The sequence below is a fragment of the Diabrotica undecimpunctata genome, chromosome 8 (assembly GCF_040954645.1).
Source record: "Diabrotica undecimpunctata isolate CICGRU chromosome 8, icDiaUnde3, whole genome shotgun sequence".
Taxonomy (NCBI): Eukaryota; Metazoa; Arthropoda; class Insecta; order Coleoptera; family Chrysomelidae; genus Diabrotica; species Diabrotica undecimpunctata.
This window is the reverse complement of record NC_092810.1, coordinates 89898913-89971001: the sequence shown is the minus strand read 5'-3', so window position 1 is coordinate 89971001 and position 72089 is coordinate 89898913. Positions and strand designations below refer to the sequence as shown.

At 33.5% G+C, this 72089-nt stretch overlaps 4 protein-coding genes across 7 annotated transcripts in view; 2 read left to right on the top strand and 2 right to left on the bottom strand.

Moving 5' to 3' along the window:
- Positions 1–4312, bottom strand: part of LOC140447766 (glycoprotein 3-alpha-L-fucosyltransferase A-like) — a 155552-nt gene extending 151240 nt beyond the window's left edge. The window contains exon 1 of one of the 2 annotated variants that reach the window (XM_072540617.1): positions 4165–4312. The gene's annotated coding sequence lies outside the window, so the exon portion shown is untranslated. Of the gene's footprint in view, positions 1–3944; positions 4085–4164 lie in introns of those variants that run through there. The other variant, XM_072540618.1, reaches the window with a different exon arrangement.
- Positions 4313–24732: 20420 nt separating this feature from the next.
- On the bottom strand, positions 24733–25053 carry LOC140448991 (uncharacterized). Its single transcript, XM_072542130.1, has one exon. The coding sequence runs from the start codon at positions 25051–25053 to the stop codon at positions 24733–24735; it is 321 nt and encodes a 106-aa protein (XP_072398231.1).
- A 10893-nt stretch (positions 25054–35946) lies between these two features.
- On the top strand, positions 35947–36711 carry Lamtor2 (Late endosomal/lysosomal adaptor, MAPK and MTOR activator 2). The gene is made up of 2 exons (XM_072541561.1): positions 35947–36104; positions 36308–36711. The coding sequence occupies exons 1-2, from the start codon at positions 36028–36030 to the stop codon at positions 36621–36623; spliced, it is 393 nt and encodes a 130-aa protein (XP_072397662.1). The 5' UTR covers positions 35947–36027; the 3' UTR covers positions 36624–36711.
- Positions 36712–37767: 1056 nt separating this feature from the next.
- On the top strand, positions 37768–71283 carry LOC140447759 (1-acylglycerol-3-phosphate O-acyltransferase ABHD5-like). 3 transcript variants are annotated; one of them, XM_072540598.1, is made up of 7 exons: positions 37768–38078; positions 38333–38412; positions 40606–40812; positions 58695–59015; positions 59076–59190; positions 63695–63881; positions 68452–71283. In XM_072540598.1, exons 1-7 carry the CDS (start codon positions 38029–38031, stop codon positions 68617–68619), a joined length of 1128 nt encoding a protein of 375 aa, XP_072396699.1. In that variant the 5' UTR covers positions 37768–38028; the 3' UTR covers positions 68620–71283. The 3 variants fall into 3 exon arrangements, with proteins under 3 accessions (XP_072396699.1, XP_072396698.1, XP_072396701.1); XM_072540597.1 differs by having other exon boundaries at positions 37768–38261; XM_072540600.1 differs by having other exon boundaries at positions 37789–37812.
- Positions 71284–72089: the final 806 nt, after the last annotated feature.

Sequence of the window (72089 nt, the reverse complement as noted above, 5' to 3'; positions counted from 1 at the left end):
ATTTTGAATAGGGTTGGAGATGTGGAACAACCCTGCAGGAGCCCTTTTGTTGTGGTGAAGTCTCCTATGATTCTTGTTCCCATTTTAATGGACACTTTATTTTCTTTATACAGAGCTTTTGTAGCTTCTATGAGTTCCGTCTGTATTTCTAATTTGTACATTGCCTCCCATAGTTCTGACCTTGGTACAGAGTCATACGCCTTTCTCAGATCCACAAATGCCAAGTGTATATCTATATTTTTTGCTTTTTTCTTTTCCAACAGTTGTTCCAGTGTGTATATGTGGTCTATGCATGATCTTCCTGCCGTGAAGCCTGCCTGATCCTCCCCGATTTTGCCTTTTATCGCTTGCTCTATCTTTTCTCGCAGTATCTTCCCATATAATCTTCGTATTGATGATATTACGCTTATTCCTCTGTAGTTTTCGCATCGTTTTCTATCTCCTTTCTTAAATATAGATGTCATATATGCCGCCGTCCATTCCTTTGGGAGCTGTTCTCCATTTATGGCTTTCTGAAATATCCATTGTATCATCCGGTGTAATTTTTTTGATCCGTATTTTATAAGCTCAGGTGAGATGCCTCCAGGTCCCGGTGCTTTCTTATTTTTGATTGCTTTTATGGCCGTTCTCATTTCCCTATCTGTTATTTCTATTTCTTGTTGTGGGAATCTGCTTCGTCTTCGCCTGTTTTCTTTTCCAATGAATTGTGGTCTTTGTTCTGTTAATAGTTCCTTGTAGTAGTCCTTCCATTCTTTGTCCTGTATATTTCCCAATTTAGTTTTTTCTTTTGAGTTTTGTTTCAATCCTCTCAGTACTTTCCATGACTCCGAAGTTCTTGTACCTCCTATATATGTTTCAATATTTAAGCAGATTCTTTCCCATTCTTCGTTCTTTTGCTGTGTTATTTGTTTTTTCACTTCTCTATCTTTTTCTCTATATTCTTTATAAACTTCATCGTTGTTTGTAGTCAGCCATTTTCTGTATAGTTGCTTTTTTTCTTCAATTATTCTTTTTGTTGGTTCATTTATTTCATTATAGTGCTGTTTATTTGTTATATGTTCTTTTTCCCCAAGGGCTTCGAATGCTGCTTGCTTTATACTCGCCTTTATATGCTCGTATATTTCTTCGATGTTGCCGTATCTAAATTCTATTAATTTTTGGTCTAGACGTTGTTGGTATAGTTCTCTTATTGATTGTTCTTGGAGTAGTTCTATATTGTATTGTTTTTCTCTTATAGTGTTCTTTGTGATCTTTCTCCTGTGCCATTATTGAAGAAAAAATATCCAACCGTGGGCGTAAGCCAAGTAACTGTTCAGTGATAACCTCTTCACCTTACAAAAATGAATTGATCCAATCTCTCAATAAAGACAAAGGGGAGCAAAACGAAGTAGGAAAAGGCAAAGAAAAAAGAAAAGGGAAAGAAATAAAAAAAGGAAAACGTAAGCATTTTACCAAAGTCACAAAGAACCAAAAAAGTAATCGAGTTCTAGTAGCGAGGATGAGGAGGAATACATGCCTGCAGATGATGAGAGCGATTACAATGAGTTTCCTTTTACACAGCCTCCACAAGACGCAGCTGACGTAACGTGTATGTTTTGCGAGGCACTTTTTTCAGAGGGTAATGTTGGTGAAATATAGGTTAAGCGCTTCATGTGCTATTTGTGGGCACATAACGAGTGCGCTGGGGCCGAAAAAGAAAAATATGTGTCTGACTTTTGCAAATAGTTCTTCCCCTAGTAAACAAAAAGAAAACGCAAAAGTAATTTTTCATTATTATGAATATGATGTACATTTAAAACAGTTATATATTTTTTAATCAATTTGGATTTTGGGCAGGTTATAAGTAACTAAATATAGGTATTCTTACGTACCTTTGGAATTGAAATAGAATTTTTATTCTTTTTTTATAAATAAATACAAAATGGGTAGCCCATATTTGTATTCTTTCCTCTACGTACTTCAGCATGTTATTGGTGCAACGAAAGCTGCGTACTGATTAACAAGCTACACAATATTTTCCAATATTTCTTGTATTATTGCGTACCTACTTCAATATGGTATCTTTATAACGCGCGCACTGGTACACATGACAATGATCTGTAGGATGATCTAGAATCAGGACTGGTGTGAGAAAATTATTAAAGCTGCCTTTCCAAATAGCTACATTGATGTGTAAAAACAACCAGAAAAGATAATTTGCATATATCCAACTAGTGCATATATCCTGAAATGACAGAACACCGTTTAAATACCACACGAAGAAAAAGAGGTTCATTATAAGAAGAAGCACTTTAATTAAAAAAATTCTACTCAAACCAGAGTAAGTACTATTTCTGCAATAGTGATAGTGATTATAAATAAGTAAAAACTAAAAATATAAAAAAAAAACAAAAAAAAACGAAAGGAAATGGAAAATAAAAGAATTTTTAAATATTCCAGCTTAAAACTAAGCTGCCTCCTAAGTTGGCATAAAATATGAAATAAAATAGTGTTTTCAAAATTGTTCTTGACCTCTGACTATTAAATTTTCTATACCGACCAATTGATGCAATCTCGGAGTGGTCTTTATTGGAGGTTCGTCTCTAATAATATTTCATTATTTTGCCAACTCTTATGTCCTTTCTTTTATTGTTCAGTTTTTGTACGCTTAGTAATTTAAAGTCACTTAATAAATTTAAACGTCCAGTAGAAAAATAATTAAACTAATTTTTATTTTAATTAAACACTAAGACAATAGTGGAAGCTGCTCACTGTATGTGGGTACAAGTAAAAGAATGGAAAGCCGAATAAATGCAATGGAAATTATGTTTTGGAAAAGAAGCTGCGGATTAACACTAATAGAGATAATTAGAAATGAACGAATTAGAGAACTAATGAATGCAAAGACAGAGGCGGATACACGGAGGAACGAAAATAGGGAAATCCCCCCAAGAAGGTTCAAAATTAAAGAAAACCAATTATTTATGACTTTTGTGTAATGTGGGTTTACCTTTTTTATGTCTTTTGGTTGATGTTTTATTGGAAGTTCCCCCTTCCCAAGTTGGAAGCTCCTCTCTCAAGTTGTAAGTTGCCCTCCTAAGGAAATATCTAGATCCGCCACTGGAAGGAGACACTAAATGATGAGAATGAAAAACGAAAATTACTCTGGTATGGGCATATGCGAAGGATAGACGAGACAAAAATACCGTTGAGAACTTGGAAATGGAAACCAAATAGAAGGAGGAAAAGACGACTAAAAAAAAATTACAGCGGAACGAACAAATAAAAATAGTAATGGAAAAAGAGACCTCACTGAAGAAGATATATATGCCAAGAAGAAATGGCGATTGGGATGTGGTAAGTAAGTAACTTTAATTGTTTTTCTTGAAATATTGTTCTGTAATAATTAATAAATAAAGGCAGTTTAAAAAAAAACGCCACTTTAACATTAAAAAATTTTGAGCTTACCTACTTTATAGTGAAGTACAGCTTTTGGATGTCACTTAAAACTACAAGCTTGGTTCTTTCCTTATATAATATACATTGCTTTTAAATACTTTTTCAGATTATCAAAATTGGGCCATAGACGAAAAAGATGTTAACAAGGTCATTTTTTATGCCCCTAATTGTATATTATTTGAATATATTTATAAAATATTTTATCGTAAACTTATGTTTTAGTACACAATCCGTACTGTACATTTTAGAAAAAATTGTTGCACTATACGGACGCTTCAAATATTTATATTGAATGTTTTTTTTTTAATTTTCAACTAAACTTAAATTGGCCTTTTTTCTTATTAATAAACAAATGAAACATTTAGTCAAATTCAGTATTAAATAATTCTAAGTTCTAAGTTGTTTATTAACATTAGAAAATATATAAATTTTATTAACATTAGGTAGTAAATTTTATAATATTATATACGAATGAAGTCGGACTAAAATAATTATATCTTTCATACCTGATCTATTTTTTTATTTACAAATATGTAACACTGCTTCGAAAAACAAACCGAAGACTATAATGAGAAATATCATCAATACATACAACTGTGATCACAATTTGTTTTAACTGTTAGACTAACACTGGGATGGAAATTGTAGAGAAGTGATAACGAAAACCACAAACCAAATGCATAACGGATTTTTCTTAAAATTAACAGATAAAATAAGGTGACTCACCTCATTGAAGGGTTGCAGCACGTCTCGTACATGACACTGACTGGCTGTCACATCTTCGCGTTTGGAAAATCTATATTTTCACGTCGAGGAAATGGCGCGTGCGCCTACCAAACGGAAAAGCTTAGCAGAATCGTTACGAAAATGTCTGAAAAAGGGAGAAAACTAAAAAAATTATTTTGTTTTCGGCTTGATGCCTGCGCTCGCAAAGTTTGATTTTCTTATAGGTTAGTAGGTATTGTTTGTATTCATGAGTGTGTGACAATGTTTACGATGATTTGGTTTATTTCAACGGCGGGTTTAGGGGTCATAGGTACTCATTGACCTGTTTTTGTTCGGTCTAAAACGTAGAGAAATTGCAATATACAACTGTTTACACTTTAAAATTTAATACTATTTAAATATTAATAAAACCATTACTAATAACAGTAATATAAAAAAATAATTACTATCGTAAATATGTACACAGGATAATTTATAAAATATGGGAATAATATTACATGAAATATTATTAATTTGCTTAATAAAAGACTGTTTTATATCACAGTAATTTTTTACAGCATTATCGGCACTAAACGTTCCAATAGCAAGAAATGGTTTGAATCAAAAATAATAACATTAGGCTTAGGTAATAGTTTTAGATATAAAAAATTAACATTTTAGATATAGTTTTTGTGAAACAGGATGCAATAAACACAGGAAACTTATTTTTTTAGGTATATAGGTGGTAGTCTTGTTGACTATGCATTTCATAAAGTAAATTTATTATTAAATGTGAAAAATGACTATTCTATTGATATACTAATTGATTTAATTGTGACAGATATGCCAATTTATATACAAGATCCATCGAGCAAAAAGACAAAAGATCACATCAATAGAGCTGACGTTACAACAATGGAAAAACTGATAGGTGAATTGAGAAAACTGGAAAGTTTAGTTATAAAAGAAGAATAAATCACAGATAAAACCGGTTTTTGACTAAATACCTACCAAATCATATACTTTAACATTAGAAGAAAAGAAACCTTGTCAATATTGAAAATCAATATCGACAATTTTGAAAGTCATCAAGATAAAAAAAGTCCCTTGACGTTTTCATCCAGAAGACAAATCAAATAATATTAAATATGTTAATAATATTGCTTTACAGGAAACAATAAATGAAATAGTTATGAAATAAAATAATTAAAAGTATTCCTAAATAATAGAGAATTTTGTGGACTTTTTGACCCAGGCTCAAATCTTTTGAATTTGAAGGTTGCAGAAAAGTAAGGATTATATATTCATGAAGATAGGAATATGTTTAACAAGATAAATGGCAGAACAAATTATAGAGGACAATTATTTACAAAAATGAAAATTAATAAAATTGAGAAAAATATTAATCTTTTTGTAGTTAATGATGAATATTTCGAATATGATATTCTACTTGAATTAGATTCTATTTTGAATTTTCAAATGAAACAAGATTTTGATTTAGAAGTTTATCAAAGATTGAATGCAAATCCTAAAGAAAAGATTGAAAAATTTAATAATACTATTAATAAATACTCAATAAACTTTAATGAGGGAATTCCCACAGAGCTTTTCGAAGCAAAATTATTGCATTGCAACATTTATTGCCAAATCAGAAAAATAAAATAGAAATATTATTAAATAAATATGAAAATATTTTTGCGAAACATAAATTTGACATTGGACAGGTTAAAAATTATGAAGCACAAATCGAACTTTTGGAACATAATTTTGTTGCAAAGAACCTTTATAGATGTTCAATAGAGAATCAAAAAGAAATAGAATTTCAAATAGGACAATTTTTATAAAAGCAATATTAATAGAGAATCATCTTCACCATTTGCAGCCCCCGTTACATTGCCTCATAAAAAATGATGAAGAATGTAAAACCAGATCGTGTATTGATTTTCGTGAATTAAACAAATTAATAATTATTCCAGAACCACAACCTTTTCCGTTGTAAAAACTAATTGACGAGACTTTTGTCAAAATAAGGAATGCTAGATTTTTAACTACTTTTGACATAAATTCTGCTTTTTGGTGTATTCCAGTTCGGATAAAAGATAAAAATATAAGATAACCTTCATTACACAAAATGGTCATTGATAATATAAATGCTAACCTTTTGGACTTGAAACCTCCCCAGCTATATTTCAAAGAATTTTAAGTAATATTATCAGAAAATATCATTTAAATTCATTTTGAATAAACTGCAAGGATGAAATTTTAATATTTTTATTATCATTTGAAGAACACTTAGATCATATAGAACGACTCATGGAAGCAATTCTCGAAGAGGGATTTAGGCTAAAACTTCTAAAATGTAAAAACAAAAACAAAAACTTAAAAAAACGAAGATTTCTAAGTGTTTGAAACCAAATTCAGTTAATTACCTAAATCTGTGCCTTCTACAATTTTCAAGGCAAACAGACGGTGAATTGGAACGACATGGAGAATCTTAAATTGCATTCCACGACACATCGTCTTACCTTAGTAAGAACCTGTCCTTTCTATATTCTAAAATGTAATTTTGTGAGAGAAGAGGTAGAATATTTGGGACATATTGTGGAAAACAATTTAATTCGTCCACTACATGACAATTTAATATCAATTAGAGATTTTCCAGCATCAGACACGAGAAAAAAATACGACAGTTTTTGGGAAAAGTAAATTTTTACCACAAATATATATTCAGCTAGGTTATTGGTACCATTACATAATTGTGTTAAAAAATATATCAAATTTCACTTATCTTTAAGCTGCCAAACAGCTTGTGATAGGGTAAAGAATATCCTCTGCTCAGAGGATATTCTGCTCTGCTCTGTTCTAGATAATGCTAATATTCTAGGAATTGACGAATGAAATTGACGATTATAATGAGATGAAAATTTGTAGTTATTACTGATCATAAGCACCTTCAGGAAAGAGAACTTTGTACAAGACCAGGTGAAGAATTAGGTGATATGGCACATTTTCTTTCACAATTTGAATTCGACTTTAAATAAGAACCTAGAAAAAAAATGTAGAAGCCGACTGCGTTTCTAGAAACCTTGTTTTGAAAAATAGAAAATACTGACACATTTATAAGAACAGTAAACCTAGTTATCCTAACCGAAGTAAAACAAGATCAAAATAATAATCGACAAATGATAGATACAATGAGGGGAACAATTTTTGACCAGGATATATTTTATAAATTAAAAAAGAATGGAAACAATTATTTTATTCAAAGATTTTGGAATAGAATTAAGAACAAAAATGTTATGGTCATATGTGTGCTGGTAAAGTAAATTTTTACTACACTAAGAATATGGATTCACTGGCAAAAGATATCTGCCAAAAATGCGAGATCTGCTGTAAAAATAAAACAAGAACAGGTCCAAAATATGGTTTTCTGTCACAATTGGGTCCGCCAAACAAACCTTTTGAGATAATGTCCTTAGATACAATAGGAGGTTTTGGAGGTAATCGTTCGTCAAATAGCCCACTTACTTGTAGACCACTTTACCACATATGCGTCTGCGGTTACTTCTAAAAATCAGACGACAGATGATTTCATGAAATTAATTACCAAAATTTAAGATAAACACCCTATAAAAACGTTATTAACAGATTAGTATCCTGGAATTAATTCCAAAATGTTTAGAAATCATATAAAACATTTAAATATTCAATTTATCTTTACAGAAGTAGACTGCCCATTCTCTAATGGCTTAAATGAAAAACTTGACCAAACATTACTAAACAGAATAAAATGCAAACAAAATGAAACCAGAATTAGAGCATGGACAAAAATTGTCGACGAATGTATAGATAAATACAAAAAAACAGATCACTCTGTAACCAGCTATAGCCCAGAATATTTGCTTTTTGGAAAAGCCCATCCGATTGTTCCCGAGGAACTGTTTGAAGTGACAAATTTACAAAAATATAAACAAAAATAGCCTATAAAAATTCGGTACATAATGAATATAATAAAAAACTAATCCAGCTAAGTCTTCTGATATTCGCCGCATGCATGTGCTGCTGCTCTTTGTTTTTATTTATTTATTTATTTACGGGATGTCCCCATTTTACAAAATTTAACAAAAATAAAATATGCTAACCATAATACAAGTACATACTAAAAATAAGTATTAAATAATGATTAAATAATTATTGTTAAACAAGTTATTAAATTAAGTAAATTAACAAATGATTAAATTAAGTAAATTAACTTAAATTTCCTGAAGATCTTAATAAAATGAAATGATCTTAATAAAATGAAATGAAATAAATACTCCAAGTTAAATGTCACTCACCTTTGATTCCTAACATACTCAGTCAAACAGTGCTTAAATCTTACAGATTTTATATCCACCAGATCATGAGATTGGCTAAAGTCATTTCCCAGGATCTGAATCCTGTTAATAGGAGAGAATTTGCCATATTTAGTGTGATAGTGTTTTATAGAAAACAAAGGCATGTCTCTAAGAATTCTAGTGTTACATATAAAGTTGATAAGGCTTAATAAATCATAACAGTCAGTGGTATGGTCAAGTAGTTTATGGAGAAAAACTAGATCACATTTAGTTCTGTAGTCTTCTAAGGAACTGATATTTAGCCTTGACCTTAGTTCTACCGAAGACATGTTCCTTAAGTTTAATCTATAACAAATCCGAAGAAACTTATTTTGAATTTTTTCAAGGGTGTGAATATGGTTAAAATAGTATGGTGACCATACTATAGAAGCATAAGACAGGATGCTACGGATGAAAGTGAGATATAAAATTCTATATGTGGGTACTGACAGATCTCGAGAGTTTCTTGTGATAAAACCTAGATTTCGGTAAACTTTATTTGACAAATTGTTGATGTGGCAGATAAATGACAAGGAACTGTCAAATAACACTCCCAAATCTTTTATTTCAGTTACTCTTGATTGTATTAATGTGATAGTCAAACACAACATTATTTTTAGATTTGCTAAAGGATATAACAATACACTTATCTTTATTTAACTGGAGACCATTGGCCATTTTTCACTGCCTAACATTCAGTTTCGTACATCATAGCTGGTTTTTTTTATAGAATTTTCCTTTCAGTTTTATTAGAATCTTTCTGGTATACAAAATATCACTAACTTCCTTCTACTTCATCCATCTTGCCCTAATTCTACTGCATGCATCTCTACATATTTTACCATTACTCTAAAATACCGAATTACTTTTCCCAATAATTTTATCATCTAGAGTTAAAATTTCTTCTTCTTCTTCTTCCTCTTTATAAGCAACTTTGCTTGTTCATTGGTGGATTAATACCTCTATGGAAGGTTGTCACTGTACGTTATTCTTCTAATGTCTTCACTTCTCTTTTAATCTCTCAGCGTATTTTCTGTAATTCTTCTCAGTATTCTCATATCCGCCGTTTCCAGTAGGATTTGCGTTGTAGCTGTATCGGGTCTTGTTTCTGACGCATTTGTCATTATTGGTCTTACACTGGCTTTATAAATTCTTGACTTCATCTCAGCCTTAATGTCTGTTTCGCCATATATGGTTATAAAGGCATCCTACCAGTCTATTTGTATTTTGTACTTGATCTCTCACTTCTTTGTCCAGGTCTCCATAGCTAGACATTGTAATTCCCATGTAACGATGAGTCCAAGCCATCACCGTTAAACCAGCGTGCGCGCGAACCAACCCATGAAGTAGGAGTGTATCGACAGTAGAAAGGGCAAAGCTCCGCTATATAAACGGCAACATTTCCTCATAGAGAGAGAATCGACAGGTGTTGACTGAAGGTTCTCTTCTTCCCTACTCCGGCTTGTGGACGTGTTGAGTTCACAAGTTGTTTCCTTTCCTTTTACCGCCGCTATCCGAAGTGCGTGTTGAGCTCTTCACTACCCGTACTCTGAAGCAGTCGTGTTGAGACTGTCGAGGAGTGTCCTATTAACCCGAATCGCTTAAGGGACGTGTTGAGTTCCTTTCCTTCCTTTGTACCTATCGTCCGCTGTTATTAAATCGATACAACGTTACCGTAAAATTTCAGATACACACTCGCTTGCCGATTAGACTAGTTCCATATGACAAGGTCAAGCTTAATTTGAATAAATAGGCCAGGTACTGAGAAGACTAAACCAAATTGTAAATATGTACATAAGATTTTTGTCAATTTAATTTAAGGAAGACAATAAAGTTTTATTTTTATTTTGAACTCTGTCTCTGACTGTCTAAAAGCTACCCGGATAGTGAGTCCCACGAGAGGACGTCACAAATGGCGCCCGAGCAGAAAAATACGTTTTAAACAATAATACCGACCGAATTCCGAATTTTATTTTCAAGAGACAGTACTACATTTCAAATTTTAATCAAAGACAGGGTGATTCACAGTTCAAAAATGACAGACGCTCCGGAAACGTCGAAGGTTAGTTGGGTGTACCTATTAAAGAAAGACGAACTTATAGCCGAATTAACAAACAGAGAACAGCCGACGGAAGGGAATTTCAGCGAGCTAAGAGCGAGATTAGTTGCGATCATCAAGGCAGAGGAAATAGAAGAAAACCAGATGGAAGACAGACAAAGAAAGATGGAAATAGTACGCAAATGGGGGTTACACTTTGACGGTTCAAGAGACCCAATAGAATTCATAGAACGGTTGAAAGAACTCCAGACAGCTTACGGCCTACAAGACACCCACATTTTACAAGCTCTACCAGGAACATTAAACGGGAAAGCATTACTATGGTACAGAAACAATAATAAATATTGGAACGAATTAAAAGACTTCGAACAAGATTTCCGCAATTTCTTCGTTTCCTCCGTTCTCACGCAATCTCTGGAAGCTCAAATCCGGAACCGACTCCAACGAAACAACGAAGGTGTAAAAGACTACATCATTGATATTCAAACAATGATCAGAAGACATGGTGAATTCAATCACCAAGAAGAACTAAACAGGATATACACCAATATGAACCCGAAATACAAGTTGTATATAAAGAGGCAAGACGTATCGTCAACACAGGACATCATCAGATTAGCGGAAGAATATGATATGGTCCAAAAAGAAATATATAAAAGAAACAATACAAGGTGTGACTGGACACAGGCAAATAGTCATAATAACAAAATACAGAATTTCGACAGACAGACTTGTTGTTGGAGATGCGGCCGCAGAGGCCACAATAGAAGAAACTGCAGAGCTATCGCTGTACTCTTCTGCAGCCATTGCGGAACCCGAGGAACAACTTCCAATAACTGCCAATGTAGAAGCCGACCGGAAAACTCCAACAGGACTGGACAAGAAGGAGGCAACCCAGTCAGCATTTAGAGTCCTCCCTAACAACCTCCAGCTACGCACACTATACAGATCAACGACCCCACACAACGATAACGTTCAGCAACGGTAAAAAGTTAAGAGCGCTAATAGACACAGGGCCCAAAATTCGTTTATAGGACAAAAAGGTAAAAAAATATTGGAGCAATGTGGAACAAAAAGCGACAGAAAAGCTTTAAAGATCACGCTGGCAGATGGAAAAACCAGCAATATAGAAATCTGTTTTACAGCAAAATGTTCCATAGACAACGTTTGGAGAAAAGCCAAGCTACATTTTTTACCAAACCTAGCTTCAGAAGTAGTACTGGGAATGCATGAAATAACAAGATGGAGCCTTGATTTATCAAACATCTTAAATAGAAATCGCGTAAGAAGGAGAGAACAATACCCAACCAGTACAGAACACGGATCCAGATCGTACAATGCAGACAATAACCAAATACCGACCAATTCCAGGGTCAACGAAACACCAACCGCAAGATATCCGCTCCAACAGAGAAGCAAAATATATAACAAAACGACCCACCGACTACCGACCGATACCGCGGTCGAAGACCAGACCGAAAATATACCGACTATCGACCGATACCGCGGTCGACAACCAGACCGAAGATATACCGAACTACCGACCGATACCGCGGCCGACGACCAGACCGAAGATATTCCGTCATACATACCGGAATTCACGAACAGTCCGAAACGAGAGCAGCTCGACATCAGTACTACACTAAACAATACCGAAAAAAAACAATTACAGGAATTGTTACTAACAGAATTGGAGAAATTTAAACAAATTAAAGGAACAACACATCTAACCGAACATACAATAAAACTCAAACATAATACACCGATCAAACAAAGATACAGGCCCCGAAATCCGGCAATGCAGAAGATCATAAACGATGAGATAGATAAGATGCTAGAAGAAAACCACGAGCAACCGACCGCAGGACATCTAGGAATAGCCAAAACAATAACCCGCCTAGCTAGAAAATACTACTGGCCAGGGATGTTTAAAGACGCCGCAAAGTTCGTCAGGAACTGCAAGAACTGTCAGCAATTTAAGCCGCAACAAAGCTTAACTCCAGGCCGCATGCAATCTACACAAATTCCGCCACATCCATGGCACACCGTTTCAACCGACATCATAGGACCCCTTCCAACATCCAGCAAAGGAAACAAATATATAATGACATTCCAGGACACCTTTTCAAAATGGGTCGAAGCCATACCGATCAGAACAGCAACGGCAAAATCAGTCTGTCAGAACTTAAAAGATAAAATCATTATGAGATTCGGATCACCCAAAGAGCTAATATCAGACAACGCAAGAACATACGATAACAGGGAAGTACGAAAGTTGCTAGACGAATTCCAGATTTCTAAAAGAAACATTCCGCCATATTCTCCCCAGAATAATCCAGTAGAAAGAACAAACAGAGTAATCAAAACAATGATAGCTCAGTTCTGCGATAATAACCATAAGAAATGGGACACGAGCCTTCCAGAACTACTATTCGCATATAATACAGCTAAACACGGTTCAACGGGTTTCTCCCCAGCCTTCCTGAACTTTGGACACGAACTAGAAATTCCAAGTAAAGTCGTAAACACCCCAAACGACACACAACATACCGATCAAAACATAAAATGGCATAAACTACGAGAAACATTCGAATTAGTACGTACAAACCTGGCAAAAGCTTTTACAACTCAAAGCCATTACTACAACTTACGACGAAGAGAGTGGAAACCCACAATAAACGACAAAGTCATGAAAAGGGAATACCAACTCTCAAATGCCGCCAAAAATTTTAACGCCAAATTAGCACCGAAATTTTCAGGCCCATATACTATAACAAAAGTGTGTTCTAATGTAATATTCAAATTAAAACACGACGATAAAAACCGTACAATAACAGCTCATATAAAAGACCTAAAACCCGCATTTACCGATTTCCCTACTCCTTAATCAGTCCAAGCACTTACAGTCAACACCAAGTAGTGACAGTATATTTTAATACAGTTTACAGTTACCTTCAAATACAATGTCAGACACGTTAGAAATATATTACAGTGACATAGAAATGGACGGCACAGTTACGCCGCCACCATACACCGTTCCAGAATTAATATCACCATTAGGGAACACACCAAAACCTAACACCCCGGGCAAAGGCTGCGAGCCCTGATAAAGGCTATTTCCAAATTCAAGAACCTTTTCGATGAACCAACCATGGGCATCACAAAAATTCAGAAAGTCCAGTCAATTCCAGTGTCAATCCCGCTGCTCTCACTAGTTCCGCCGCAGCATAAAGGAAAAAAATACAGACTGAGACTCCCGAACCAGGTGCTGAGGATAAAAACCAATAATTGAAGCCCCACGAAGGAAGACGTTTTTTTAAGAGAGAGGAAGACGATTTTTTGTTTAAGAAGACGATATTTATATTTTTTTTAGGGCGGACATTTTTTATTTCGATGTATTGTAAATTTTTTTTAGGGTAACCAAGTACCTGGCAAGGAATAAAAATAAAAAAAAATTTTTGTTCCAAAATTTTTTTTTTCCCAGGAAGAGGTGGTGTAACGATGAGTCCAAGCCATCACCGTTAAACCAGCGTGCGCGCGAACCAACCCATGAAGTAGGAGTGTATCGACAGTAGAAAGGGCAAAGCTCCGCTATATAAACGGCAACATTTCCTCATAGAGAGAGAATCGACAGGTGTTGACTGAAGGTTCTCTTCTTCCCTACTCCGGCTTGTGGACGTGTTGAGTTCACAAGTTGTTTCCTTTCCTTTTACCGCCGCTATCCGAAGTGCGTGTTGAGCTCTTCACTACCCGTACTCTGAAGCAGTCGTGTTGAGACTGTCGAGGAGTGTCCTATTAACCCGAATCACTTAAGGGACGTGTTGAGTTCCTTTCCTTCCTTTGTACCTATCGTCCGCTGTTATTAAATCGATACAACGTTACCGTAAAATTTCAGATACACACTCGCTTGCCGATTAGACTAGTTCCATATGACAAGGTCAAGCTTAATTTGAATAAATAGGCCAGGTACTGAGAAGACTAAACCAAATTTTAAATATGTACATAAGATTTTTGTCAATTTAATTTAAGGAAGACAATAAAGTTTTATTTTTATTTTGAACTCTGTCTCTGACTGTCTAAAAGCTACCCGGATAGTGAGTCCCACGAGAGGACGTCACACCCAGATATTTTATTTTCATTATTTGTTCAATACTGATGCCATCAATTTCTATTTTATATCTGGTTGGTTCTTTGCTGACTACTATTGCTTTAGTATTCTGAGATAAGATTGTCATATTAAATTCTTATGCTTTTATGTTAAATCTGTGGACCAGTCTTTGCAGATTATCTTCATCTTGGGCTATCAATATTGCGTCGTCTGCATAACAGAGTTTTGTAATTTCTTTGTTTTCCATTCTGTATCCTCTTCCTTTGTTAACACTTTTGATGATTACATCCATGATTAAATTGAAGAGTATGGGGCTCAATGAAGTCCCTTGTCTTATTCCGCTGCCTATTTCTATAGGTTCTATAAGTTGTCCATCTATTTTGACTTCCATTTTGTTGTTTTGGTAGATGTTTTCGATAGTTTTTATAATGTTTAGTTAGGGGAACTATTATACAGAAGATGGATTATATCTTTGAGTCTTACTCTATCAAACGCTTCCTTTATGTCAAGTAGACACAGAAATGCTGGTATATTATACTCTATGATTTCTCAGTAATTTGCTTTATAGCGAATATTGCCTATGTAAACGATCTTCCGCTACGAAAATCCCGTTGTTCATCTTCTAAACTTATCCTCTGATTTATTAGCTCTCCATTCTTCCGGTATTTTATTTTGTTTTATAATTTTATCAATTAATGTTGTTAATTGTTCTGTCATTGCTGCTCCACAATATTTCAGTAATTCGTTTGGTATCCCGTTTTTTGGTTTTACCTGCTGCTTTTCTGTTCTTTAGCTTTTCAAGTATTTCCGAACTTCCTGAACATTTTTATATTAAGTTATTCATTTGTGGTAGTTTCTGTTTTTTCCGGTTCTAGCGTCGTTTTTTCTTCCTTTGTATAGAGCTTTTTTAGGTAGTCAATCCACGTATCCTTTTCTATGTATTTTGGTTCTATTTTGCAGTGCTAAGTAAGCCATAAGCGGCTGGCCGATGCCCTGCATCGAAATTAAATCTAATACCGTCTTTCTGTTCTACTTCTGATGAAGTTAATTAGCTGTCTAGATGACTTGTTTCCTATTTCAGACAGCGCTAAACTGACCTCTTCTAGAAATTTTTATTGTTTGCAGAACAGTGCTAAGTAGTTGCATAGTATATGTTTTGCCGTTTATTTTTCGTTGTCACAGAAACGACAGTTCTCACGATCTGATTTGCCCTTTTTTTCAGATAATATCTCAGAGGGCAGTGACCAGTGAGAAGACCAGTGACCATTTTGATATCTTTTTTACTCATTTAGACAAGGCAGATTGTTGCAACAGGTAACACTTTTATGAGCCTTTTTGCTTGATTTGGCCTGGTGTGTTAGCCCAATGTAATCTTAGTTGATGGAGCTCCCAGGTCAAGAGTTCCACTCTGGTGTTGTTTTTGATAATCCACAGAAGGATTCTGGATTCTGTAATGGTGTATTAGACCCCAGCTTTTGCTAGGTTGTCAGTTTCCTCATTTCCTGCAATTCCCTTGTGACCTGGCAACAACATCAATGTTACTTTGTTGCGTTCCTAGCTTATTAAGGGATTATTTACAGTCCCACACCAACTTTGACTTACAAGTAAATGAGAGCATTTAAGGCGACTTGGCTGTCTGATAAAATAAAAAGTTTTGCCCTACGAGTGTCTCGGTTGAGATATTCTTCCACTTTCGGGTCAACTTCTTCACCCCTTTTGGTGATTTTTTATGACCACTTCAAAGCGTGTTTCAAAGTCGAATTTATCGAACATAGCACCTGCCGGCCTGTCCTTAGAATGCAACAGAATTTTAAAAGGTAGAGAAAAAGAGTAAAAGTAAGAAGAAGATTTTTAAGAGGCCAACTAGATTTTCAGGTTTCATTAATTGTGTCTGTCGCAGTTTTAAGGCGGTGGTTACTTACTTCCTGCCTACTCAGCAGTTTGTTTGTTATGTTTTTGACCAACGTACGAGTGATAGGTATGTGACCATAGGCCTTATAATCGTTTTATATAACCAGAGGGTCATTTTCGGTTTTAGGCCTTAAGTCTGTCCAAATGTCTTGCGGCAGGTCCAACTTGTCACCAAGGCTCTGAATAAGATTTATTCGATAGGACTATTCCAGGTGAGTCGTTGATCTAGGGTTACCCCCAGATATTTTATTCCTTTGCAAGTTGTGTGGGATAGTGTGTTTGGTTTGTATCCAATTCCAAGGTAATATTCTTTTTTAATAACTAAAATAAATAATCAGCTAGTAGCAAAATAGTTTTTGTTAAATTTTTCTAAATAAAATATACATTCTTCGTTAATATACTAAGATTTGATTTCATAACAAATTAAAAAAGGTATAAATAAATAAGATTTATGGATCAGCTAATTGCCATATTTTAGTCTTCTTTTAAATAAAATTAACCTTGATAATTAATTATTAATTCAGAAAAGTTTGATATTTCATTTCGACATATGACAGTCAGTATTATCATTTTTCTGTCATTTGGCACATAACCAAAATTTAAAACTCTGTTTTGTTAAAAGGTTAAACTCAATGTAAGTTTTGTTGATAAATTTCGATAAATTTTGATGATTCATCAAGCTGATTGCTTTGCAAGTTTTAGAAGGCACAGTGGTAAACATTTGAATTCAGTTTTTCCAGGTAGGAAATCGTATGATTTCTCTTGTTGTTATTAGATGGCGTTGTTACGTCTGTAAATAGTTATTTCGATAATTATTGGCCTACGACGGGATAGATTTTGTTTCGATTCAGAGCAGTGGCATATACCGCTCTGAAGAGACCTAAAGAGGTCGAAATACGTATAAGCGGCTTGCCGCTGCACTGTATCGAAATAAAAATCTAATACCGTCATTATATTTTATTTCTTTACTCTTTTTGGAGTACCAGAAACTGAATTCACTACGAATTTTGACCATGATGAACGGCAGGTGGAATGCATATTTAAGATTCCCTTGTCGAGTAATTCATCAAGCTGTTTGCTTTGCAAGTTTTATAAGGCACAGTGGTAAAAATTTTAATTCAGTTTCGCCAGGTAGGAAATCGTATGATTTCTCTTGTTGTTTCGATAATTTTATTTGTAATAACTGTTTATGTGAAATAATAATAAATATATAATGTTTATTTTTAAACCAGGGGTTTAAAATTATTTCTTCTAAAAAGATTTTCAACCTAAAAATTTTTAGGAAAGAAAAGCCTTTCTTTCTAACCAGCAAGAGAATTTTTTTAACGAAGTCAATTTTAAATAGTTTAGAAATCTTTTTGTGTATTGTTGCTCAGGAAATCTCTGTAAGTATTTTTTTGATATTTTTTGGTAGTTAGTTTCTCCAGTCCCTCAAATAAAGAAAACTTTAGCCACGACCTAGCTCTCCAACCAAAACACGAGAAGCCGTTCGCTAACGTTTCAATTTATTGGCTTACCCTATCTCCAGCGCAGTAATTGTTCAGTTCCGCCTTTCAACACTATAATCAATTATATATTGTTACAAGTGACATCCAACGTGGTAGGCAAATTAAATTGCTACAATATCAATATTAATAAAAATGAATTGCCGTAATGTTTGTACGGGCATAATTTCTGAACGAGTGCATCAAATTAGATAATTCGTTTTTTTTTGTTTTTTTTTTATTATCAGGACAAGGTTTGTGTATAAGACTTAAAAACAGTTTTTCTGTTTTGCGTCATTTTAAATCACAATATAGCTAAAAGGTGGTTCCATACTATGATTAACAAAGGAAGCTATGATTAATAAAATGAATATCAGTATTGATAGATCGACATAAAGACATAGCTGTATTTGGTATTGCGGCTCAAATAATAACGATGAAGTTTCAACATATAAGATGAGAAGAAACTTGACAACATAGATATTGTATGGTAGATTTTAAGTAATAAACATAATCAAATTAAAATAAAATAAAACAAAATCAAATTAAATAAAATGAAAACAAACTAAAATAAAAATAAAATAATATAATATGGAGTAAAATAGAATAAAATAAAATAAAATAAAATAAAATAAAATAAAATAAAATAAAATAAAATAAAATAAAATAAAATAAAATAAAATAAAATAAAATAAAATAAAATAAAATAAAATAAAATTAAATTAAATTAAAATTAAATTAAATTAAATTAAATTAAATTAAATTAAAATAAAAGAAAAATAAAATTAAAACAAAATTAAAATAAAATTAAAATAAAATTAAAATAAAATTGAAATAAAATTTAAATAAAATTTAAATAAAATTTAAATAAAATTTAAATAAAATTTAAATCAAATTAAAATAAAGTTAAAATAACATTAAAATAAAATTAAAGTAACATTAAAAATTGTTATTGATCTGGATCAGGATCTGGCAGACGAACTGCAGATTTTGCCTCGAAATTACAATAAACATACAAATCAATGAAACACTAGATTGCAACATTTTTTTTTTCATTTCTTCTGTATTTTAACGATGGCACCAAAAATTTTTCGTCTAAAACTTACTGCTCTATGGCTGACAGTTAATCTCTGAAACGGCAAATCTAAAATATAAAAATTGAGGTTTTTAAAAAAGAAGTGCCTTACGTGACAGTTTACCAGAAAAAATAAAAAAAAATTTAAAGAAGGACAAAATTGCGGACATTTAAAAAAATTGTTCAAAAACTGATCATTTTTTCGACATTTTTCAGTCACAAAAATTTTATTATTTTTTTTTTTTTTCGTCAACTTGTGGTAAACTATCATAACGAAAGCCAAAGCAAACATCATCGGTTTATTAATATCGACCGACTAGATCGGGAGTTTAAAGTTTTGAAAAAAACTACGTTTTTAAAAGAAACGGACAGTTCATCTTCAGATCAGTTTGGCCGATTTAACCTTAATGCATTTTGTTTGTTTTGGTTTTCTCTATAATAGTTTATCACAATTTGACCGAAAATTATAATTAAAATTTTTGGTGACTAAAATAAGTCGAAAAAATGGTCAGTTTTTGAACAATTTCCACAAATGTCTGCAATTTTGTTTCTTTTAAGAAATTTTTAATTGCTCTGGTAACGTATCACGTAAAGGTACTCTTTTTTAAAACCGTTCTCAAATTTTATATTTCAAATGTGCCGTTCCAGAGATTAGCTGCCCGCCATGGAGTAGTAATTTTTGGACGAAAAATTTTTGTCGTCGTCTTTAAAATACAGGAACAATGGAAAAAAACGAAAACATTTTGTAGTAATCTTTAAAACTTGTATAATAATATAAAAAAAAGTTTGATTGCCATATATAGGAGATAAGTTACAAAAAATTGTTGAAAATGTATCATTTTTTAGCATTATAGACGGTAATAGTCCCTTAATGTAAAAATAGGTATTTATTGAATAATTTGCGAATTTGAGTATAGGTAACATTTATATGCAATGAAAGATAATTTAAATGTATTTTATTATAAATATGGAATACCGGGTGTGCTATTTAAAATAAGACTATTAACCAATGTCACATGTAGGCCAAACTAATTCACTTAGTCACTATGAACCATTTCTTTAATTTATTTCTTTATTATTAAATTTTATTTGTTTCTTGCTTTGTTCATTTGTTAATTTTTTATTAAACATTTTGTAAATAAAATAAGAAATAGCCTCCTTTTTCAATTAAACATTTATTTAACATTAAAAAATGTAAAATCCAATTTTGTAAATAAAATAAGAAATAGCCTCTTTTTTCAATTAAACATTTATTTAACATTAAAAAATGAAAAATCCACCAAGTTTGTTACTCATACGTATGCCTGTTCCGCGCTTAGCTAATCATTTGGTATTATCAAGTGGTCAAAAACAGATATAGTAAGTCTTCAGCAGAAAGCAAGAACCCTTCTTACAAAGGCACGAACACATTATCCACGGAGTGCAGTAGAGATAACAGCATTACAGCGTTATCTATGTGGAAGAGGACTTATGGACATAAGAGAGCAACTGAATAAACAAGCTACTAATTAATAAACCTATCTTCAAACACAGGCTAAGACATCTCCTTTACATCGTGCAATTTGCGCAGTAGATAACACGCCGTTTCATCGGTCATCGGTTTCATCGGTATTGGTTGACATCAGAAAGTATGTTTCTCGAGACAGAGGGTTTCCTACTTGCCATTCAGAATCACGACAATCCAACTAAAAATTGCCTGAAAATATATTGTCAAAGACCCTCAAGTCCAAAACAACAAATGCTGGTATAGATGTCAAGCCCAAGAAACCATCCAACATCTTACCGGGGGCTACCAGGCGTTTGTCGGTACTGATTATAATGAACGCCATGACTCAGTAGGGAAGATTATTTACCAATATCTAACCTCCAAACCGGGAATTCTTCTAATCGACCATCTCCCTGATTATCAATACGTCCCTAACTTCCCGAATGCTTAAAAACGACAACTGTAAGCTTACTGGGACCGCACTGCGCTCACAGACCAACCAGTGGCACATAATACAGTTGGTACAATATAAATCCCGATGCACGTCATTTTCTACGTCAGAGTTATAAGTTGACATTGTTGCCAAATCAAAAAAAAATTACTGAATTCATTTTAAATCAAATATATATTACATAATTATTGCAGAAGTGGATTGTCTAATAAAAACAAATTAATATTCAATGTAAATACATAAAACAATTGCTTTGAAATATTTTGGGACAACTAGATTTTCAAATGTTAATCAATCTTTCTTCCTTCAGCTTTAAATAAAATTAGGTAAAATTAAAAGAAAATAAATAAAATTTAAAAAACTAAAAAACTTTTACTTAAGTAAAATTAAATAAAATGAAGTAAAATCGAATAAAATTAAATAAAATTAAACAAAATTAAATAAAATTTAAAAAAACTAAATGCAATTAAGTAAAATTAAATAAAACTGTATAAAATTAAATAAAATTGAGCAAAGTTAAGTAAAATTAAATGAAATTAAGTAAACTTAAATAAAATTAAACAAAATAAATAAAATTAAATACAATTATAAAAAATTATAAAAAATTGTAAATAATTAAAAATTAAATAAGAATTAAAAATTATAAATATTTATAAACAATTATAAAAATTAAATAAAATTATATAGAAATAAATAAAACTAATAAAAAAAACACAAGTTTATTTTAGAAATTTTAGAGTCATTTATAGATAAATATTTACAAATGGAAAGTTTTTAATGAAAATTAATTAATGTACCCTCCCATTATTCATGAATAATTTTAGAATATAATAATAATCAAAATGAAATAATTAAGATAATAATGAAAATGTATATGACAAACAAATTCTATATTATATTTAACAAATGTTGAAAATTACTAAAATCATTAAATAAAATTTTTAAACAAAAAAAAAATATTTTAAAGAACTTAAATGTGTAGTGTTATTATAAAAAATACTAACAATTCAGTAATAAGCAGACATACAGTTTCATTAACCTACATACAGTAATAACACATACAGTATTCACTTGTGTCGGCACTCCCCAAGTGCCAGGCCCTTTTTTTAGAAAAGCTTTGTTTCATCATCAGTTTAAACCTATATATAAAATAAAGCTTAATTCTAATGCTCAAGGGGTCACAAGATGCTTTACTTACTAATCACTGTCTATGTCACAGCTACTACTGGAATCGCTGTCACCGTTTATATTAATTATAATAGGCAGACTTTCCTGTCTATCTAGTATATGCTCTCTGTCGTACTACTTTTTAATTACATTTTCTGTGTGACTAATAGGATTTTGCATCACATTCTTTATAGCCATATCTACCAATATGTCGGTTATAATAGTTTTTTGCAATTCCCCATATTAATTTCTTAGCATTGAAAATACAGTGGTATGGTCGCAGACGTAATACTTTGTATCTATATTGTTCTGCTAAATCATTTACAATGTATTTTGGAGGTAGCTCGTTCCTAAAAGTAAATATTGATAACCTAAATTCAACTCTCATTCGGCGTACTCTACTTAGGCGCAACAATCAGCAAAAGCTCGTTTTTCAACACTGTCTCATTAAAATGCAGTTTATTGTTAGTTAACCAATCTTTTATTTCAGTCTTATCATATTTTTTGGGATATTTAGTACCCCTTCGGTAGATGCGCAATTTTTTCGGGGTCATCTGAGACGTGGGATTCGTCCTAATTAAAAATATTTTCAACCAGAACATTTTTAATCATTTTTTTTTAATTGTTAAATTATTTTTTAAATTAGGTTCGGAGATACTTCTGCTCGATTTTTTACTATTATTGGCTAATCTTTTACCAGCAATACCTCGATTTCTCTTCAACCACCTATTTACACTTCTAGCACTTTTATTCAAAAAACTTTTGACTAACATTCTCAAATTCATTGCGTTTAGTGGGTATCTCCAATCTGCACATGTTACAACGCTAATAATAATGGCTATTTCTTCTTCATATGTGAACACAGATTGCCCACCTGTTGTCTTAATCTTCCTTCCATGGTACTTGGTATTTAAAGTTCTGTAGGCCAACCTGTAATTTTTGCGGTTTTTCTTAGCAAGAATACATTTTGTATGCATTTATGTATTTATTTTGTATACATTTTGTTGCAAGTCTGCAACAAAAATTATAAATTTATTTCGGGAACGTACGTAACGTGGGGTTAAATTGATCACCTGGTCAAATATTATCCGCCACCTTAAAAAATCTTGCGTTAGTTAAAATGCTAGATACTTAAAATTACTATTGCAGAACACTACAAAACAAAAACACTAAAAATAGCAGGCTTACCTCCATTTTTTCTCTACCATTAAAAGTACACAAACTATAAAAATAGCTCGAAATAGTCCTGAAGTGGTCAAGGAAAACCATTTTCGTAAGTTCTGGCGCCAAGATATTCTTCTTCTTCCTGGTCCCCTATTTCCGTAGACCTTTCCCTGTAATATAAGTTGCAGTAGGTTATATCTTTGATCGTTTCGCATTACATGTCTAAGATATTCTAGCTTGCGCTGTTTCACTGTGGATAAAATTTCACATGTTTTATCCATCCGACGTAGAACCTCAATGTTTGTTATTCGGTCCACCCAGGAGATCCTCAGTATCCGTCTATAACACCACATTTCAAACGCCTCGAGTTTTCCCATGGATGCCTCGGTTAGTGTCCATGATTCAACCCCATAGAGCAGCACTGAAAATACGTATCATCTCAATAAACGGATTTTCGTTTTTAAGGGTAGGTCGTGGCTCTTAAATATCTTGCTCATTTTGACAAATGCTGACCTGGCTTTTTCAATTCTTTGTTTTATCTCAACCGAATGGTCCCATTGGTCGTTTATGATGGTTCCTAAATAGTAGTAACGGGGCACTTGGAGTATTTGTTGCTGATTTACCAGTAATTGAGTAGGTGGAATATGCTTCTTACTGATGACCATGTACTTCGTTTTCTTGATATTAAAATCAAGCCCGTATTCTTGACTGATTCTCCACAATTGCGTTACTAGTGTCTGTAAACCTAAACTGTCTGCAAAGAGGATGGTGTCGTCTGCATATCTGATGTTATTCAGGCGCTCACCATTTATGAGAATACCCTCTTCGATATGCTCTAAGGCCTAGCTCATGACGTGTTCCGAATAGACGTTAAATAATAGGGGAGAGAGTATGCAGCCCTGTCGTACCTCTTTGTTGCAACTTCTTCTGTTAGTTGGTCTTTCACCCGAATGGTTGCTGATTGGTTGTAGTATATGTTCTTGATTACTCGAAGGTCTTTGTTATCCAGATCAGTTGCCTTTAGTATATCCATGAGCTTATCGTGCTTGATTCTGTCGAAAGCTTTCTGGTAGTCGATAAAGCATACATAAATATCGCAGTTGACGTCTCTGCACCTTTGGTATAATACCTGAACCGCGAACAAGGCTTCTCTTGTACCTAACGCATCCCTGAATCCAAACTGCGTTCGTGAGATCTGTGACTCGCATTTCTGATAAATTCTTCTGTGTATTATCTTTAAGAAGGTCTTAAGAATGTGGCTCATTAGACTGATAATACGATGCTCTTCACATTTTGTGCATTACGTTTTTAAGGTATAGCAATAAATGTAGATTTTAACCAGCTTTCTGGGATTTCTACTCCTTCGTCTCCCTTGATTTTTAGAAATTCTGAATGAAAGTTGTCGGGCCCTGGTGCTTTGTCTTCTTTGGTTGTTTTAATTGCGGCTTTGACTTCGTCTTGAGTGATTGGTGGCCCTGTGTTGTATTCCATAATTATCTGGTTGTTATCTCTGTCGTCATCGAATGTCTTCTTAACGTATCTCTTCCATATATTCTTTGTTTGTTCAATGTCTATTACCGGGTCGCCATGATCATCAGTCATATGTCCTGATCTCTTGGGTTTGTACATTCCTGCTGCCTCTTTTACCTTCTTGTGGAGATTAAACGAGTCGTGTCTCTACTTTCCAATGATTCTATTTCTCTGCATTGATCTTCCAACCATTTGTTTTTGGTTTCTCTAATAGTTTTTCTTATTTCTTTGTCAATTCGTTTATACTCCCACATGTCTCTGTTTTTAGCTCTTCTTCTATTCTCCATCATATTTAGGATTTTATCAGTATATGTTCTTTTTAACCGTTGTTGGGCGAAGATATTTATCTAGGATTGTCTGATTAATTTGTTGTAGTTTTGCCATTTCGTTATCTGGTTCATTAGGTTTGTCTGTATTTTTTTAATTCTTTTCTATATAGGTTTGTATCTGGTGCCTGGTGTCTTAATTTTTTAATGGTCCTAAATCGTATTTTCTTGCTTTTGCACTCTCTATCTTCTTCAGCTTTAGTCTGATGTTAACTACCAGTGGGTTATGGTCCGACCCGATATCAGCACCAGGATATGTTTTGGCTGATGTTATTGAGTTTCTGAATCTTTTATTCACCATAATGTAATCAATTTGGTTTCTGATGATGTGATCTGGGGTGTCTTGAGGTGATCTCCACGTATATAATCTCCTAGCTGGTAGTTTAAAGAAAGTGTTGGTGATTACCAGTTGTTCTTCCACAGCTAAGGTGATCGGGCGATCTCCGCGTTCGTTTCGTTCCCCCGGTCCAAAGGGTCCTACGGTTTCTCTACATCTACCCTTTCCCACTTTGGCATTTAAGTCTCCTACAAGCATTTTATTTCGTTTTTGTGAAGTTTTTTCAGGACACTCATTAGTTACGAATAGAAAGTTTCGAGATTACTTATTATTATTATTTTCAAGATATGCCTGGAAAAAGGCTAAATTCTCAAGCGCAGCAACTTGTGTTGAATTTATATGAATATTTTGAGTTAGAAAGAAGTAATGAAGGACCTTTTGATCCTCTTACGTCTGTTCAAGAGATAAAATATCAAATGCATATTTTTTAATCAGTTACTTATTAAATAATTATTTTTAAGAGAGTTGCCGCTGTATTAAAAATATTATGGCGGATAATATACTCGATAAAAAGAAGGAAAGAAAACAATCCCGTCCTTTCAAAACCAGGCAAAAATAGACGTCGTCGTAAAAGTAAGACGACTGATATGCCCGAGGCGTCAAAAATGGCAGTACAGACTACGTCGTATCATATGTATCAACAGAGTAAGTATTGATTTCTTCAGTGTGAATTTTATGATAAACATGAACCTGGGTAGGTACTTCAATTTTCATGAAATTTTCTATCTACTTATTTTTGGCTATGAAAGACGATAATGAATTCTTTTATTTTTCAGAGAATCATGTTACTCTGCGGAGCTTGACCTGTCAATTAAGGGATAAAGAATTAGTTTATATTTGAAAAATTCGCTTAGTACATTGTTAACAGACATCGGATTCAAATTCAAAAAGGATAAAAATCGACGAGCATTAATTGAACTAACTAGTATTGCCGCTCTGCTAATCTGCAAAAAGAGCCAGATTCCTTCGTAAATATATGGAAAATCTTGAAAGTGTATTTACAAGAGAAGTTGTTTTTTTAGACGAAACTTGGATTTACTCCAAAGGAAATAAAACTAATTCTTGGTAAGACAATAGTGCCCAAAAGTGTCCACAAACCAGGAGGTTATGATGGTAAACGTTTTGTAATTTTTCACGCTGGTTCACGCAAAGGATTTGTTTCGAGACAAAATTTATTGTTTTGTTTAAAATCTAACGTAGCTGATTATCATGGAGAAATAAACAACGAACTTTTTACTAAGTGGATAAGAACACAATTAATACATAATTTAGAGGCGCCATCATTTGTTGTAATGGATAATGCTTCTTACCACAGTGTCCTTTTAAATAAACAACCTTCAACTACTTCAAGGAAAGATGAAATTATTAGTTGGTTGATAACAAATAATATTAAATATGACCCACATTTTTTTAAAGCTGAATTTCTACAATGAGGTATGAGGTGTTGAGACTGCCTCCTTATCACTGTGAATTTAACGCAATAGAATTAATTTGGGCAAATTTCAAGTCGTATTACAATAAGTATATTGCTATAGATGGGTATGGGCATTCTGATACTGCTGTTTTAAATATGTGGAATAAGGCACTAGAACAACATACTTCATATATTTGGGAGAAATATGTCAGACATACTAATGAAATTATCAAAAATGGTATATCCGAGACAAGAATATGGTGAATGTTGACATTCAACCAATTATAAAAAACCTTGGTGATAGCTCAGATTTAGACGGTGAAGAGAATTAAAATACATGAGTTTCTGTTTCGGTTGGCATTCGGTTGGCAGTTTATTGTTATAGTTATCCAATCTTTTATTTCAGTCTTGTTTGAAGACATGTTTGGTACTTTCTCTAAGAATATATTATGGTATGGAGCATTATCTATTATAATTATTAGGGATGGTTCAGACAAATTTTTTAATAGTTTTTAATTAGTTTAATAAGTTTAAAAAAAATTGCTTGATTCATTTCTTCATGGTAGTCCATTATAGCAGATTTAAAGGAAAATATAGCCTGTGCACCCTTAATGAAGCCATTTTCATTACCAGCATGAAGAATAATATATCTACAAAAAAAAATGATTTCAACATTATGGCGAATATAAATATATTACGGTTTTCCATCATTTTTAATAGATTTTACACATATTTTATTCTCATCTTGCCATAAGCGACATATAGATCTATAGATCAAGTTTTATCTATAAAAACAAACTTGTACAGTTCTTCAAGCTTATATTTTTATATAATCTCAAAGATTCCGCTCTCTTCACAGCAAGTCTTGCAGTACAATTCTGACTTTTGGGTCCCCAGACAAAGACGAGTGTTAGTAAGATTGTAGTGTTGATAACTCAATTTGTGAAAAATTTGCACTTGTGTCACTGTTTCTCTAAAGATGCGATATATTAGAAATATTAATTGTTTTTTATGTAATTCCTCGATAGTTTTGTATTTCTCAACATTAGGTAATATTAAGTCTTCTTAACAACATTAACTTTGTTGTTGTCACTTTTTTCAAATTTATTTGTTTCTGTTCTATATTTATGTTTATACTAGTAATAGTCGGTATGAGCTTCAAACTGTGTAATGTTGAATCTATCAATCTCCTTAATAGTGAGAAAGAAGAAACACTTCAATAAAAAAAAGAGCGCGTGTACTTAGTACGCACGTAAGAAGTTATACTTGTAACAGCCACACCGCTCCATGGCTGAATACCACCGAAGTTACCATGACAGTGTCCACCGAGAGTGAACGGTGACAAGAGACATAGATATATTATGTTTGTATGTTTGTTCACTTGTTGTAAGATCGTAAGATGTAGGTTAAATTGTAATACATGGTTTTCCTTTTAATGAAATCGTGTAAATCAATATTCACAGTCATTACCTAACTATTTTAACTAATACCCACATCACAACTGGCACCCAACTTGGGCAAAATAGTTTAAAGTGTAGTTCGTACTGTGAAAATCGTAAAGTTTCATTGTGAACAGAAAAAAAATGTTTTTGCTCCCGCCATTGTAAGGTGATTAGTGGACATTTTCACTTAGTTTAGTGCTTCACAACAATAAATCTACTGTGTATGTGACTGCTGTGGAAACTCCGCACAGACCATCCAAAAACATCCTGTGGGAATATCAATCTTCCACTACAGACCATTCAAAACATCCTGTGGGAATATCAATCTTCCACTAGGCCATTCAGAAACATCCTGTGGGAATATCAAGCTTCCATTCAAGGGTATTTACAAGAAATAAGCAACAGAAACTGTAAGCCTTTAATTTTTATTACTATTTTTGTGTTAAACTTGCAATCACGGCAACAAACGATAAACACAGTTATTCGCTTAGGTCGACGACGATTTTTAGTTCAAGCGAATCAACATCAGCAGAAATGTCTTCGGTAAATTTAACAAGCGAACAGTTTCAAGCCTTATTAAATACAATAGCAAGGCCTATTTCGGACTCAGGTAGTTTAGCAAAATGCGCTTCTCGCTTCGATGGATCAAAGGGGGCTGATGTAAAAGCTTTTATAGATGCGGTCGAGATCTATAAAGAGTGCACCCACGTGTCTGACGCGAACGCATTAAAGGGTATACCCATGCTGCTAGACGGTTTCGCCGCCACGTGGTTTCAAGGTGTTAAAAATACGGTAAACACGTGGGCCAGCGCCATTAATTTATTACGATCGACTTTTGGACCTCAAAAACCAGCCTACAGAGTGTATCGGGAACTGTTTTCGACGGAACAAGATGCTAAAACTCCGTGTGACATTTTTGTATGCAAAGCGCGCGCGATAATAGCTCAGTTACCGGCAGATACATTAACCGAAGCCACTCAATTAGATATGGTATACGGTTTGTTGCATAGGAGAAGACGTGAAAAAGTAGCACGTGATAAGATCAATACATTTAGCGAACTCTTAAAAGAAGCGAGGCAAACTGAAGAATCGTATGAAAATCCGGAAATAAACATTAAAAACGAAAACGAATCAAAACTGGTACGGTGTAGCTTTTGCAAAAATCCAGGTCACGTGAAGGATGAATGTCGAAAATTGGCCGCAGTCAGAACCAGGGAAGCAGATTCTCGAAAATCTTCGGTTGAGCCCAAACCTAATCCTCCTCTAGTAACTTCTCATACTAGCCCTAAACCAACCTTTCCTACTTCGAATCAGATTTCGTGTTATGGATGTAAGACTCCTGGATTCATTAAGAGTAATTGTCCAAAATGTAAATCATCCAGTAAATCCTCAGCAGTATCTGAATTTATGCTTGCTGAAACAGTTAATGTCGACCAACAGTTTGCTACAAACCTATCAACTAAACCCATTGTTCAGGTCACTATTGAAGGTCATGTAGGTCATTGTTATCTTGATTCGGGAGCACAGTGCAGTATTGCTGGCTCTCAGCTAAGAGATATCCTCTTGAAGGATGAGGTACCCTTTTCCACAAAAAGTGTAGACATGACCCTAGCGGATGGTAGGACTACTTCTACTACTGTTTTGGTCTTTGATTTAGTTGTTATCTTACAAAACCGCTCTCATAGCATTTCCTTAATTTCTGTGCCCACACACACAAATAGTCGTACCTTACTGGGGGCAGACTTCTTAAGAAAAGCTAACATCATTCTAGACATTCCTAATGACTCATGGTTTTATGGTGATGTCCCTAATATCCCCTACTCATTTGCTCCAGATCCAGCTCAGGTCAGCTCTCCTTGCCAGGTCAATAGCGTTACTCTTGTTCATTTAGAACTACGAGTAGATGAAGGAATTTCTCTATCCTTAGAAGAAAGATCCAATCTTAACAACATTGTTAAGGAAAATTCTGATTTATTCGTATATAATATAGACCCTACTCCATATGCTGAACACTCCATTGTATTGGTTGATGATGTACCAATATCTGTTCCACCTTACCGTATGTCAGAGCCCAAAAGGCAATTACTGCGTCAGGAATTAGATAAACTTTTGGCTCGAGGCATAATCGAAGAGTGTGAGTCCCCATATGCTTCACCCGTGGTACTTGTGCCTAAGAGAGATGGAGGTATCAGATTAACAGTAGACTATCGACGCTTAAACGCAATAACACGTGCAGATAAGTACCCTCTGCCACGTATTGAAGATATTTTGCATGCAGCAAAGGAAACCCGATTTATGACTACCCTCGACTTAAAATATGGTTATCATCAAATCTCTGTACGAACAGCTGATCGTGACAAAACAGCCTTCGTGTGTCCATTTGGCACCTTTCGTTACACACGCATGCCCTTTGGTATGTGTAACAGTCCCGCTAGTTTCCAAAGGATGATTAATAAATTTCGTGCTGGTCTTCAAAATCTGAATATCCTAGCTTATTTAGATGATCTGATAATATTATCCCCATCCTTCTCTGATCACATAGACGATTTGAAACAAGTATTCAACCGGATGCGCCTATTTAAATTATTTCTAAATAGAGCAAAATGTTCATTTCGCCTGTGAGGAAGTCCTATATCTCGGACACATCCTTTCACCTTTGGGTATCCGGCCAAGTGAAAATAAAGTATCTGCCATATTAAACATGACACCACCCCTAAATGTTACTCAACTGCTAAAATTCCTGCAAACATGCTCATGGTTCCGTAGATTCATCGAAAATTTCTCCCATGTTGCTAAACCTTTGTCGAATTTAACCAAGAAAAATGTGAAATGGACCTGGGGAGCAGAACAACAAGAGGCCTTTGAATGTCTGAAACAATTATTGTATTCCGCCCCAATCCTACGACAAGCTGACTGCAATTTACCTTATATACTTCGTACAGATGCTAGCAATTATGCTTTGGGGGCATGTCTTCTCCAGGGGGAGAAAGAGAACGAACGACCTGTAGAGTATGCTTCGAGACTTCTGACTCCTGCTGAACAAAACTATAGCACTACAGAACGAGAAGCTCTCGCTGTGGTTTGGGCAGTGAAGAAATTTCGAGGATACTTAGAAAGCGCTACTACAATAGTGCAAAGTGATCACCAGGCCTTAAAATGGCTAATGACCTTAAAGTCCCCTACTGGACGGTTAGCTCGATGGGCTTTAGAGCTCATGCCATATGACCTAAAAATAGAATATATCACAGGAAGAAAAAATGCAATCGCAGATACTCTATCAAGGCCTCCCATGACAGAAGTTCTCATCATAGCTGAAGTTCATCTAGTAAGAGTAGATTTTCCAACTCTTAGTGTTGCTGATGTTCGAGAAGAGCAGCTTAATGATCCAGATGTTGCCAAGATTATTAGATGTTTAGAAGATCCCTCTTCTGACACAAGTGTAGATTTCAAGAGGTGGGCAGAAAGAGGATATATCATGAACAATGGGATATTATACCGTTATACTCCTGAAGTAGATGAAGAAGAGCCCCAATTGGTAGCGGCTAGTACACGTATTCCTCACATATTGCATGAGTAGCATGATTCCGCTACTGCTGGTCATTATGGAGTGGAGAAGACATATCAAAGAATAATAAAACGCTACTATTGGCCTGGAATGAAGAAAATTATCTCTGACCATGTAAGTAAATGTCTTGAGTGCCAACGCTATAAAGTCTCTAACCTCAAACCCGCTGGTCTCCTACAAACCCCTGTTCAGTCCCAGAGGTTTGAAGTGCTATCTATTGATTTATTTGGGCCTTTGCCCCTCTCTCCTCAAGGTTATACATGGATTCTGGTAGTGGAAGACACTGCTAGTCGTTGGGTAGAATTATTCCCGTTAGAATCTGCTACTGCCGCTGCCTGCGCCAAGTGTTTCATAGACAACATAATCTTACGATACGGAATCCCTCGTCGAGTCGTCAGTGACAACGGTACTCAGTTCGTGAGTGCGGTAATGCAGCAAGTGGCGCATTGTTTTGGGTACCAACAGAACCTTATACCTGTATACCACCCGGAAGCTAACCCCGTCGAACGAAAAAATAGAGACATTAAAACTCAGTTAGCTATTCTAACAAATAATGACCATTCGTCTTGGTCTGAAAAGTTACCCGCTATACGGTTCGCGATGAACACTGTGAAGTGCGACTCAACCGGTTTCACTCCTGCGTACCTCACGTTCGGTCGCGAGTTACGAACTACTGATGATGCAAATCGTGATTTTCGAAGCATCATAGCCAAGGACAACTTCGTGCCACAAATCACGCCCTATCTAATAACTTTGAGTAAAGCTCTTAGTGAAGCCCGCGAGACACATGAACAATCCCAAGATAGACGTAAGAAGTATAAAGACTGCCACCGCCGCTCGGTTTCGTTCGAAGTAGGTGATATTGTGCTAGTCGATTCGCATACACTAAGTGACGCGTCTAAGTCCATAACTTCGAAGTTCGCGCCGCGTCGTGACGGACCCTACAAGGTGACCAAAATGCTGTCCCCTACAACCTATGAAGTTTCACACATTGACACTCCGGATGTTCCTGCTGGAAAATATCATGTCTCAGCCTTGACGCCTTTCCATGCCGATCCAGAAGATCCGTGCCCTGCTCCAGTTTAACCTCTCCGTAGAAGAGGTCGTCCAGTGAAATCCTCAGAAGCCGACCCTCCTGCTCCATTGGTCTCCTGCCCAGAGTCTTTGACCCTTGGGTTAGACGATAGCGAAATGGGCCCCCCTGTTGGAGATGACCTTGCTCAAATTGAAGCTGAACCTGAACCTGACCCTATTGCCAGACGTAGACAACCCCGACCAAATCGTTGTCATTGCTGTCCTGTAGAGCTCTATTCCTGCTTAGACTCTGTTGCCCCACCCGCGAGTCGCCAGGGTGGTGCAAAGGGGGAGGATGTAACAGCCACACCGCTCCATGGCTGAATACCACCGAAGTTACCATGACAGTGTCCACCGAGAGTGAACGGTGACAAGAGACATAGATATATTATATATGTTTGTTGTTGTAAGATGTAGGTTAAATTGTAATACATGGTTTTCCTTTTAATAAAATCGTGTAAATCAATATTCACAGTCATTACCTAACTATTTTAACTAATACCCACATCACATACTTCTATTATATGATTTCAACGAAATAAATATATTTTAAATAATAGTTTATTTGTATTTTTTTTTTTTTTGAATATTAAAGTAATTAAAATAATTACTATTTTACAAGAAAGTCCTTAAAATAATACCAAGAAATAAAAAAAAATTAAGGCAACAACACGAGGTGTTCCACAGCTAAGTGGTTCGGTAGCGGTCACCAATCCAAATCATAACCGCGTTCGACAATGCGGCTATGTGACAATAAAATAAAATTGATACAAAATTAATTATTTTGGCAGATTATACAGGGTTTCTCATTATATTTTGACCCCCACTTATTTTCCTTAATTTCGGAAAAAAAATACAAATAAAAGTTGTATTATTTTATCTTACCGAACAACAGTGTAGCAACAGACCAAATTTTGTATACATTGAGTGCCCAATAAAATGCATCTACAATATTTCAAATGGGACACCCTGTATTTTTTATAGTTTTGAGTAGCCCTGCATTTCCTGATTACAAATATATAGCATAGTGTAGCATTAGTTTTGTTCTATAATGGCGTATGGTACTACTATACTATACTAAGATAAGAAAAAAATATATTTAGAAAGTCAACAATTAATGACTTACAATAGTACATTTAAGATACAATACTACATTTAAGATACAATACTGCATTTAAGATTATAATAGATGCTCAAAGTGTCCTGCATTGTTATCAATGCACAAGTAATATCTTCGTCTCAAATTTTCTAATATGTCAGATATTATTATGACCATTTAAATTTTCAATTTCCTCGCGAACTTTTGAAGTGATCGTGTTACTATTTGTATTTGAATCAAAATATACTTTTTCTTTTAAAATCCCCCATAAAAAGCTATCACATGGTGTTAAGTCGGGACTATTTGATGGCCATGTAATGGTACTCTTATTGCCGATCCACACATTAAATTGATTATTTAAATGTTCTTGACGGCTACGACATTATGTGGCGGTGCTCCATCTTGTTGTCATATTATACTATTTAATTGATTTTGTGTATAATTTTGATTTAATAACTCATCCACTTCTGTAATGACTGTGTCCAAATATGATTTCCCAGTTAATTTATAATCATAAAACAATGGTCCAACTATTTTGTTTTGAAATATTCCGCACCACATATTTATTGATTTTCTTCCTGATTTTTTTATTTGCTTAATTTTTCTTTTTCTATTATTTTTCTGTTCCCACGAATACCTATTTCTTCTATTAAAAATGCCTGAAGTTGAAAAATTTAATTCATCTGTCCATAAAATGTTATAAAAATAATTAGGATCATTGTCCAAATTTGTAACTATGTCTTGACAGAACTGTAAACGCTTTCTCTTATGAACATCGGTAAGTTCTTGTACCGGTAATATTTTGTACGCCTTATAGATGTGCTTTTTTAAAACTCTATGTATCGTCGCACGGCTTTTCTCTAATGCATTAGTAGATAGCATTGTTTAGACTAGTTTCGGAATTTTCTAAAATAAAAATGTTATTATGGATTTAATTTATTATTTAAGTATTTAATTTTTACCTTCAAAGTAAAGCAAAGTATTAAGATCTTCATCACCATTTCCTACGATAGTACGTTTCGTCCGTTCAAACATTTTTTCATTTATGACATGATAATTAGAATATAAAATGTATTTGTAATAAGCGCTTAACAATTAAAAATGATTAACGAGTAAAAAACAATGTTTTATAATGCACTAGGCCCAAAATACTTATTGGGAAATGATAGAACAAGGTTTGAACTTGAATTAAGATCCCTGGTGAATTCAAAATAATATTTTTTACTGTGAGCCCTGAAAATCGTAATTATGCGTTTTTCTCAGTTTTAAATTATTTATACCTCGAAAACGATCAAGTTTACAAAAAAAAATACTAGAGACTTATTTTGTTCAGAATCTGTGTCAGAATGATCTAAAAAAAATCAAAAAAAATTGTCTGGTCCAAAAAATTGATTGTTGCAATTTGTTTAAAAAAATTGTTTTGATATGTGATTGAATGAATGAAAGTGATTATGCAAAAAAAATCTCATGGGAATATTTTTCCGAACGAACCCGAGCTTTTCGCCTTGTCTAAATACTAGTATTATTTTTTGGTAATTTGTTTCTTCTACTTTAATTTTATGTACTTGGCATCTATTGTTAGATAGTTGTGTCACAGAATATGTTTTATTATTCTGTGGTTGTATTTACAGAACTCCAAAAACAGATTAACTGTCAGATTACTTTCAAATTATCTAGCAAATAATCGACTTTCATAAAGTAATTAACTGTCAGTGGAATGTCGTTATTAGACAGCAGACAGCTGATTAGACAGTGACAGTGTCAACAAATAACTTACAGATAGTTTTGTAGTTTTTATATTTATGATTAAATTACCATGTCCAAAATGCTGAAACCCAAAGCCTTAACTCAAGTATTAAGCCAAACCAATACTGGTGGTGTAGAAACAACATTGTAAGTACTACATATTTTGAATCTAGTAAGGATATACAAAATCTTTCAAATTGTTGCAATTTTAAAGATCATTGAAGAAGTAGTAGTTGCATTTTCTTGTTTATCATATGGCACATTTGCCTCAAATTTCATATTTTTCTAGCATTATGGTACTTAAGATGACTTAAAATCCAAGCCTGATTCTAACAATGTTTTGGTTACAGGTTACTGAATTCAGAAGGCTCCCTTTTAGCATACAGTGGTTTCGGAGATAAAGACCCCAGAGTAACTGCAGCAATAGCAAGTAATATTTGGAGTGCCTATGAGAGAAATGGTCGAAATGTGTTTCGAGAGGACCACCCTCAGATAATCCTTATGGAATGCCAAGAAGGTCGTATAGCCATAACACAAGTAGCCAATTTACTGCTGTGTCTTTATGCAAAAAGTGAGGTTGGCTTTGGCATGTTAAAACAGAAAGCAACAGCTTTGGCATTGTATTTAGAGGGACCATTGAAGCAGGTGGCCTCATCTGAGAAATAATTTAGATTTTTGAGGAATACTTTAGATTATTTAATTGTTACTTTAGTTTTTGTAAATAAAATAAAATATACATTTCATATTCTAAATATTGCATGTTTTGATTAAACTTTATTTGGAGACACTCCAGAATGGCAAAGAGACTCTGAAAGAACTTTTCATTGTGCACTTTCCTGAGTTTCAAACAAAACTAACACCACTAGGCACATGGCACTAGACTCGAATGGAGACCATAACTTATGGTTGTAAGGGAAACTTTCATGTGACAATAGAAGTGGTAGATCAGGATAAAATCAAATGGCAATATTTGAGCCATATAAATCACCGGGATCGGACAGGATTTAAATCACCTTCTGTACAAAAAATTTTGTGTGATACCACAGGCTAGCTTAGGACTGTGATATATACCAAAAGCATGGAGGCTCATAAGGGTAGCTTTTATACCCAAACTTGATAAAACCGGACAGGGAAACACTGAGGTCAATAAGTCTAACGTCAAAACTGACCCAGGGCTTAGAAAACCTATCAACGAAGCCGCAAATCTAACAAGTAAACCATATTTTAAGAACGAACTTTTAATTTAGGGTTAATATTTTATAGAGTAAAAAAAATATTTTTTCAGAAACATGATGTTGACACTAAGATGTGTATGTGATTGACCATGAAGCGCGTAAAAATAATAAAAGATATTACAGGAATTAATGAAAAAGTGATTAAGTCATCAGTTTTGTGTTAAAAAAATAAATTGATTGACCTGACAAACAAAACCTTTTTTAAATGTATTATTGACCCCATTTAATGACCTAGGAACCACTAACGCTCCTTAATAAGACAATAGTCTTTATTATTTTTATTTAATTAAATGTGTATGTTATGTTGATAACCTAAATAATAAAATATTAATACGTAGTATAAAAAATAGTAATTGTGTTATTTACTACTTATTACACATTGAAAAATATTGGTCCTTAAAAATTTTCCGTAATGTGTATTGCCTATCTTCAGGAAACTTAAATGTCATCGTTCTAAAGATTATTTTTGTTTTGTTATCCGTCTTCGTCTATTCCCATTCCCACCTCGTCTTCCCAGCATAGACGTATGTGCTGCAATGTGCTGTGCTTTGTATTATTATTGTATCATTTTGTATTTGATTGATTGGATTGAGTTGAGTTTGACATTCCGTTCCTCCAAGGCAAGGTTCAAGGATTAATGATTTTTCGCATTTATCAAATATTTTCTTATTTAAAATTATGATTAAAGAACAAAGTAGTGATGACTAATTTATACATGCGCTAATCTTCAACCAGTTATCAGGAATAAATAGGTTTATTTTTTATTATTTACACTCAGTTAAGTATAGGTTATCAAAATATATACATACATAGAGAAATCTAAATTAACATAGGAAATGTTAGTGAAACAAAAAGAAAGTGATTCAGAAAAATGTGACGAAGAAAGGTGAAATTTTGTTCATTATTTTTTTTTTATCATAAAACGACATAGTGTTCACGTTTTCCTATTAGAATGTTAAGATATCTTGTTGAAGATGAGATTAGTCAATAAATTATTTTGTTTAATGATCACACCATTTTTTAAAGTGCTTTCAAAAGTATACTATGTAGTAGCCATTACAGTATTAAGGTAACTATATATAGATTAGGGCAATATTATGTAAGTGTTGTAGTTTAATCCAAAAATGTAATTTTTTTCAGTTGGGTGAGCCCAAATTGGTTGTCATGGAATAAATACTCAGAAAGTATGTTAAGAGCCATAGAAAAAAGAATTTTAAGCAGTAAGTAAAATTATTGTTACAATTGTAGAGCTTTAGCTCTCTATATGACCCATTTTACTAAATGGAGTTTGAAATGTGGCCCATATTTCTAAATACAGTTTAAATATAGCAATTGCATATGGTGCAGTATAAAAATTGTTTTATTTTTATTTGATCTGTTGAAGTATAATAGACACAAGAGTTAATGTGTCTTATTTTCTGTTGGATTTTGCCCTAAAATTTTTATCAAAAGTTTTATTTTTGCATTTAAATATTAAATCATGGCTTGCTCTATACTGTCACTTATATAAGTATGTGTGGTCAGCAGATGAAAGCAGACAAGTCCAAATTTGAGTTATTTCAGTAAGTGAAAAAAAAACCTTAAAATTAAATGTAAATGTAGCTTTTACTAATTACAATTATGTATATAAGATACATTTAATACAATCTAAAATGAAAAAACATTTGGATTTTGATTGACTTGTCCAGTTAGATAGGGTTAGGTTCTTTATTCTTAACCTTATAAGGCACAAAGCCACAAATGAAGTGCAAATTTTAAATTAAAAAAAAAACAAATATTACCTACTGTGAAATAAAAATTAAAGAACACAATTATAATACAACAAAAGCATAAAATTTGAATTAATTTATTTCTCCATAATCACCTACAAAATTGGCATGTATATTTTGAGCTGTAGCATTTGTATGTAAGCCTTAATAAAAAGTATGAAAGAAAATAGGAATAAGAGGCAGTAGCGAGATAAGGTCTGTATTTTTCTTTTTAGAAATAGGAACTGCTAAATAGTTACTGGCTCTTCTGTTGAATCCAATAGTCTTAAATGGGTCTTCTCTATTAAGGCTGTCTTTGAATTGAAGGATTACAGTCTTTCATATATTGAAGTCACCTTTTTTTTTTTCAACCACTGGAAATTGAAAACCACCAGCATCTTTAGTTTTTAATACCATGAAACCTTTAAGTAACACAATGAAAAATCAAAGAAGTCTGGAACATGCCAATAACAGCAAATTAAGAGCTGCTTGAACATAGACCGATCTATTAGCTATAGACCGATCTAAACCAGATAAATGAACTTGATTGGTTGAGTTCATAATCTAAACTGAATAAAATTGCTAGTATGAAAAAGATCACTATTTGATATGAAGCCACACATAACATTTGACTTGTCTGTTTTATGTCAGCGGTAGATAATTTTTTTTAGGTGTTTTTAATAAATAAAATCTTCCAGCTTTAGTTTTGTGTCTTTTGTCATCAACTATGTCTCTCATCCATAACATACTATTGGTCTGATAATAGTTTTGTAGACCCTGATTTTGGATCTCCAGTGAGTGTTTTGGAGCGGAACACATGGGTGAGTGAAAAGTAAGCTTTGTTTCCCTTTACTATTCTTCTTTGAATTTCTGGTTCTTCTGTTCCATTGTCATTGTCCTATTTCAGTCTAGTCTCTTTTGCCCCTGTTGTTAATTGTGAATATATTTCTGCCGCCTCTTCTGTTCTGCGAGACATAATGCTAATGTCATCGGCATAGGCGGCAATCTGTATTGGTTTGTTTGTTAGGAGATTACCTCTTCCTATATTCAGCTGTCTTATCACATATTCGAGAGTCAGGTTGAATAGTGTTAGTACTAGTCGGTCTCCTTGCTTTAATCCTTTGGCTATTGAAAAGTTCTCAGTGAGCTCATTTTGTACTCTGACGAATCCATTGTTGCTTTTACTAGTCTGATGTATTTTTGGGGGACGTTAAAGCTGTGCAGTGCAATATTTGATATAACTTTTGTCTATTAATTGAGTCGCAGGCCTGTTTGAAATCTAAAAACGTCAGTATCTTCAGATATTTTTCTAAATTTCGTTATCTATTAGTTAGAGTTACTTCTTTGCATAAAAAAATTGGGGCTTATTTGACAAAATGAGAAAATTAGGCGAAATTGATTAGTAGATCTCTTGTCTTATCTGCAAATCCTTGACGTATCATAGCGCTATTGCCGATATAAAATAAGGTTTCTGTAATTGCATTTGAAAGCAAAGCATTCAATACTTTGTTAAATCTTATAAGTACTTTAACTCCAATGATGTAAAATATTTGTAAATTTTTAAACATATATCAGTCTACTTTCTTCCAAATAAACATTTTCCCATTTATGTCTTAGTTTTAAGTTAATATTTTGGCAGATGTAGAAATTGTATTATTTTTTCAGTACTGAAAGTCCCCTACAAAGGATTTTATGTAGACATCGGACCAGTTGTAGGTCCCGCTGACAAGATATGGACACTCTCCTTCAACACAGAGTCTCAAAAAACTCCCTTGGTGCTCCTACATGGTTTGGGATCAGGCGTGGCGCTGTGGTGCTTGAATTTGGACACCTTCGCTAATACAAGACCAGTATATGCTATAGATGTATTAGGTAAGTTGTGTTTTTTAATTATTGAGTCATTTATAGCGATTTTAAGCGATTAGAAAAGTTATACATTCTTCTGAATAAAATAAAGTATTCAGTATATAAACAAACGAACTGTTGAAAGTACATGGCTATGATTCGTGCCCCTCCAATTATAAAATTGGCAGGACCCTAGTCTACCTGGCCTTTCGGCATACGACCGCAAGCGCTTCCACTGCCCCTACGAGTCCGACACCAAAACGAGGGTGGCGCGATGCATAAAGCATCGCGGGGCTCCACCCTCCTCGTAGTACCTGTGTTGCGATTACGCCACCCATCCGTTAGTCTCTCCCACGGGCGGATAAGTGACGCAGGCAGAGGAATTTCCACCTCGCACGTAGACAGGTCGCCGCCGAGGATCTCTCCTCTACCACTCTTAAATCTCCAGGTGGGTACGTGCCGAGACACCAGCGCCCCTAATGGTGGTGTAAGTCCAAAAGAGGTGCGTACGGGCTCAGCTCGTTCAACCTCACCTGGTTCTCTTGGAATGAGAGTAGAGTGGTTCCACGAGAGTCTCGTCTCGGATACTAGGAGTGTAGACCGGTGACCGCGACCCCTAAGCGCCTCGAGTGCGTTTCTACAGACCCGACACCTCTCCACCTCTCGTTTCCTACCCATTAGTCGCCTCTTACGGCGACTAATGGGTAGGAAACGTAGAAAGGTGGCGCTTTCTGGCCTCGGCCGTATTCTTATTTCCGCGAGCCGAACGGAGAGATGGTGAAAGTACAGGAAGGGCAGACCTATCAATAGGCGAATTAAAAGAAGCAATTTAGATCCAGGCGGAATGTACCTAGAGCTGATTAGATATGGATCGCCGAAGCTACCAAATGTACATAGATTATTTGAAGTGTGTTTGAACAGAGAATATATTCCAGAAATATGGAGACAATCCTATATCTTCAATATGTAGGAAAGACACAAACATTGATCCTAAAAGTTACTTAGGGATATCAGTAATATTGACTGTAGATAGAGTGATAAGGAAATAATAGAAATATACATCAAAAATACACAACCTGAAAAACAAGATTTAGAGCTGGATTGACAATCATTTCACATTAAAAATCACATGTCAATTTTACAAGTGTGGAATGAATTGAAAAATTCAAAATAAATCCAATATTTATTAGGTCGACGTGAAAATACTGCGAGCATAACTAGGAATTAAAATAGGAAATGAAATCACCGCCCGTTTAAAACAACTGAGGGTTTAAGACAAGTTTGTGGTTTATCACCCACCGTATTTAAGATTTTTCAGCGTGAGAATATTTTTCTGCTTCTGAATCATGATGTAAGCTTTTTATATTTTTCTTCGCGGATATCCAAATAGTGATTACCGAGGGAGAAGATCTTAGTCACATGGTAAGAAGGTCACAAGAGAAAATTTCTCTTTCTCAGTGAGACTGTAAACCAACAACATAAGTTATTTGTGTAGGACATTAAAATAAGAAACGAAACGAAACCAAAATATCTGAGAAGGCCATAAAATATTAAATAGTGGATATTAACAAATGAGAAAGATGGATTACTCGGGGCAAAAGCAGTAGAAAAAATAAGTTGGAACATTATTAGATATACTGCAGTTACAATACTTTGGAAAATCCCCAGGGAAAGAAGTTTGAGAAAGTAGTAGAAAAAATAAAAGAGAAGTAAAAAATATTGACAACTATGCAATGACTGGCAAGAAAATACGATTAGGTATCGAATACAAAAATAATAAAATATTAGTTGACGAAAACTATGTCAAAAAGCGTTGAAAAAACATACTTTGAAAGTTGATTAAACGAAGAATTTTACTTACTTGTTGAATTAAACGAAGAAAATCAGTTGACCTAATAGACCTTATGACAATTATGACAGCAACAACAATAGTCACCAAAATAACAAACGAGGAAGTTGCTCAAGTAAAATAAAGAAAGTTAAAGCTGTTGCACCAGATGATGTCCATGAGAAAGTGTGGACAGCATTAGGAGAGACAGGAGCAAATTGGCTAACAGCTTTGTTTAGTAGAATTATGGAATTGTGACAAAGGCCAGACGAAACAGAATATGTACCGTCTAAAACTGTACCATCCAGACGAGATCTAAAATCGTCCCATGTATCCCAAAGACTTCACTGTTTGGTATGGATTTTAGGCTGGCGGCATCATTGGTCCGTATTTCTTTAGGTAAGGTCGATGATTACCATTTACTTGGTTCAAAAATTATTTTTATCACTTTGAGTCATCTAAAGTTTTGCCAGATTTACTGAAGATTGCATCAAAAGTAGCATCATATAAAGTTAAATCCAAATCGAGTGACGCAGAATTCGTAGAATAATAGAACTGATGAAGGAAATGATAGTGAAGAATTAACCAAAAAACATTGGAGCAAGAATTATATCTAAGAGTTGCTCTACCTCTTAATTATTTTATGTAGTTTTGTTTTATTAAACCTACTGAATGATATTGTCTATCTATATCTATAGAACAAGAAGCAAATGATCGTTACTTTAAAATTCTATCCATTTTAAGTCAGGCTGCAACAAATTATTGTAAGTACAAATTTGAAAATCTGTACTCGATAAATTATAATCAGTTAGCGGTAGTATGTGTGTGTGGGTGTGTGTGTGTGTGGGTGTGTGTGTGGGTGTGTGTGTGTGGGTGTGTGTGTGTGTGTGTGTGTGTGTGTATAGAGGAAAGGGATGGCCTTAGACATAGTCTATTAGCCACAGGATTCATTTTTATTCATACACATATAGGTACATATTAGGTTTATAATAGCGGTAGTATAAAAAAAGGCATATTATGGTGGTAATATTTACGGCAATATATACATCTAAAACCACATACATGGCGTTTAAAATAATTTGCAAAGGCAGGTCTTTCTGCATGTATTGCGATTTCATTGCTTATTAAGGAGATGTAACTGTTTCCAAACTTCATGGAACAACCAATTAGATTTCTGATAAAGAACAATCATATGGTGTGAGTGTATCTGCAATCGTTGCACTAAACAAGAATTTGGATGTCCCACTCCCACACAATTCAGTGATATTTTGAGACAATTGGTTTTTTCCAGCTTGGAATTGTTTTACTATTTGAAAAAAAAAAAAATATGGTATTCTTAGCTTGGATACAATTAGCGCCAATAACGATGGGTTACATTCCAAATGTCCTTTTGATCCTACCATCAGAGTCGAAATCGGGAGATTATCAAGATGACATGAAATTCAAAAAAATATATAAAATAAAAGTTAATTTTTAATTTGCCTTTAGAATGTGAAAGTAAATATAATTCCTGGAGAATTAAGCATTATTTAAAATGAATCTGATTGTGATAGTTTTTAGGGTTTACAATGTATTTTTATCAGGGCCATCATTTAATGATACCATTGTTATAATTAGGGTTATAAGTACTGCTATTGCTATAATTACATTTGTAAATATAACAGTCTTTGTAAATATACCCATGAGAATTAATTGCAACTAGAATTAAACTTACGGTTCGATTTATTTGCTACTTGTACAATTGATATTACAGTGTATAAAATAAAGATTAAAGATTAAGACTAACTATGCAATGTACAATGTACAAAATGGAACAATCTAACAACCAATGTATAAAAGTGGAGTTACTACCTATAACTTCTTCTTGTAGTGCTATCCGTTTTGGATGTTGGCGACCATCACAGCAATCTGTATTTTGCACTCTGCTGCTCTGAAAAAATTTGTGGTTGTGTTGAACCACGTACGTAGATTTTTCAACCAGGAAATCCTTTGCCTTCCTGGTTTTCGTTTTCCTTCTATTTTTCCTTGTAGAATTAAATGCAGCAACTCATATCTTTCGCTGTTCCTCATGATGTGACCGAGGTATGCTTTTTGGCTGTTTTTATTTTGATTAACAACTCTTTTCCTTTTTGCATTCTTAATAAAACGTCCTGGTTGGTAACATGGTCAGTATAGGAAATTTTTAGGATTCGACGATAAAAATCACATTTCGAAAGTCTCAACTTTTTTGCAGGTAGCTTCGAGTAGTTTAGCCATTTTTTGAATTGCAGATCTTGTTTTCTCTATCCTACATTTGATTTCTAGGAAATGGTCACAATTTTCGTTGGCGTTCGTACCAAGGTACGTGTATGTTTTTACTCTTTCTATTGGTTGGCTATTCACACCGATTCTTCCAATTTGCTGTTCTTTATTAGAAATCATCATACATTTGGTTGTCTTAATTTTTTGTGAAAGCCCATATCTCTAAATCATTTGTGTGATTTTATTCATTAACTCCTGCAGGGCTTCATAACTGTTAGCGAAACTGTGTCATCCGTGTATCTAATGTTATTGATACATTCTCCGTTAATTTGAATTCCAGCTTTAACATACTCTACTGCTTCTTGAAAGATTTCCTCAGAGTATATGTTGAACAGCAGGGGTAATAGTATACATCCCTGTCGGACCCCACGTTTAATTTTGATATCATCGGATTCTCCTCATATACCCCATAGTAAGGTAAGTGCCGGAGAAACAGTGGGGAAAGAGTTTCTAGCGCCAAATACTTTCGGAATCGGGAACTAAAATATTTAGCGGCAAATTAAAAATCTAGGTTCTGAATTTAAGGCGGGAAATTCAAAAAGTATATACTGAATTTTAGGCGGGAAATTCAAAAGGTATATTCCTGAATTTTAGGCAGCAAATTCAAAATGTTCCGAATTTTAATGGAAAATAAATATATTCATAAAATACACTACCGAGCATAAAATTAGGGTTACCCCGTAATTTGAATTTATTTTAGAAATTATTATTCTGTTTTAACTATTTTCGGTTGTAACATAGTTTACTAATGGATTTCTTGAAAAAAAAATTGTTGTTGTTTCGACAAGCGTTTGAGATAAAAAGGGCCCCTTAGCCTAATTCCTAAAAACCGTTATCAGCACAGTTTTTGTTTCTATGGTTTTAACGTCAATTGTAAATTGTTTGTGTATTGTTATCACTGTCAGTGTATTGCAATGAGCATAAATTCTGTTGTGGCGGCAAGAATTGTGGCGGCGTTAGAAGATGGCCACGGTCAGCGCGAAACTGCGAGAAACGTTGGTGTAAGTCTCTCGAGTGTGCAACGAGTATAGCAACGGTACGAAGAGACCGGTCTGCTTACTCGAAGACCTGGTTCAGGTCGAGGCAGGATTACAACAGCTAGAGATGACCGCTTTGTCGTTTCTAGTGCTTTGAGAAACCGAACGGTCACGGCAGTTTCTCTTCGAAATCATCTGCAAGAAGTGAGAAATGTAAACATAAGTGAATGGACAGTTAGGAGACGACTTCATGCTGCTGGTTTATCTTCTCGAACTAGAGTAACTGGACCGCCGCTTTCCCGTGAACACCGAATTGCCAGATTGAATTTTGCACGAGAACACTTGGCTTGGACAATGCAGGATTGGAGTCGTGTATTGTTTTCCGATGAATCGAGATTCTGTCTTACGGGCTCAGACAAACGTGTAAGAGTGTGGCGACGTCCAGGCGAGAGATATGCTCAAGCATGTGTTGCCGAGCGTCTTTGGTGGAGGGTCAGTTATGGCATGGGGGGGCATATCGTTTGATGCTTGCACGGAGTTAGTCTTTATCGAGAATGGGACATAGACAGCGCATAGGTACCTGACACAGATTCTGGAAGACCATGTTTTACTGTTTATGGTTATTCTTGGAGACGACGCAACATTTATGCATGATAATGCACACTGCTAGGATAGTTACTGAGTATCTTGACGAGGTTCAAATCACACGTTTTGTTTGGCCTGCGCGCAGTCCAGATATCAATCCCATAGAACATGTTTGGAATGAGATGAAGAGACGTTTACGGAGTCATGTGCCGGCCCCCAGAAATTCGAGAGAGCTTCGCGACATATTGGTGCAAGAATGGAATAATCTTCCGCAGAATGTGATCCAAAATTTTTTTCCAACAAAAAGCACATCAAATTAAAATTGTCCCTTTTCAATATTTAGTATATCAAAGGAAAATTCTTCATTTCCATTATTTTTAATAAACTTTAAACGACAAAAACGTTGTTTTCTTTGCAATCCGTTAGTAAACTATGTTACAACCGAAAATAGTTAAAACAGAATAATAATTTCTAAAATAAATTCAAATTACGGCATAGACCCTAATTTTATGCTCGGTAGTGTAATAAATAAAAACTTATAAAAATATATTCTCTATACAAAAATGTACAGAGAATATATTTTGAATATCTTTCAGAGAATTTTATTTTATTTGTTTACAACAAAGTGGAAATATGAAACTGTAAACAGAATGATTTACAAAAAAAGCAGACACATTTTTTGTAAAATATGTATACAATATAAAAAGCATAGGGTATTATTAACGAAGAAGCTTTTCAAAATAGATTGAAGAGAACCTATAACATACAAATTGTACAGTTTTATACTGGAAATAATTTAATTACATTTATCACCTGTACTTACAAAATTGTTTTCTCCTACTTTCATATTTTCTATGAGCAATTAATTTCATAGGATCTATCCTAGTGCATTCTGGTTTACTTTTAAGGAAGTTAATAAATTTCTGGTATCTGCCATTTACAACTGGATTTACACTTTTACACCACATACATACAGAGAAAGTCCTATAAATTTACATATTTCCGTCTTACTACACTAGTACCCTTTTATTTTGTTCCATTTTAACGATCGTGGAACAATGTTTAAAACTTTTTTTACAATTCAAGATGATTACAACAAAGACAAAACGAAATTCAATTTGCATTTTGCAATGGCGTACCTAAACCAATACTCATTCTTCATAACTTCATATCTTCACTTCAATTCTTCCACGGCACATGCGTCTCCCGTTATGTCATACCCCCACCTAGAGTGACTGTAGCGCCGCCGCCATTACGTACTAGTGGAATCGTCAAAACAAACTTCCCCGCTATCCTATCTCTCTTGCACTACTATTTTTTTAGTAGTACTACGATTCTCCTGCCTCTGTATGGATAGACGATGTTTGATTCTTAGATTACAATATTTGTTTACTAATTGCTAACGCTAATGCTCTAATTCTTAGATTACAGGTATTTATCCCAATATTTGTTAATATCTCCAGCAGCTTGTCGTACTTTACTGTAACGAACGCTTTATGGCAACCAATGAAGCATGCGTAAATATTGAAATAGCACTTGTATGCTAAATAAAGCTTCTCTCGTACCCACTGCGTTCCGAAAACCAAACTGGGTACTGCTGATTTTTTCTTTGCATAGTCTATGTATCCTTTGATGTATGATTTTTAGATTCACAATTAAAAACAGGCGCAGAAGAGACCGGACTAAAAATAAATATTTAAAAGACAAAAAAACTAACACAGGCCAGAGCTAGGGGAAACAGACGCACAGTTGAATTATAGGACGATATTGAAATTGTAGAAAGTTTCACATATCTGGGAGTTACATTTAATACCAATGAACCAGTAGAACCAGAAATTCAAAGAATAGTAAAGAGGAGCAAAGCTTACTTTTCACTCGCCCATGTGTTCCGCTCCAAAAACACACACTGGATATCGAAAATCAGGGTCAACAAAACTATTATCAGGCCAATAATATGTTATGGAGGCGAGACATGGTTGATGACAAAGACACAAAACGAAATCTGGAAGTCTTCTAAATAAAAGTCCTAAGGAAGATATTTGGACCTATTAACGAAAACGGAGTATGGAGATCCAGGTACAACCATGAACTCTACCAATTGTTTAAAGAGGCACTGATCTCAGAATTCGTTAAAGTTAAGAGACTTCGATGGGCTGGTCATGTAGTGCAGGGCGCAAGACCAAAAGGAAGGCCACGTAAAAGGTGGGAGGATGAAGTAGCAGCGGACGCACAAAATTTGCTAGACGTGACAATCTGGAGAAGATTGGCGCGGGACCGGCAAGTTTGGAGGCATAGTTTGGAGGAGACCAAGGCTCGATTTGGGCTGTAGTGCCATTGTAGAGAGAGTGTGATTTTTAGAAATATCTTTAAAATGTGGCTCATTAAGCTGACGGTCCGGAAATCATTGCAGGATACGGCTTTTGTTTTCTTTGGTAGAGCAATAAACGTTAACTTCAACCGTGATCTTGGTATTAATTCATTTAAATATATGTCATTGAATATTTTTGTTAGTCGTTGAGTTCCCTTGTTGATCTTGCAGTTTGCTAGATGTGTTGGATTTTTGAAGACCAGCTGCTTGTTTTACCTTTTTATGCATATGAAATGTATCGTGTTTTTGTTCCAACAACTCTATCTCTTCACACTGTGTTTTTAACCAATATTCATTGGCCTTTCGTATTTCGGTTCTTATTTGTCTCTGAATATATTTGTACATTCTTTTGTTGTTCTTTGAGTTTCTCCTTTCTTCCATGAGTTGCAGTATATTGTCATTCATCCAACTTTTCCTCTTCTTTTTCTTTTCTATTAGACTTCTTCTTCTCTGATCTTGTTAAAGTTTCACATATATTCTGGAGTGATTCTTCTGGATTATATGTTTGTTCCATGTTATTTAGCTTTTCTGAAAGAATCCGTACGACTGTCTCTTTTTTTCCTTATCTTTTATTCTGCTCATATCACATTTTTGGATACTATTCTTTTTTTAAATCTAAACCTAAATTTACCAATAACAGGAACATGATCTGACGATATGTTAGCACCGGGTAACTGATTTTTAACTGATAGGCATCCATTACGGAATCTCTTGTTCACCATTATGTAATCAATTTGATTCCGTATTTGATTATGATGATTTGATTTGACTACCTATAAAACGTGTAACTATAAAACGACACTTAGATGACAATATTGTTGAGGCTTCGACTAGCTCCGTCTCTCAGATGTGTCTTATCTTAAATGCAAATATACAGAGAAAGGTGTAAAAATTATACTTATGGCTAATGATGCACCGGAATTCCGGTGGTACCACTAATCCGGCCCCATCCGACCGATTAGCCAGACCTACTGTTTCTGTCGGATCAGCATCATGATCCGTCACGTCCACAAGTCCTTGTAGCACTTCCACTCCACAGTGTGAAATATGAATTTGTTTAAGAAACGTTTTTTTATTTATCCTCGCTCTTTTTTGCCTAGCGGTTAAGATAATTCATCAACATCTTCGCTAAAAATAACCACGCTATTATTAGCGGGCTTTATAAATTTTTATAATTTTTCTCACAACTTTTTTTATAATATCTTCAACAATAGTATTACTTGAAAAAAAAATGTTTTATATCTATCATCTAAAATAGTAGATATGGTAAAACAATCCTTGGACTTCTCGTCGGAAAACCTTTTATTGATTCCAGTAATGAGACGCTTCTACTTCTTCTTTCATAGTTAAAACGCCAAATAACTGTTCTATTACAAAAGATAGTACCTTATTATAGCAATTGTTGAAATCACTTTTGAAATAACTGAGTCCGTGCTCGTCATCAGTTTCGTTATCTCTTCAAAATGTCTATGCAACAGGTCCCATTGATTACTACTTAAATTATTTATACCGCAATTTTACAGTAAGATAAATAGTTACACAACGTCTCAAATGAAGCAACCCTTCTAGTTTTTTGAATATTTTGGTATAACTAATGATCTGAAATATTTGCATACCTAATGAAATTTTATACTTTAGAAGCTAAAGTATAAAAGTTCAATACAACTAAAGATAGCACTTATAATGACATAAATCGTTCCCAAAATACAAACATTTACTTTAACATGCCACAAGAAAATAGCTTCAGAACACTAATAAAAGAATTGAAATTGAAATAAATGAAAATTGAAATTGAAGAATAAAGATTAATCAGAATATTTAGTTGATCGAAAAGTTGAGCACCAACTATTTTTAAAAGAAAAATAATATAACAAAACAGAAAGTCAATACATGAATAAAACCAAAAGAAATTGAAATAAAATAATTATTTAAAGAAAACCGACAAATATGTGACGTTTATAATATTACAACACATCGCCCTTAAAGGCCCATACACAATACTCAGAGAGTTCCATTAAGATATTAAACCCTGTCGATAGTCAGTAAATATACTTGTTAATCGATGAATTGTGTGTACTTATATACTTATAATTAGAAGTAAAATTTTTTTTTTGAATAAACCATTTTCTTAGAATTCGTCTGTTATAAAAATACATTTTTTTTGTTTCGATTTGTTACCAAATCTTATAATGACAGCATTATGAACCAAAAATAATGTTAAATTCATTGAAAATATTATCTCATCAAATCAATATACTTAAACCATACTTAGTTTTGTTATCGGTATAGCAAAAGAAAAAGTTCATTATTTTTTTACACAATGTTTTTACGACTTTTTAAGTCAACAGTATATATAACACGCGTTGGGAAATAATGGAATAAAGATAAAATCTTATCGTATCATCTATAGCTCGAAAATAATATATATTTGAAATAAACCCCACTGTGTCACAACAATTTTTATCACACCGTGAAGATAAGCATCATTTACAGTTTGCATATAATCGAGTATTATACTCTTGAAATCAACGTTGAATGTAATAAATTGTAAATTTAATTTTATTTAAATTATATAGAGTGGTGCCAATGTCACCACTCAACTTTTAATACAAATAAATTAAAATAACGGATAATTTAGCACCCGCTAGTCTACAAAAATACAAATTATTAAATATACTACAAAACAGCCTTCTAACTACGACACATTACATGGAAAACGATGTAATTAAGAAACGTTAAGAAATATTAACTGTTGGAACATTCAAGGACTGGATAACAAGCATATTTAGAAAAGTTCGTTCAAACGCATCGGAAGTGTTGTCGCAGTGCTCAAAGAAACTAAAAAGAAGAAAGACTGAAACAGCTATCTCGGCGAACACAGTCATATACAGTCATAGCAGTGGCGTTCCAAAAAATATTTAATTTTTAACTTATCATCATCATCATCTTTGGCTAGACAATCCTCTGTGGATCCTGGCCTGCTCTAAGATTAGTCGCCATTCTGTTCGGTTTCTGGCAACGTGTTGCCATCTTCTGATCTCTAGTATCACTAAGTCGGTCTCAACTCCATCTAATCACCTAATTCGCGGTCGGCCTCTGCTTCTTCTTTCTATAGGTATTCCTGTCGTTAGATTTTTAGCAATCATGTTGTCAGGCATTCGTATTATGTGTCCGGCCCACCTAAGTCGTTGTGTTTTAACCCACTAACCGCTAAGCAAAGAAATACTGCAATAATATGTATTATTTTTTATTAACTAGGGTAAAATAAACTTACATTCGTAAAAAAATTGTTTTACACTTTGATGCTGACAGGTGCCACAACAAAAAAATGATTCGTTTTCGAACCTTTGGCGGAACTGAGATATAAAAATTAAAACACACATTTTATTTTTTGTAATAAGTTTGAAAACATTTAGACTGTAAATGGACCTGACATTTTTGACAAACAAAAACAGTATGGTTAGAACACTGACTGCATCTTGTTCTTGCATTTTCTGCATGCTTTATAACTAAATGACCTATCTTATCTTTTCGGATTTCATCTGGTAAGCTATTTTTCGACGCAAGCCTGCCCATGTTTATTGTCAACGGTACAGTTGACTTTTCATCTTCTTCATTCTCATTCTGTTCTGATTCTTCTTGTTCATCTTCCGATTTCATTAGACAAACAACAATATATGACCGAAAATCGATTTGCGAAATGGAGCTTTTGTTTGCCAATCTAAAAAGTTTCCAGGCATTTACAATGAAACTATCAATTACGTTTTTAAAAAGTGGCCACCACCATTTCTTTCCTCGTACAGCAATCCTATAATTCGCAATGCCGTTGTCATGTAAGTCAACGCCACCCATACATCGATTGTATTCTTGGATAACATTCGGCATGGGCATATTTATTTCTTTGCGCTGCTTGCGATCGTACCTCTTTGCAAAGCTTATGGGATGGACCGGACAGTTATTAGAGATTACTGTTACGACTGAGTTATCATTCCATCTAACTACAGACACCTAAACTTCTTTGTCAAAAACGAAGTCGAACGACCCTCTATCTTTTTTAGAAATAATGTTTGAAGTTTCCAGTGAACACTTTTCAATCCTGTTCTCTCGCACTGTGCCAGTTGCATAAATTCCCTTTCCTTTCAATATTATGAACAGCCTATAAGACGAAAATAAGTTGTCAAAAAATACCCTGTGGTTAGAGGGAGTTTCTGCAACACTTAGTAATTATAATACTACATCAGCACGCAAGCCTAAATCTGATTTTGTTGTACTAGCACCACCGTAGGGGATAAACTGGAACAGGTATCCATCAGATGAACAGAGGCACCATAACTTATACCCAAAACGCACAGGTTTTCCCTTTAGAAACATTTTTGCAGAGTGTCTTCCAAAATATGGTACCATTTCTTCGTCTATAGATAAATTATATGCAAAAATACCAAATTGCCGGAATTTTCAATTCATTATGTCGAAAAAGGGGCGAAGTTTTGCAAATTCATCATTTTTATCTAACACTGTATTATCACTTACGTGAATATACTTTTTCATACGCCGAAATTAATTTCTACTCATACAGTTCCTAATGAATGTCACGTTCTTATCCTGGTCCTTGCTCCAGTACATATCCATTTGTGGCAAGGTGTGATATCCTGTAAGAATGAGGATTCCCAAAAACCTTTTCAGTGATGCATTTGTCAAATGAAAATCGTGACAGTTATTGTCGTGGGCCTATTTTATAGTAAAATTAATAATATGGTTGTAAACTTCATCATCGAAGAAGAGCTGGAAACATTCGTAAGGGGTTTTTCCAGCGTTCTCAAGTTCTATCCCTTTTTCAATTTCATGTGACTGTGGTGCTGATGAAAATGTCGGATCAGTTACTGTAGACCATTTTGAAGTTGTCACACTACATACTTTACGTTTTTTATTTGATTTGCTAGTTGTTGGTTCAACGTCGAATGACTCCCTAGTAGGAATCTCTACAAAGCCGGCAACTTCGGATTTACTTGTGGAAGGTTCCCGAAGAACGGTATCTTTAGCAGAAATCTCAAATGTACCGGCAATCTCTCGAATCTCATTGTCACCTACAACGTCACGTAATAGTTGATATGAAACTAAAAATAGTAAATAGTTTACCTGTTACAACATCATCATCAATCATTTCTTCATCTGTCAATTCGTCACAGTCCGGAGGTATTATAGCTATTTCTGCGACCCCATCATCATTATCACTGAGATTCTCCAATTCGGTTTCTAATTCCAACAAAGTTAGAGCCCTTTTAGGGTTATTTTTTCAATTCGACATATTGTTTACGACACTACACAACCTCACAACCCTAGATTATAACAAAACTGAATACCAGAATACCCGTCTTTCTAATACAAAATATAATAATAACTGCGTGTGAGTCACTTTGAAATTCCTGACCAGACAAGTTTCCCGCCAACGGGTCGTTATCGAACCATTATTTTCAAACATGAAATTTGATGACTCAAAAAAATCTTTTTATTTATTTTTATATCAAATGATGTACAAATAGGTTAAAAATATCAAGTTTCAATTTATTTGACCACAAAAGTGTTTTAGCAATAAAATTACTACACAAAAATTAAGTTGTGTCGAAGGACTGAAAATGTCGTATATTTAGAAAATATTTTTGTAAAGAAAAAATAAGTTTGGAAACTAGAGAAAATTAAATTTGGTTACACTTATACCTTCTGGTTGCTAAAAAAATAAAAAGATGTCAAAAGATTAACGTGTTGCCAATAAAAAATTCTACAAAAAAATGGTGCGTTTTCGCACCATTGGCGCTAAATGGGTTAATGAACGTTACATCTGGTTCATTAAAGAGTTGGTATAATTCGAAATTAATTCTTTTGCGCCACTGCCCTTGATCGTTTATAGCTCCAAATATTTTGCGTAGTATCTTACGCTCGAATATTCTCAGAAGTCCTTCAGCCTTCTATGTGAGTCCATGTTTCCGCCCCGTATGTGAGGACCGGCCTCACCAGTGTTTTGTATATAATAATTTTAGTTTTTCTTTGGGTATTTCTTGAGTGGAGTTGTTTTTGGAGTCCATAGTGGGCCTATTTGTAAGGTTTATTAGTCTTTTAATTTCTTCGCTTGTTTTATTGGTAGTAGTCACTAGCGAGTCAAGGTATGTAAAGCTGTCGACACGTTCAAAGATATGACTTCCAAATGCTGTTTCCCGTTCCTCATTTGCTATAGGTTCCTTAGCAACCAACATGTACTTGGTTTTGCCGTCGTTGATGATAGACCGACATGTTTCACCGCCGTTTCCAATTCTAGGAAATATTGCTCAACATCTCGCTTGTAAGGCTCATTATGTCAATGTCATCAGCTTTTGCTAAGATTTGTATTGATTTATTGTAAATAGTACCGCCATCTCTTTCGTGTGTCTCGGACTGCCTTTTTCAAGGCAATGTTAAATAGGAGGCAAGCCAGGACATCTCCTTGTTTGAGTCCATCCTTTATCTCAAAGGATCGAGAATTTTCTCCCTATATCCTAACACAAAGTCTTTTAAGTTAGACATTGTTATTCGCGTTAATCGGATAAGTTTTTCTGGTATACCAAACTCACGCATTGATTGGCATAGTACTGTCGTATGCGGCCTTGAATTCGACGAATAGTGATGAGTTTTAATGTTGAATTCTAATGTTTTCTCGAGGATCTGTCTTATTGAAAGAATCTGGTCAATTGTTGATTTTTCTGGAGTAAATCCGACCTGGTATTTTCAAACTATGCCAACTGTGTACACTTGTAGCCTTTCGTAGAGAATATTTGGTAGTATTTTGTAAGCAGTTGTTAACAGGGTTATACTTCTGTAGTTGTCACACTGGAGCTGATAGCATGGTCTCATTTAGCTAGACAAGAAGTAAAAGTTTATGCAGTACTTGTAGCAGGGCGTCGCCATCATTCTTGTAGAGCTCAGTACAGATTTGATCAGTTCCTGGTACTTTATTATTTTTAAGGTTTTTAATGGCTTGGGCAACCTCTTCAGGGATAGATGGGATAGGTCTTTCGTTTGGGTTGAATAGATTCCAATCATTTCTATCTGCTACGGTGTTATCTGCTTCTTCGATAAAATGACCGTTAAATTTTGCGTCAAAAAATTCAACCCATCCGTTCAAGGTTGAGGCCGTATCACTTTGGATATTTTCATTTTCGTCCTCCAACCTTTAATAATTTTTAATTCAAATTATTAAAAATACACGAACACTGCATTAAACAATATTATAACTTATTTTAAATACTGCAACTCTTAACAAATATTGGAAATGTTAATCACAATGATATCGACTATTGACGTTGGAATCATTAAAACAACCTTAATTTTCAGCAATTATATTACTTCATGTTCGCCTTCTAAATACTTTGATTGATAACTTGATTTTTTTTTAATTTGTGTCCAAACCTTTTCTTTATGATTTAAATCTGGATGGTATGGCCGAGGTTTAAAAAAAACATCTCTACTTTCTTAAAGTCCTTTCGCAATCATTTAATAAACGTCGATTATCTTGCGTTTTTTTTATTTCAATTGCTAATCTTGTACAATTATGTAGGGAAAACATTCAGTCACATGAAAACAGATGTTTTCTGTATTTGTTTCCATTTGTTTTGTTAAACAATCTATTCCACGAGGCGCAAAGATAATCCAGTAGTTTTACTTACACATTGTTTAATATTGTTTCCATTATTTTCGGGAAACACTTTTGACATAAGTGGGATGCCCATTTAATTTGTCTACTCGTACACGTAACCGTCTGCATTTTATACAAAAAATCCAATATCCCTTTCTTAAGTGTATCTTAGAATTCTCTTCCAATTGAACATATCGATATATTATAATCCACTAATCCATATATATAATATATATATAATTCACTGGTCAGACACATTGATATGACGGAGAATACCTATTTTAGGAATTCTCCGTCATTCGATTTGAATTTGACTATACTTTTGAAATGAAGAGGGAAAATAAAAAATGACCAAAGGTGAAAAACCGTAATAGATTAGAATCAATCTATGACAAAACCAAAACAATCGACATGACAATAAAGAAGAACATACAAATATTAGTTATATTTGTATCAACAGATTACTCAGATTTAAACAGAAGACGTATTCTTTGTATGGAATTATACAAAACTAAGAATAAACAAGAAATTGTCGTATTAAGTGACAGAAAAAAAGATTGGGCAACAAGAAGACAAAGAAAACAAAAAGTTCGCTAAAGTTAAAGTTAGAGATAGCTACATTTTCCAATAAGAAGCAAGAAGACTTTATGTTAACATCTTAAAAACTTCTACTTCTTGTTTAATATCTTTCGGTTATTTAATATATTATACTTTTAAGAAATATTACAGCGATAGTTTATTTCTTGAGAGATGGACTGTCAACTATCCCTCCCTGTCTTATTTTTCTTGCCCTCTTGTTTTATTTGTTTTCGCTACTTTAGTTATACTTTTGGTTTTATTAGTATATTTTCTCATTTTTATTCCATGTCATAATAAATCTGTTTTTTAGACTTTTTAAATCATTTGCAGTAAAATTACTACTAGAGTAGTCAATTCCTAGATATTTGAATTGGTTTGCTCTTATTGACTCTCTAGCGATGACAGAGTTCACTACTTGTCTGTTGGAATGCATGCTGATTCGTTTGTTGTTCATTAGGTATCCCATTTTGAGAGCTTATACCTTATATTATTTTATCCAGTAATAAATTAAAAAGAAATGAACTTATACTGTCTTCTTGACTGATTCCTCCCTGTGTCTGATGTAGATATAATATTATTCTATGTTGTTTTGGTTTCTTCTTTTTTTTGGTGTTATTTCCTTTTTAAGCCATTTATTTTTTTATTTTAAACAGTGTATGTTCTATATCGGTCTATTCATGTCATGATTTTGTTGTCCCCATTGTATTATTATACTTAATGTATTAGGTAACTCGAGGACACCATACTTATATGGAATAATTCATTCACTATGAATCGTTTCGTTTCTATCTCATCACTTTCATATCGTCAAACGTATGTTTCCCATATTTCCAAATGTAATCTTTGTAATTGAATCTGCTCGTTAACAGGTTTTATTTGTTTATCATTCTCCACACTTTACTTTGTGCTCCTTAGGCATCCTGATTCATGTTATATGTAAACTTTACCCAATATTCCCCATTTTACCTTGATTTTTCTTTGGTCATCTTTCTTATACACTTCTCTGTGTGACTCCTGGGATACGTTGCTTCTGAACCTCAAATGTGAATTCATTTTGATTCTGACAATTTTTTGATTTCCTTGTAGAACCATGTGTTTAAAGTGTTGATTGAAATTGAATGGTCGCTGGTTAATCGTGGTAGTAAATAGTTGATCGATAGGGTGAAGAAATAACTTATTAGACGAAATCTCTTCACACGTTCTTTACTGTGCTCTTATGGCAACATATGGAAACATACTACTATTATAAAATTGTAACGACTTTGCCTAGGGCTTACAGGGTTGCCGCCTAGGCAAATTAAAACTTGGGGCTAAGAATTTACATATTGTATATAGAATAAAATATTTTGAAACAATTTTAAACACCATGGTTTTGTGATTTTGATAGCGTGACTGTTAATTTTCCTATTGTTTCCTCTGCGACATTACTGACAATTGTTAGTTCCCATACAGCAATTCTATAGAGTTCGATCACATTTTTTTTTCAACTTGCATGGAACCTTATTTTGGAGGGTCCTCTTATGCCTTACGCTGACAATGATTCCAAGTTATATTTCTGTATATATCTTAAAACCATATTAGTAATTTATCATTGTTTTCTTTCATTAGGATTTGGTCGTTCGAGTCGACCCTCATTCAGTCAATTCAGCAAAGAAGCCGAGAAACAAATGATAAGATCCATTGAAGAATGGCGCAAAGAACTGAAATTAAAAGACTTCATCCTGTTGGGTCACAGTATGGGGGGCTTCTTAGCAGCATCCTATTCCATTTCGTATCCCAATAGAGTGAAGCATCTTATTTTGGCTGATCCGTGGGGATTTCCGGAACGTCCCCGAGAATACAATAATATTCCCCTTTGGATCAAAACGGTAGTTTATGTTCTGAAGCCCTTCAATCCTCTCGCGGGAATTCGTGTGGCTGGACCGTTTGGTAAGTAAAAGATAATTGTAGGTATTTCTTATGCGTATATAAAAACCATTCTTTTTGTAGGACCAAAGCTGATCAATACCATAAGACCAGACATTTCAAAGAAGTATGCGATGGCTCTAGAGGACACCAATCTAATACCAGAATATATTTATCAATGTAATTGCCAAAATCCCAGGTAAGATTTATGAAAACTCTGATTTGTCTATAAGGCTCTTTTTGCAACTATTTTTATTTTTTATATATTACGGAATATATATTGTTACCTCCACATAGGAAGATCCAACCCACGCATATGACGTGTGCCAACTGTACTCCAAGAGGTGAACATGTATATATATATATATATATATATATATATATATATATATATATATATATATATATATATATATATATATATATATATATATATATATATATAATTCGATTTATCAGAATAAAGAACGTACAATAGGTAATTTGTATCTAATAGGTAGATAGTATTTTTTTATTTATGTTTAATACTTATTTTATGAAAATATTAAATAGGTTATTCAGGTGTTGGATAAACTGTTATTAGTAAATGTATGTTGGAACCATTATCTAACAGTAAATGGAAAAAGAATAATATCTTATATTGGTTAATAAGTAAACAATATATTTGGACCTATTAACGAAAACGGAGTATGGAGATCCAGTACAACCATGAACTTTATCAACCGTTACAAGAGGCACCGATCTCAGAATTCGTTAAGCTTCAGTGACTTTGATGGGCTGGTCCTGTAGTGAGAAAGGAGACTGAAATATTGCCAAAAATAGTTAACTGCAGGGCGCGAGACCAAAAGGAAGGCAACGGAAAAGGTGGGAGGATGAAGTGGCAGCGGACGCGCAAAATTTGCTAGACGTGAAAACCTGTAGAAGATCGGCGTGGGACTGGCATTGGAGAGAGAGAAGTAAACAAATAAAGGTAGAAAAAGGAATACTCAAAAAAGGACTTTTACAATTACATAAATTACTTTCACCAAAATTTAAGAAATATGTTTTAGATGAAGCAGCAAAAGAACGTTGAGGTACGGTGTTGCGGTTACCACCATCATTGCGAGCTTAACACCCACTACTAATCTAGGCTCAGATGAATAATTTAATACTTTAGTATTAGTGTTTTTGTAGGACCTTGTTTTTACATGAAAAAAGTTGATCGTCCTTGGCAGATAGCAAAAAAACACTTGAGTATTACTTATTTTAACTTTTGGATATAAAATCTAAATTGGACTAATCTTGTCAATGGAATATAATTTATTCTAGTAAAATATAAATTAGTTGGAACTCATAAGACTTATTTTAATCAAAGCTGATACAAAAATTCATTTTATAAGTAATAATTTATGTATACCTACTTACAATTTATATATGTTTAAGATTACGGAGATATAATACATGGGTGCTTATATCCATATTTTGCTTTCATCCAGTACTGGATGTAGAGCTCCCTTTAATCTCTACAACCTCCGTGGCTTGGCCTTTCGCTAATACGCTTGTGTTACCACTTTTCTTTCTTATGTTCTCATTAATTCTTAACGTAGCTTATTCTACAATCCTCGATGGAGTGAATAATTATGTATACAACGTAACTGAAGCACACAGTACCACTCTTTGAACGATGACCGCCTTTGAACGATGACCTGCAAACTAAACAATGCTTCTCTGGTTTTACGGTTGTTTCTGAAACCAATACCCGAGTTTACTATTCTGTATTGTTTGGCGGTTATTGTTTTTGTTGTATCATTACAAATATTGAAAGCCGGTCTGTTGGTATGTATCCTATTTCGTATATTTTGTTGAAGATCCTTAAAATTTAATCCATTATATCGAGTAGTTTAAATTTATCGGGGAATTTCATCTGGTCTGGTTGCTTTCCTATTGTTTGATTGTTGTATAGTTCTTTACATCTTATCTAAGGTTAGATCTCAGTCAGAAGGTTTTTAATTTAAAATATCTTATTCAAAAGAAACTTTTTGTGTATTCTAAGGGACTTTCAGCCCTCGGTAATATTGTAATTTTTCATTCTGCGTTTAATTTTTTTAAAAATATTTATTAGTTTTCTCAGGATTCGAAAAAATAAATTGATTTAAAAAGCATTGGCATGAAATGTTGCGCCTACATTAATGGAAAAATGGGCTAAACTTAATAATTTTTGAAAAACACTTCAAACTTTTTTATTGCTTAGGTAATTTTTAGCTATTTATTTACGGTTTATTATCGTTTATTATTCAAAACATACTACGTTTGTATTAAAAACACAATTTAACTTTATAATAATTATGTCGTGAAGTACTTACGTAACCTATTTACATAACCCATATATAACGTTTTTTATCCGTACTTAATATTTACAAAATAATTTCATTCAAATCGTTTTTTTGACCTATATTAAGAAATTAATCATTTATCTACTTAATGTATTAATTTGTTTGCTGTGAATTTGCACGTGCCATGGGATTTTATCGGTTAAGGAGTCATATACGCGGTAAATAATTAATGATAGGCTTTAGAGAAAATAAATCATATGTAAAATGAAAAATAATGAAAAGGTTTCGTATTTTAAGAGATATGAGTGTAAAAATGGAGAAAACCAAGTACCTAAAGACATATAAAAATGGAGTAGATAATTCCAGGCATTAAAAGATCTCGATGTAAAAGATATGAAAATAAAGTAAAAACGTATGTTGTGTGCATAAAGTATATGTTCATTATTATAGTTTTCATTCTTTTTGTTCATTACAATGTAGATCATTAAAGTTTAGTGTTATATGTAGGATATAAATTTAGTGATTTAATAATTCTCTTCTTCTTCTTTTGGCATCATAACCCTGGATGGGTCTTTGCCTGTCTGGCTATGTCCTTCCATTCAGATCTCTCTCGTCTTCCACGTCATCCAACCATCTCGTTCTGGGCCTTCCTTTTTTTCGCCTTCCTATGGGCTTCCATTTGTAACATTTTCTTTGTTGTTTTTGCATCGTTTTGTCTCTGCACATGTCCCAGCCATGACAGTCTTTGACTTTTCACAAATCTTACAATGGCATAACCTTCATTTAACTCATTAACCTCGTCGTTTCTCCTGATTCTCCATGTGCCATCTTCCTCTTGTACCGGGCCATATACTTTCCTCAGTATTTTTCTCTCGAATGTCCTGAGTTGGGCTTCATCTTTTTTCGTCATTACCCAAGTTTCACATCCATAGGTTACTACGGGTCTAATCAGTGTTCTGTAGATAGTCATTTTGGTTCTTTTGTCTAATAATTTCGATGTCATCAATCTTTTATTAGCATAGTATGTACGATTCCCGCTGGAAATACGTGCATTAATTTCGCTACTTACGGAGTTATTCTGATTGATTTCTGTGCCGAGGTATGTAAAGGCATCCACTCGTTCGAGAGTATAATTGTCTATTGTGATATTATTTTCATTGTCAGTTATTCTTTTGACTGTCATATACTTCGTTTTTGCTTCGTTTATTTTGAGACCTCTTTTTCTTGCTTCAGAATCTTAATAGTAAGTATTAATCACTTCAGTGATTTAATAATTACTATTATTAAAGTAGGTTAACTGTGTATATAGGTGAAGGGTTACATAGGTTAATTTTAATTTGTCTCTGTAAATATTATTAAAGTTAAGTAGAAGTAAAGTTCAGAAAATATCCGTTGATACTTTCCTGGCGCCCATACACTCATTAGAGCAACTTCCTGATTTCATCCATATGAAATTCTTATACATTTTTATCTACTTTCCACATTTATTATCATTTAACTGTCTCTGAAGGGCATGTAAATTGGCCGAATCCTTCCTTGAGTCTCAATTTGTCATTCTCCGACATAGCTTGCTAACCAACCTTCAATTTGGTTACATTTCTATATTCCTATTTTGTTATATTTACAGATTTTTATTATATCGCTCCATTCCATTACCTTTATAGTTTCTACTTTATTTGTTATCTTGGTTTGTAAAACAACGGTCCATTCCAATTTAATACAACATTTCTTTACAACAATACAATACAACGTTATATTGGCGTGTCGTGTCAGGCCTCACCGATATGAAAGTACAACATAAACTTTGTAATTTCTTATTGATAAAATTGAAACCCTATATACACTACCATTTCTACTAATAAAAATATCACTCCTCTGCAAATTTAAAAAAAAAAAGATATAGGTTATTGCAAATATTGCAAAAAAAAAATAGATATTTTTGTAAATTCTGTGTCTTGGCTCTGTATATATAACAGACAGAATTTGATTACCAATATTTTCTTTTAGGACTTTTTTTTAATTGTTTGGTAATTATTACAATGTTATTTTTCATTTAAAATGGAATATCTACTTTTGGGCTTCCTTTTCATATTGCGTTGTAAACTAAAAATAAAAGCAAAATGCGAAAAATGTTGAGAATATTTGTATGCTTGTTTATTTCTAACAAATCTTGAATATTGCAATTATATTGAATCATCAAACGCTACTATTATAGAAATACACAACGGATATATAGTTTAATTTATATTAATTTAAAATTTATTTCATTTTTATTTTTTTTTCCGAAATTTTTCAATTTGTTCCTCACAGCCCTCATCCTCATCCGTATTTTCGTATAATTTTATTTTGCTCGGCCGCTAGAGGTTTAAGTTAATATTTATTATCTTTTAGTGGCGAAGGTGCCTATCACGCCATGATGGCCGATTTTGGATGGGCGAAAAATCCAATGGTTAGACGGATCGACAAGCTCAGACAAGACTTACCAATTACTCTCTTATATGGATCTCGATCGTGGGTGGACCATTCTGCAGGCGAAATTCTCAAAGAAAAACGAGTCAACTCCGTTTTCAAATTACAAGTAAGTGAAATATATTAAACCTTACTAAGGAAATAAACTATATTAAACTAACTTAACGTAACCAAACCACAACGTTGAACGAGAAGTAGCATGGTTTGAAGAATCAATAAAAAACGAAAAGGAAATCCGAAGAAAATATAGCACACAATTCTGATTAGACGATGTAGAGAAACGTTACCTAATTCTTCTTATTGTTCTGCTTGTTGATTGGCGGATTAATACCTCTATGTGTCTCTTTCCATATATTTATAACAACACCATCAGAATGTCCTTCTACACCAATATGCTTATTGTAATATGACTTGCAGTTTGACCAAATTAATTCAATACCGTTGAATTTGCAGTGATAAGAAGGTAGTCTTAACACTTCATGGCCGTGTTCTCTAGTAGCTCATCAATTATATACACATTCTCTTTTCTGTTAATTTTTGCAATTTGTAATAATTCAGGTTTTGTGAGTTTTGCCTTATATTTGATCTTGTGTGTTGTCAACCAGGTAATAATTTCCATTCTAGTTGAAATAGTAGAAAGTTGCTTTTCTAAAAGCACTGTGTTATGGAGCATTATTCACCACAATTAATCTTATAAATTGGCAATTTATTGTTTACTTGTCCATTTAGTGAAAATTTTATTGTCAAAATAATATACTTGCTTAGTAACAAATCCTTTTAAATAACCAGCGTGAACAATTATAAAACGTTTACCATCATACTCTTTTGGTTTACCTACACTTTTAACATTATTGTCTTGCCAGGAAATTGTTTTATTTCCTGTTGAAATACCAGCCAACTGACTCCTACTCAGTTGGCTGGTATCAATCTGGGACTCGGCCTTTTTTTCGAGATGGGATGTGTACGTTTCCTCAAAGTGACATCATATAAAATAATATAATGGTCTGATAGCACCGAAAACGTTCTGAAATTTTTAATCCCTTTGGATAATTTAAAATTTTATTCACTATATACCATTATACATCAAAAGTTTTTGCTTAATTGTAAGTTTGTTTATTTCTTAGTTCTTTATGCAAAAATGGTTTCAGTTAAATTGATTGAAACTTTACAGAGAGATAGATTTGATAATCTGATCAAAAGTGTTTGGTGTCCGAAGACTGCGAAATCAATTGTTTCTGAGTTATAGAGCTTCAAAGTGTTTTTGACAGCAAAACATTAAAAAATGTCATTTTCTTACCATATTCGTGTTTATTGAGATCAGATGCTGCATATTGAACGTGTGGGACGCCATGTTTCCAAATTCATGAATTGAAAACAATTGATTTCTGAGTCTTGGAACAATGAGAACTTTTGATCAGCATGACCAAAGTTACCTCTTTACAAAGTTTTAGCCAATTTAACTGAAACCACTTTTACATAAGAAACGTGCCGGGGACCTTTAAAGCCCCTTTTTCTTTATTCAATTTTGAAGAGTTTCCTCAAAGCAGTTCATGTTCCAACCGGTTGTTTCCAATCTCTTTCTTATTATTTCTATTGTAGGTATTTCATTGCTTCTTTAGCACTCGTATATTGCGGTTTTCAATCGTGATAATATCAATAAGTGAAACATCTATAGGTCTTAAAAATTTGTAGTTGCATAGCTTCTTACGATGATAGTATTCATTTTTAAATATTTTGTATATAGTTGAAAGTGGAATTTCTCTTAAATGAGAAGTTGCTTGTACCAGAGCAACAGTTTTTCATCGAAGCCGAATTTCTTTTGTGGATTTTTGTAGATTCTCAGATTTCTCGAGTAAATACACAAAAACTCGTTCTGTACAAACAACTATAACTTTGCAAAAGCCAAAGCAATTAACCATCGAAAAAATAGTATAATTGTGGCCAGTGGCGGATCCAAGGGGGGGGGGGTCACGGGGGTCATGACCACCCCCAAAACAAAATTAAATATCAATTAAATAATCCTAAAAAAAAATTTAAAACCCTTCAACCCTATAAACAGGAAGTCAAGAGTTGAAATGATTCAAACTCACTTATACTAGGGGTAAATGTAGAATTATACGGAAGCCTTTTTAAATTGCTCTTTAAAAAATCAACAATTCTAAATACAGTAATACCTCGACTAAGACTTCCACGAATTCAGAGTTACGCGATTTTCAAATTTTGTCAATTCGTCATTTGAGTGCCAGAGAATCGTTCGATTATCGATGAGATAGAATTACCGCCCACACATTATTGCTCATTCAATGTACATCACATAACTTTTCGCACGAAATCAGCACATTTTTATTTTGTATTAGGTATTTCTTATCTTCAGTTTAGTCTACGAATTGGTTGTTTGTAATTTGAATATGTATTATAATTGTTAAGACTGTGTGCTACATTTTATTATTTATCTATAATAAATATCAAAGTGGATATTGTTGTTGCATTAGCTCTGTCTGATACGTTAGTGAATACAAATAAAGGAACTGGGGGCTGCTGTCCAAGGTATTTGTGAAACTGTGAAACAGTAGTTTGTCTTAGTGATGTTTTAGGTACAACTGTATCACTTAGTCGTCTTCTTCAGTCACCAAAACTAGATTTTAAGTGGGCTACTGAGGCCATAGAGGACACTAAATGCATTATTCAAAATAACAGATCAATGCTGAACCTGTTTTTAGCAAACTTTACTATGAAATAAACAAATAGCTGAATAACTAGAGACTGAATTGAAGATGCCTCGTATAGTTTCTCCTCGAAACTGTCGTCAAAACCACCCTGCTAACTCTTGCGAAGAATATTTCCGAAGATCTATTTATTTACCCCTTTTAGACAATATCTTAACTGATTTAGAAGAACGACTTTCACCGAAAGTTATGAATCTATTTAATCTTCGAGTTGTTTTACCTAAAACTGATAACACACCAGAAGATAAAGTTGCATTAAAAACAATTGTTGACACCTTCCAGGATATTAGTGGACCAACTACTTACTGCATATTCCACAGTAGAAAAAGAGTTTTCACTGTGGATTCAAAAGTGGAAAAGAGTTATGCAAAATAATGGAAAACTTCCTGATTGTATTTTAGAAGTATCAGAAAACTGCGATATTCATATGTATCCAAATTTCAGAATATTTCTGCAAATATTAATTACACTGCCAGTCAGTGAAGCAACAGCAGAGCGTTCTACGCTTAAGCGTCTAAAGACTTGGCTTAGAAATAGAACTTCCGCGGAAAGGTTAACTGGTTTGGCACTCATCAATGTGCATCCTGAAATTTCTCTAGATGTTGATGCAATCATAGAGCGATTTGCTAAATCGGATAGGCGAAAAGAAAACATTTTTATAAAATTATATAATATTTACTTATCTTATTCTTATAGTATTTTTAATCACTGAACTTTCATTAAACACTCGTTGCCGGCTGTTGCTGACAATTCGTGAGAAAAATTTCAATACCGAGTAAAAAAATATTTCACTCACTTATAGCCTAATATGCCTAATTATAGAAATAACTATTCCTTAATTATATTATGTTTTTTGTTGAATAAATTAATTTAAATAAAATGCTGTTTACACTTATTCTTAAGGTTTCTCTTCATTACGGAAGGGTGGCTATAACTACAGCAAATTGCTCTCTATCTTGAGCTGTTCTTAGTATCGAATGTGTGGCCATGCCTGTCCAGTCTCTTACATTCTTCAGCTAGGAGCATTTTTTTCTTCCTGGACCTCTTTTTCCTTCTACTTTCCCTTCCATTATGAGTCGTAGAAAGTTATATTTTTCTTCTATGTAAATATGTCCAAGATAACTCGTTTTTCTGTTGTTTAAAATATTTAGGAGTTCTCTCTCAGTCATCATTCTTCTCAGCACCTCGTTATTGGTCACGTGCTCTGTCATACTTGTAATTCCGAGAGTCCATGTTTCCACTCCGTATAGCAATAAGGAATAAATGAATGTTTTTACAAATTGATATCGGATATCCAACGATAATATAGAGTTTATTAGGAATGTTAAATACATTCATTAATGTTTACACTTAGATTGAGTTATTGCATTTAAATTACTTAACTTTGGTTTATACTTATTTATCGTTGGTTTGTTTTTGATTTTGTAGCTATAGGATAGGTGGGTTTAAATTAATTGTCTTTAAAATACCTAGTTTAAATTGACAGTCCTTGATTTTTCAGTATTTATATTTTAATAACTTTCCTTTGGTTTAATATTCTTGTACAGTTGATTTTACTGTCATAGAGTATGTGGGTTTAAATTATTTTTTTTTGTTTAAGTTTAAGACCCCTTAATGTTGTACCCTTCTTTGTATCCTAGGGTATTTGGGTTTTGATAACTTCTCATTGGTTTAATATATTGCTTAAAATAATTATTTAGAAAATGGCTCCCTTACATGAGGCACAAATCATATTAATCGTAAAGGTGCAAAAATCTAAATCCTTTATCAATATCACCCTCAAGACCCATGACCCTCCCTGACAAAAATTTCTGGATCCGCCGCTGATTGAGGCTGAGTTAGGCCAAATGATGCTGCACAAACAACACAAAGAATTTTATGATCATTTCTCGTACTTGAGATAGGAAGATTTAACGACAAATTACTACGTATTTAAAAACCTTTATATTTCAGGTGGTATCAGGTGCTGGCCATTACGTTTACGCCGACAAACCAGAAGCTTTCAATCAAATAGTCCTGGATGCATGTGCTTACACCGATTCCGAAGAAAAACGCCCCTTAGCAATAGAATCCGGCAAAGGAGTAGAATCAGATGCACCAGAAAGTGATATCAAACAGTGATTATTTAATTTTGTATTATATTTAGGAAACTAATCTATAAAAATACCTATTTATTTTATATATCGTGACTTTAATTAATTGTACGATTAAGTTTTCCTAAAATTCTCATTGCAGATCTATCAATTTTAAGCTATTGCGACCATAGAGTGTTGTATAATCTCTCAAGTAGAAGAATAGTAGTAATAATAGTAACAACGATAATCATACTAAAGTTAATGAATTTATCATTATTTTGAACATTTCAATTTCTTTATTCGACAAAATACAAAAAGCTGCTATTTTTTACTTTCATATAGAAATTGTTCTATCTCTTTCTAGATATTTTAACTTATCTCACAGTAGTTAAAAAATAATCTGATGCTATTGATAAAATACTGTGGTAACGATTAATGTTTTATTGCGTTTTGTGCATATAAAATACATTAACAATAATAATAATTACACCTACTAAGCTTGTATTGAAAATACAAGTTTTTACAATAATAAATACATCACAAACATTTTGATTGCCATATTATAGCACGTCTATTATTACATTGCCTTGTCATTGATGACGTACAACGAAAGTTATAAAGAAAAATCCTAAAACTTTTAACAATGCTGTTTACTTTGAAAAATAATTACCCGTATTAGACAATTTTTATAGTTGATAAGAGAGCAAAATTTTAAAAGACAATCAAAAGCTACCTACCTAAAAGTTCGTTATATCAGATATTCACTGTACCTACTTAATAGTAATCGTCAAAATTAACATAAAATAAGTAAACAAATAAGTATTTGAAAAAGTGTAAAAAAAAATCTACAAACATCGAACTGATAATGTAAAAAATAGATTAAGTTATACGCGGTTCGCGGATCCCAGTCCCAACTATCTAGTAAATTTAGTAATTATTTTCTTTTTGCTTCGTTGGTAAAATTTTGACGTAGACAGGAAATGGCTGGAAATTACTACACAACTAAGCACACAAATATTAATTGTAACTTAAAAATAAAAAATATTGATATGCAGTTTATTAACGAAATAATACTACAACAATTAAAACAAAGGTTAAAATGTTTTTTTACAAATGGAAAGATTAGTATTTACAAAGAAGTTTTTGCGCAATCACCATTTGTTTGGTGTAAGTATAGTAGATACTCCTACTGGCAAAAAACTTCGTAAATAAAATAAAATTTTAAAACTAATTACCGATCAATTGTATTAATAACGTATTTTAAAAGATGCTTACAATCTTGGTAAAATATTGATAACAAAAATAAAATTATTTATTGTAAAAAAATAAAGAATATTTTGAAGAAATAAATTCGACAAAATTAGGCCATTAATTACGACATACTTCATTGTTGTTGGCATTTTCGCAGGATCCAACATAAACTTAGGTTTTTTATATTGCAAAATAAGTTTGTATAGTTAACTAAGGAATCAGAATTTAGCAAAGGAAATACTAGTAATTAGCCCACAATTGACGCCATTATGTTTGATAGATTTATGTCAAATTATAAAAACTGAAAATATATACCCAAAATATTATGAGTTATGATATTATGAGTAAACTTCCAGAATTCATGATTATTCTTCTTTTTTCAAAAAAAACTGTAATAGTAAGCTTATTTGAGCTATTAATGGTGTGAGGTAGGAATTTTTGCGTACACGTTTCTAACAATGAATATGTCGAAATATTTAAAAATGCCAATGAAATTAGTTTTTTTTACTCACACGACTGTATAGACGAGTTTGACAGTTGAAGTGTGTATTATAAGATATTACAAAAAGATTCTCATCTAGGGATTCATTTTTTTTTAATGGAACTATTTTTAAATAAACAATCAAAACGTGAAACGCATTATTTCGCTATAACTTAAAAACGTATTTATTTAGAGATTCGACGTCAACAGACAACTTTTTTGGAAAGAAGATACACAAAATGAGATGCTAGATTAAAATCGGTTAATAAACAAAATAAATATTGTAAAATGACCAACAAAATCGCTGTTTTTGGATATTGTTAATAACTTTTTTATTATTTATTAAAAATTGTTTAAATGTATCTGAACTTTAGGGCTTTATCGTTTTTGAATTGCGTGCAAAAGATGGGTCAGATCCGTTGAATGGTTATTAAATTTAATTTGTTTATAAGATTTCTAGATCCCTAGATGGGCGTCTTTTTATATCTCATACTACACATTTCAACTGCCAAACCCGTCGATATAGTTATGACGAAAAAAGATTTATTTTTACTTACTTAATTGGTCTAAAGCTCAGTGAAAGGACTATATCAAATATAGAAAACTAATAAAAAACTTAAAACACCTAAACAAGTGTTAAAAATTAAACAGTGTTGTCATCTTTGGAAATAATTAACGTACAAAAGATGAATCATTTGTTGATTGAATTGAAAGAAAAATAATTTATATACCTACCAACTTTCTCCAAATATTTTTTTTTATTTCCTCGCATAAAACGAATTACACTAGAATTTTTTTCTACGACAGAAGTCATTATTTTTTTAAGTTAATATTTACAATTAATTAATGGCACCATAGAATTCTGCTAATAAATAATTAATATATTTGTTATATTCGCTTTATTGTATTGTTTTAAATTATGTCAGGAGAAAGGGCTGTGATACAATACAAGGATTGCAAATAAATGTTTTTGATATATTATGTATTTTAATTTATATATTTTCACTATGTGATACATGGGCGATAGCAAGGACCGATTTATGGGGTTTCCTAATCTCCTATTTATTTCTTTTCATAATTGAGAATTAATGTAACATGAATTCTAATTTAAAATGCCCAAGCTTTTAATATAATAGACAAATGGAAGCAACAGTTCTGCTCAACATAATTTGAAAAGAATTTATTCCAAAAGAAATACTTTCAATTCCAAAGAACTTGCGACCGGTTTTAACAAATGCTTCGAATTAAAGAGCATCCTCAAACAAAGGATGAAGTACATCCTCACCAGCAGTTACTACCATAGGATCCTCCTCCTCCTCATATCTTGAGCCCTTTTCGGGGCGTGGTGACACTCTAAATATTGCTGTCTCTAAGCTTGTTGTCTCCATTGTGGCTGCCATCCTGTGCCATATGGACGACTTCATGTAGGGATTTTCCCACCAGAGACTTCATTTGGTCTGCCCATCGTGTTGGAGATCTTCCTCTTGATCTTCGGCCTTCTACCTTTCCTTCTACTACCAATAGTTCCATGGTCCCTCTTCTTCTAGTTATGTGGCCGAAGTAAATTACGTATACTCGGTTTACTTTTTTTAATAGTCTATCTTTTATATGAAATTCTTCCAGAATTGACAGGTTGGTTCTAGATTCTGTCCAGGACACGCGTAGAATTTTCTTCTATAGAACCACATTGTGAAGGATTCGATCTTACTCCTATCATTTTTTTTTTGATAGTCCATGTTTCAGCTGCGTGTGTAGCAATGGGAAAAATAAGGACATTGACCCAT

Coding starts and splice junctions, on each gene's coding strand:
- LOC140447759 (XM_072540597.1), top strand. CDS start 38,167: ATGAGATTAGTCAATAAATTATTTTGTTTAATGATCACACCATTTTTT. Junction 38,262..38,332: donor GTAGCCATTACAGTATTAAG/GTAACTATATAT, acceptor AATTTTTTTCAG/TTGGGTGAGCCCAAATTGGT. Junction 40,813..58,694: donor ATATGCTATAGATGTATTAG/GTAAGTTGTGTT, acceptor TTCTTTCATTAG/GATTTGGTCGTTCGAGTCGA.
- Lamtor2 (XM_072541561.1), top strand. CDS start 36,028: ATGTCCAAAATGCTGAAACCCAAAGCCTTAACTCAAGTATTAAGCCAA. Junction 36,105..36,307: donor GGTGGTGTAGAAACAACATT/GTAAGTACTACA, acceptor TTTTGGTTACAG/GTTACTGAATTCAGAAGGCT.
- LOC140448991 (XM_072542130.1), bottom strand. CDS start 25,053: ATGTACAAACCCAAGAGATCAGGACATATGACTGATGATCATGGCGAC.